Source organism: Mytilus trossulus, unplaced genomic scaffold (assembly GCF_036588685.1).
Source record: "Mytilus trossulus isolate FHL-02 unplaced genomic scaffold, PNRI_Mtr1.1.1.hap1 h1tg000675l__unscaffolded, whole genome shotgun sequence".
Classification (NCBI taxonomy): domain Eukaryota; kingdom Metazoa; phylum Mollusca; class Bivalvia; order Mytilida; family Mytilidae; genus Mytilus; species Mytilus trossulus.
In genome coordinates this window covers 1-56464 of record NW_026963443.1, presented here as the reverse complement: position 1 = coordinate 56464, position 56464 = coordinate 1, and the positions used below count along the sequence as shown (strand labels likewise).

General features: G+C 32.1%; 1 protein-coding gene across 1 annotated transcript; it reads left to right on the top strand.

Moving 5' to 3' along the window:
* The first annotated feature begins 16556 nt into the window (after window positions 1–16556).
* Window positions 16557–39715, top strand: LOC134702747 (uncharacterized). The gene is made up of 5 exons (XM_063563414.1): window positions 16557–17281; window positions 23104–23241; window positions 25249–25384; window positions 31778–31972; window positions 33186–39715. Exons 1-5 carry the CDS (start codon window positions 16599–16601, stop codon window positions 33369–33371), a joined length of 1338 nt encoding a protein of 445 aa, XP_063419484.1. The 5' UTR covers window positions 16557–16598; the 3' UTR covers window positions 33372–39715.
* Window positions 39716–56464: the final 16749 nt, after the last annotated feature.

Sequence of the window (56464 nt, the reverse complement as noted above, 5' to 3'; positions counted from 1 at the left end):
CAAGTAAGGCTGTGCTTTGTATAATGTTTTGAATATTTGTATTGTAGATCTACAAGTTTGACTATACAATTTAGATCTTCGACTAGCAATTTCACAAATCAGTTTACAATTTGTAAGCACATTCATTTCTAGTGTGAAAAAACGGAGAAATACAAGACAAGCAAAGAGACCTCAATATCCCACACAATTTTAATAATAATGATAAACAAAAAATCATACACATACATTTACATTTACATAATCTAATAAAGTGATTGAATAGTCAATAACAAATGATTAAAATAGAATAGAAATATTGTTAGGTGATGAGATGTACATACATGTAAATAAATAAACATTAAAAGAAGTAACCTTTGAAAATTCATAATTTATAATTAATATAAAAAATTGAATAAAATTTAAATATAAATTCATTAAGATTCATTAGTAAAATGAGGAAGTATAAACATGTATAAATGTAACAACAGTCAACAAACTATAATGTCTGCATTACTGGTCAAATGATCCACCTCCCTAATCGTTTAGAAATTTGAGAGAGATCCATACACTTGCACACAAGTTAATGTCTGGAAACTACAAAAATGCTTTTTTTGGCCCCCAATTAATAAACTGTTGGTACCATAGCCCCCAAATTCAATCCCAACCTTCCCTATATGGTATTTAACCTTCTTTTAAAATTTTATAAAGACTCATTCACTTTAACTTAAGTTGTTGTCTGGAAACCAAATGTGTCTTCGGACGCTGACGAAAACATCATAGCATTATACAAAATCCTAAAAAATTCTGTGCGGTCTTATAAAAATTTGGAAGTACCTTTTGGGGTAAACATGTTTAATTTTGTTAGTTTGTAGATCATATAGATGTTATGAATCAATTATATCAAAGAACTCAGGCTTCAATCACAGTAAAGTATACATTTCAAAGAATCTTATTTTCAATTTCATATATATATATTCAAAGTGAAGCAAGCTTAAAATAGAACTTAGGATGGTACTGTTCTCAACCAATATCAGGTTTCTATCCTTGTTTCCCTATGCATTGTAAATAAGTACATGAATTAAACAACAACAACAAATAAATGTACAAATTGTTAAATAAGAAAAATTATAAAAAAATAATTAAATTATATGTATATAAATAATGGTAGTCATATATAGTGCCCTAAATGTTTGATTCAAGATTAAGTAAATAGTAATGATAACATTTAAAAAGTGGCTTCTACAGGTTCTAAGGAGCCTATATAGTTCACCTGGTATTTTTGTTTTTCAATATGTATTAATCAGTGCTTTGCTTTTGCGTCAATTGGCATTTCATTTGCGCCAAAAAAATCTTTCATTTGCGCCACAAACCATATTTCATTTGCGCCATTTTACTGGTAAACACAGGTATATAGTTAATTAATGTTGTTTTCTTCCATTCGCCCCAAAAAATGTGATTACAGGGTATTTACAAAGAGGATAAATGAAGAATTGTACCTGTTTGCTCTAAAAAAAAAAAAAAAACTAAATTTATTAAAAATGATTTAAAAATATGTAATATGATTGCCAAAAAAAATGAAACAACTCTCTACAAGAAACAAAATGACATAGAAATTAACAACTATAGATCATCGTATGGCCTTTGACAATGAAAGCCCTTACCGTATAGTCGATATTAAAGGCCCCAAACTGACAAATGTAAAACAATAAGAATGAGAAAACTAACATACTATGGTAATATAAATATTTAAAGTCATAAGAAACCTCAAAATTAAAAAAAATATGCATATGTCTTTTATGACTATATGGAAAGTTTCATTATCACATATTTGTTATGAATACCTTAGGTTTTGCATATGCAATAACCTCAAAATTGCCCGGGCAAAAAAGAGATATTGATATTGTGCCCTGTTCCTAATGACGTGACGTCATTGCATACTTAACGACACGTTTGTGGTAAATTGCTCAAGATTTTACCTTTTATGTATCATTAAATTGTTATAATTGACCTTTTTTTCTCTTTTCTGCAGCGTTTAAACATGTGATAAAAAGATTATAACATGACTTTTCCATATTGGCCTGGGTATCATCCCTCGACCCATATCGGCCCTCTGCTAAAGCCTTGAGGCCGATATGGGAGTCTCGGGATGATACCAGGGCCAATATGGAAAAGGGCATGTTATAATCTATACTTATACAACTTATGTACATATACTTTTTTCTGAGGAAAATTCTTTAATTTGTCCACATTTAGAAGAAGTTTACTTATTTTTAATTGCTTGCTTCCAGGAAGCAATTCGCCAACATATTTTCCGTATGCATAGTGACCTGAGCGTAACCCTCCTCGTAAAAATTCGGTGATCACAGGAATACGTATGGATCTGTCATTAAAATAAACAATTATCTGTTTGTACATGTTAAACACATGTTCAATATCCATACTTTTTGTTATTTGTTTACTTTATGATGACATTCGGTAAACTTCTGCTTCAAAACATGGCATTTAATGAGAAGCCATATTTGTTAAATCATAACAGGCAGAGAAAAAAAATTGACGATTATACAATATATTTGCATAAAAAATGATAAAATCGTGCACAAAGGACTAAGTTTATGATATATACATACATTGGAGCAAGAATAGGATAAACATTATTTTTCACCACTCACTCATTTCATATGACTAATTTATTCTCTGTTTGATTTGAAAATAATATTTCGACAAGCATGTTCATTCTAAGTTTTAATAATTGGTTTTTTTTTTGTCTTCTGGCTTTCCAAATTTTTCAGAACATATGATAACATATATGTGTGTCCATCCTAAAATACAGACTATTTTGTTTGTTTGTCTCTAAATTGACAATATTAATGTCCATCTTGACACCTCAAACTATATAATTCCAAACCTTAGTGACTCTCAGTTTTGTATTAGAAATGTGTATGAACTCCTTCAGTTCTCCAGGGGGAATATTGTAAACACAAATGTTATTCACGGATATTGAACTTTTCCTCTATACAATACATGTAAAATGGCGTAAATGAAGTTTTTATTTTTGGCGCAAATGAAATATAACATTGTGGCGCAAATGAAAGATTGGATTTTTGAAAAAAATTGGTGCAAATGCAATGCGCCCATATTAATGAGTGGCTTAAAAATGCCATTTAAATGTTCATTGTATCGGTCATATTTTCTTCAAAAGCATATAAATGCATTTTACCCATATGTTCCATTTTAGCCAGTGTCTATGTTTCTTGACATACAACATGTACAAAAAAATAAAATACAAAATTTATACTAGATTCATTTGAGAAGATTTTAAAAGTTAGAAACTTAAAAATTGTCCTTAAAGGCCATTAACTCCTTAAGGGGTCAATTGATAGTTTTGGTCGTTAAAACTTTTAGTAGATCTAACTTTGCTGAACATTTTTGCTGTTTACAGTTAATATCTATCTATAATAATATTCAAGATAATAACCAAAAAACTGCAAAATTTCCTTAAAATATCCAAGAAGATTTTTAAATATTATCAAACTTGATGAACAAATTGTGTAAAATTGTTTTAAAGGGTAATAACTCCTTAAGGGGTCAATTGACAATTTTGGTCATTTAACTTTTTTGTAGATCTTACTTTGCTGAACATTATTGCTATTTACAGTTTATATCTATCTATCTATAATAATATTCAAGATAATAACCAAAAAACTTCAAAATTTCCTTAAAACTTATCAATTTAGTGGCAGCAACCCAACAATGGTTGTTCGATTTGTCTGAAAATTTCAGGGCTGATAGATCTTGGCCAATTGAACAATTTAATGCCACGTCAGATTTGCTCAAAAAGCTTTGGTTTTTGAGATATAATCCAAAAACTGCATTTGACCCCCTATGTTCTATTTTTAGCCATGGTGGCCATGTTTGTCGATACAAATTATAAACTAGATACCCTAAGGAACATTCAGTTAAAGTTTGAAGGTATTTGGCCAGTAGTTCCAGAGAAGAAGATTTTTGAAATAGATTACGACAACAACAGAAGACAAGTGATGGCATAAGCTCACATGGCGGTGAGCAAAACACTAAATATTGTTTATTGAACCATGAAAATGAGGTCATGGTCAGATGAAACCTGTCAGTCCAACATCTTCAACCTTACAATCATCCCATACACCAAATATATTTGACTAACTCCGTATAGAAAATATAGTATCTGAGATACTGACGACCATAAAATGTTACCCTTAATCCATGAAATGAGGACGTGGTCAGGTGAACCCTACCTGACGGACAGTAGACATGAGGAGAGACAAAAAAAATATACTCTGTATGGTTTTTCAATTATGAATTTACGATAAAAGTGTAATTGTATATACACTCTTATATTCGCCTAGTACATCATGTACATATTTATATACATTTTTTTACATGATTTACATTTGTACAATTACCATATTACTGATTCTCAGATTCCGACTATATATTTATACCTAAGATTTTTTCATGGATTCAAATGAACTATTCCATGGTATTCAAATATCATCATGATGATCAAGTAAAATTTATCTATTTATACAATATGAAAACAATCGATGTCTACATTAACATTAGTGTATTTCTCAATTTATTATAATCTAAATTATACTATGTTAATAAAATACATGCATAAAGTTGAGACAAGTTACACAAAAAATATTCATTCTCATTTTTAAAGAAATCAATCACTTTCTCAAAAATTTATCTGTCAATTTGAGGAACATTTTATGTCTTGAAATAATGGACATGATATTGGCCGAATTCGGCATGTACAACACCTACCCTATCCTGACAAAGACCTGTTTAAAAAACTGACTAACGATGCTAACTGAGTCTCATCTTTGTCATTTTTGTATGTTATTAACATGTATGCTTGAAGCAGCTTTTGTTATTTAACCAAAAAAAACCATAAGCATTGGAGACTAAAAACCAAATCTGGCCACACAATTAGGGCATGTGGGAGGTATCAAATTTTGCAATTCATACACTGTAATATGAATCTATTCTATAATCTTTTCATTTTGATTCCCAAGTCTTCATTATCTGCATTAACAGCAATTTTATCTTCAACTGCTCCATTTTTAGTCCAACCAGTATCCTCTTCTGATCTTTTATGTTTTTTACACAAGGTTCTAGTAACATCGTTTCTGTAATTTTCTAGGAAACTGCCAACTCTGTTGAAAAATTCTGCTTTATAATTTTTCATTGACTCTGTGATTCCTGTACCAAAAATTTTATAGTTCAATGCTAGCCAAAGTACTACTATAGTATTATAACATATTGATTTATATCCAAATATATCCATTTGTGTTGATCCAAGAAGCACATCTTCATCACAATCGTAAGAATAGATGACTGCCTTCTTCTTTGAGATTCCAATACCCGGAACCAAACAATGTTTCAAGTTACCTTTTAGTTTATTTTCCTTTCGCTGGAGAAATGAAAAAACTATGGTTTGAGCTATAACCTGTTGCTGATCTTTTTCATTGAAATTAGAGGATGCCTTAACCTCTGTGGAAGAAACTGATGAAGAAACTGACGAACAAACCTCTAAATCATCATCTGCTGGCATGTCTGGATAAGCCAAATCAACTGCAACACTGTTAACCAATATATCAGATCTGCCATGCCAACCATCAATCCAACCTTTTAAATTAAAAAAAAAACTGAAGAGAAAACTCAACTTTTTTTTTTATCAACTCTAGTAATATAATTTTAACAAATCTTAAAATATTGTCTTTATAAGATATATACACATTGTTTCAAGTGATGTCTATTCAATTTTTTTAAAACGTAATTTCAGAATGTGAGGAAAATTTTCAACTTGGATGTCACGTGTAGAATGATGTAAGGCCATGTTCACATTGACTAAACTCAGTGTTGTGTTAGTGTAATTCACATGTAAACTAAACACAATTACGTGCCCATTGATAAAACTCAATATTTACATGTAGGTGAAATCATGTTTTGGCTACATGCAGTCGATAGTCAATGTAGGCCTTGTGTGGGTTAAGTGTATACACAAAACTAGTTATTTAGAACACAAATTTTACCATGTATATCTAAAGAAGTTTTTTGAAAAAAATTGATATCCATGACCATTATTATAAATGTTCATTAACAAAATTATTTGTCTAAACTTGATATATTGCTGTTATAAAAAGAAAACACTTTAGGTAGCTTTATAGGCCCTTTATTAAGACACAAAGCATCATCATTGCCAAACAAATAATTCATTTGAAAATATCTTCCGGGATCGACTGGAGGAACACAGAAATATTTGCCACTGGTCTTTTCTCATATAGTGGGGTCGAAATATTATACTGATATTTTGTATTAAGTAATATTCTAAGGTCTTGTACCCGGCATGATGAGAAATATAAGGATAAAATAAAATACATGTGCCACTTTTATACGGATGAATATGAACCACTTTTAATTTCTTTCATACTGACGATAGGTTATAATACTAACAATGTCGTAGTCACTTATAATAAGTATCTCATAATACTGATCCATCACAATAATTAATGATGGGTTGCACTGACTCTTTTATTATTTTCATGCTATAAAACATACACACAGTAGCTATAAGCATACCATAAAGGAAGGAAATTGTACCCCAAATATAGAAACAAAATAACTTTAATCGTATCATGTGTGCACCTGAATGAATTCAGTGAAGGCATGTTGTTGTAATGAATTGAAATGTTACATCAGCGAAGATTATTTCTTTTGCATGTCTGGAACTAAATAATAAATTAATACTTGTGAGAAATCTCATAGTTTATAAGGAACAATTCTCGTTTGAATTGTTTTACATTGTCAGTTCGGGGCCTTTTATAGCTGACTATGCGGTATGGGCTTTGCTCATTATTGAAAGCCGTACGGTGACCTATAGTCAGAGATGGGTCTGATTACTTTCAATGTAATTGATTAAATTACAATTACTTTGTCATTTGTACGATTAAATTAAATTAATGATTACAATTGGCAAAGTAATCATGATTACAATGAATTTAATAAAGAAAACATTTTGAATAATGTGAATGAATATTTTTTTAATATATCTAGAGCATTTTTAGAAAGGATTTTGTTTGATATATTATAAAATGATAACTTCAAACTTCATCTACTTAATAAACCACAAAAGGTTACTACATAAATATACATGAACATTGTTTCACTGGTTATGACCCATTACACTTAATCATCATTGATCTCTGAATTATTTTGACTTTAATTGAATATATAGCTTTAAAAATTATGTAAAATTTTAATGGAATTGTGTAATCAAATTGTAAACATAAACAAGTACTAAAATCATTGCATTTTACATGTCCAGTCTAAATACATACACAAATTTGCTTATTTTAAACATGAAATTTGTCCAACTTACATGACTTTTAATTTAGTTCATTTGTGTAGTTGGGTCGATGCCACTGCTGGTGGACGTTTCGTCCCCGAGGGTATCACCAGCCCAGTAGTCAACACTTCGGTGTTGACATGAATATCAATAATGTGGTCATTTTTATAAATTTCCTGTTTACAAAAGTTTGAATTTTTGGAAAAACTAAGGATTTTCTTATCCCAGGCATAGATTACCTTAGATGTATTTTGCACAACTTTTTGGAATTTTGGATCCTCAATGCTCTTCAACTTTGTACTTGTTTGGCTTTATAAATATTTTGATATGAGCGTCACTGATGAGTCTTATGTAGACGAAACGCGCGTCTGGCGTACTATAAATTATAATCCTGGTACCTTTGATAACTATTGTGCTAATTAGATAAATTTCCACATGTCTGATTAATCTCTTATCATATATACTCAATTGGTAATTGCAATGAAAACAAACCTTAAGTGGTTTTCTACCTGTCAATTCAAAGTTGACAAAAATTACAATATTAACAAAAGATTATAATCAAGGGTTAAAGAAAAGTGTTTCTTGAATACAACAATTATTATTAAATATATGCACACATATAAAAATTGCGGTTTTTATCCAACGCAATCATAGGTTTGAACGTAGTTTTCAATTTTGACTCGTTTATATTTTTTATACGACCGCAAAAATTGAAAATTTTTTGGTCGTATATTGGTATGATGTTGGCGGCGTCGTCGTCCGAATACTTTTAGTTTTCGCACTCTAACTTTAGTAAAAGTGAATAGAAATCTATGAAATTTTAACACAAGGTTAATGACCACAAAAGGAAGGTTTGGATTGATTTTGGGAGTTTTGGTCCCAACATTTTAGGAATTAGGGGCCAAAAAGGGCCCAAATAAGCATTTTCTTGGTTTTCGCACTATAACTTTAGTTTAAGTAAATAGAAATCTATGAAATTTTGACACAAGGTTTATGACCACAAAAGGAAGGTTGGGATTGATTTTGGGAGTTTTAGTTCAAACAATTTAGGAATTAGGGGACAAAAAAGGGCCCAAATAAGCATTATTCTTGGTTTTCGCACCATAACTGTAGTATAAGTAAATAAAAATCAATGAAATTTTGACACAAGGTGTATGACCACAAAAGGAAGGTTGGGATTGATTTTGGGAGTTGAGGTCTGAAAAGTTTAGGAATTAGGGGCCAAAAAGGGGCCCAAGTAAGCATTTTTCTTGGTTTTCGCACCATAACTTTAGTATAAGTAAATAGAAATCTATGAAATTTAAACACAAGGTTCATGACCACTGAAGGAAGGTTGGGTTTGATATTGGGAGTTTTGCTCCCAACAGTTTAGGAATAAGGGGCCCAAAGGGTCCAAAATTGAACTTTTGTTTGATGTCATCAAAAATTGAATAATTGGGGTTCTTTGATATGCCGAATCTAACTGTGTATGTAGATTCTTAATTTTTGGTCCCGTTTTTAAATTGGTCTACATTAAGGTCCAAAGGGTCCAAAATTAAACTTAGTTTGATTTTAACAAAAATTGAATCCTTGGGGTTCTTTGACATGCTGAATCTAAAAATGTACTTAGATTTTTGATTTTTGGCCCAGTTTTCAAGTTGGTCCAAATCGGGGTCCAAAATTAATAATTATTAATGGGAAATAAAGTAATAAATAATGGTTTGTTATAATTAAAAGTTTTAAAATTTTAAAACTGTTTCAAGCCAATTCCTGATAAAAAAAGTCAACTAATCTAAATTGTTGATTAATTATACAGATGATTATTGGAAATTTATCAAGTAAATTATCATATGATTATAGGCCTTACAAATACCTTTTATATATTCGTATTTATATTCACATTTCATTTCTTTTAAGATCTTGTTAATCCATACTTTTCAGATATAGTTTACAGAATCACTTTATGTAATGTAGATCAAAAGTAATTAGCAATAAATAAATCTATCATCCTTATAAATATCAATCATCTAATACACACATTTGTGTATTCCATTATGAGGTCAAATACTTGTGTATTAAGAATTAGATGCATATTGAGTGGTCTGTATAAATATGTAAGACTGAGGTTGATAGGTAATGTGGTCAATTTGATTGGCAGTTAAGGAGGTGGGGCCTTGTAATTAAAGGTTCACCTTGTCTCTGATTGTTTAGTGATAATGACAGTTGTCAATCATACTAGTATTGAATCAATACCAAAGTATCTAATCAAAATGTTTTTTTTTTAAAAAGCCTGCACATCAACACATCTTAATGACATACATTCTAGAATGAACTGCTCCAATAATATACCCATTTTTTCATAGTTTATTTGTGTATTATGTGCACATACATGATAACCATAGGGAACTATATTTCAGTGTGAATACATTTAGTACTTTTTTTTAAACTTTTTTATTTTTTTTTAACAGTAGCTAACCTGTCCTGTTGTTAAGGAGGCCAGTGCCTAAGTAAAGATTTAGAACAAGTTCTAATCTTTCCAAAAATTATGAGCTTATCTGAGACCAGATGCACTATGCTGTGGAATATCAATTGCCTTAAAACAAATATTTGAAGAAAAATTCTTTTTAATTTCTGAAATCTGAAATGAGAAAAATTTTACCTGCTCCCAATTTTTTTTCACCTCCCCCATTTTCTTATTCCAAAAAATTTCTGAATTCAAATTTCTAATTGAGTTGGCAACAACAACTTCTCATTTAAATACATCATAAAATAAGAAAATATAAAATGACATACAGTCATGGTTAAAATTAATATTAATTAACAGTAACTTTTAATAATAAATTTACTACTTCACATCAGAAGATAACCTTTTCTTAATACATAATTTTCAAGCAGTGTAAGGGAGGTAATCAAGTAATCAAACATATATAACAGTGTTCTTTAAATTTTAATTGGTTTACCTCCCCTTCACTGCTTTTAAATTGTCAAAATTGTCCTTCAACCAGAAAAAAACTTTTTTGCCCCTAATTGCTAAATGATTTGAGCCATAACCCCCCTAACCATCCCTTTGTAGTATGGAAACGTGTAGTATAGTTTCAGAGAGATCCATACACTAAAACACAAGTTATTGTCTGTAAACTAGAAAAATGCTTCTTTTTGGCCCTTTTTTGGTCCCTTATTTCTTAATGTTCAGAGACAGTGGTCTCATTAGCCTAAAATAGAAGGGTGCTCAGTGTTCTCCCCAGAAATTTTGGATAGCATCACATTTGGCGTAAAAAAATTAATTGTATTTTTTTTCAATGTAATTTATCGTGTCGTGGCAACGCTTTATTTCCCTTATGTTATGTATTATATTGTTTGTATGCTATAGGCCCTTATTTGGTAAATAAATTATTCTATTCCACCCTATTCTTTGTTTTTATATTGTTGAATTCATAACTGAGAATACAGTTAAACTATAACCATGATAACAGTATTTTCAGTTTATGTTTTCTATATTCATTTATAGTTCCAGAATTATTTTTTTCCTCTTAGTCTAAATAAAAATATATGGTTCCAGTTACCCTACCTATACCCAGCTAAATGAATGAATGGTTTATTATAGTGCAACCTGTATAGATACAATTACACTAAATATGTAGGAAAAAACATGGGTTCTTAATAAAAAATTTGAATAGAAAAAATTCTTTATCATGTCTTTGAAACATATTGGTTCATGGTCCCAGTTGTTTCTTTTTACAAAATGATATATTTTTAACAAAGTTATCTACAAGTAGTCTGTTAATGCTTAGTTTTCTCTTTATGTATCATTGTTTTCTGTCTACTGTGCCATTTGTGCATATGTAGTTATTATTGTAAAATGCGGATTTTTGTCATATCTGGTCCGGTTCCGATCAGTAGTTTACACTAAAATATTAAATTATGCGTATGTGGCTGTAGATGCAAATGTATGGACAACTGCTTCAAAGTAGAGTATATAAATAGAAAACTGTGCTATGCTTTACATACCAAAAGAAATGAACTTTTGAAAGCTCTACCGTCAAACAAACGAAAGGGCCATTGAATGTAGCCAACATTCACCCCACGGGCGTAGATTTTTGCTTTTTTTGTTTCTTTGATACTATAAGTAAAAGGTGAACTATAATTGGCGTATGGAATGATTGTAAGGTGAACTTGTATGTCTGCCTGGGATTATCTGACCTTGACCTTATTGTCGTCAGTCATTGATAATGTTTATGTGATACTTGCAGTAAAACCTTTATTTTGAAGACTTTCAACATTAAATCAATGATGGTTAGGAAAGCAGGCAAGACATTTCAGTGTGTGCACTTTTGTTGTAATCAGGAGGTACCAAATTTAAGTAACCCATGTTCGGGGCAATTAAAAACATGATGATTTTGATCTGTGTTCAGCAATACTAAATACATGTAATGATTCATGCATTCAAACAACCTTTTGATTACCTTCATTGCAAATATTTAAATAATTCATTTTCACACATGTGCATATGCACACACATGTTTTAATATGTTAACATTAACAACATGGTTATCAGTCTTCTCATTAATTAAATTTGAGATTACAATTTTATATTTATTCTTACAGACACTATGTCATATATACATGTATTGATAAAAATAAATAAGTTGCAAATCCTTTTTATTTGCTACAAAAAATATGTATGAATTTTCTGAAACATCTGATCAACATTTGCCTGATTTACAGGTACAAAATGCATTTTCAAGTTAACTGTCAAGGGAATCTGGTTTGATTTTTGTGTTTCGCCTGCGATGAAAGTCCCAGAATGCAAGACATAGGGATTACAATTGGTGAAGCAAAGGCGTAAATTATTTGTATAAAGGTTTATATTTCAGGGGTTGGAATACCTGGATGTTTCATACATTGTAAACAAATGTGTTCTGTTACAATGTTTAGGTCTGTGATCGTCTGTCAGTTATACTGAACTGTTTTATTATAATAATCTAGTGTCTGATTTATATTAACTTTTTTACTAAAGTATTTTTTTCTTCTTTTAGTTGTACATGTAACACCTCATGAATGTCATTCAATCCATTTCAACTATTTTCATAATAAACTATAGTATAGTATAATGCTGTTTTCCCTTTTTGTATAATGTTTTGTGCCCAGGATTTGAAGAGAAAATAACTGAAACCAATAGCAAAGTATGAGACCAGATTTGTCTGCAAACATCATACGTTTCTGAGCCAGCTGTTTTGATCATAGCCAAATAAACATAAAAACTTGTTAATTGCTCAAACTATTGAAACATCCTTGATATAATTAGTTTTTATGGTGTTAGATGGTCTATATATTGAATTATATTTGGTATAATTGGTTTTTATGGTGTAGTAATATAGTACCATGATGTAAATTGGTTTATCTATTTAAACATCCTTGGTATAATTGGTTTTTCTGGTGTAGTAAGATAGTACTATGATGTTAGATGGTTTATCTATTGAAACATGCTTGGTATAATTGGTTTTTATGGTGTAGTAAGATAGTACTATGATGTTAGATGGTCTATCTATTGAAACATGCTTGGTATAATTGGTTTTTATGGTGTAGTAAGATAGTACTATGATGTTAGAGGGTCTATCTATTGAAACATCCTTGGTATAATTGACTTTTATGGTGTAGTAAGATAGTACTATGATGTTAATTTCTCTATTGATTAAAACATGCTTGGTGTAATTGGTTATTAGTCCCCTAAAGACAAAATCGAAGGGGACTATAGGTTTGCTGTCTGTCTGTCTGTCTGTCTGTCTGTCTTACTGTCTGTCTGTCTGTCTGTCAGTTCGGCAAATCAGTTTTCCACACTTTTTTGTTTTTGTTTGAAGATATTGATTTGATATTTGGTATATAGTTTGATCATGACCTGTTACAGGTCAAAGTTGAATTTTGTTCCGGTCTGATGATTTTGTGCAGAGTTATGGTCCTTGGAATTCGAAAATTCACACACATAATCAGTTTTCCACACGTTTTTTCGTTAGCTTAAAGATATTGATTTGATTTTTGGTATATAGTTTGACCATGACAAGTTGCACATCAAGTTTGAATTTTGTTCCGGTCTGTTGATTTTGTGCAATTTTGTTAGATTCCGATGATTATTTTGCAGAATTACGTGTTTTCTGCTTAATGAAGCACCTATTTAGGTTGGAAAACACATCTTAAAGTTAGCCAAGGCCTTTACGATGAAAATGATACCTTGTATAGACCAATATTATGCTCAGTTTGGTCCCTAAGGTGAAAAGATCCGGGGTTTGTATGGTCAATATTAGCGTCTGGCTATCCAAATTGGGGTAAGGTCGATTAAATACTTTTGGCTTACATTCACATATTTTAGTATAAATAAACCTTCAAGCATGTAGAAGACACCCTAAGCATTAGTTTGGGCTATAATATTCCCTAATGGCATGCCTGATCGGAGCTGGGGGAAGATTTTCACTCTTATGGGTAGTTGCCTTTATGTTGGGTTTCTAGGCTTTCATGATGGTTTATCGTGTTTTCTGCTAAATGAAGCCCTTATTTATGTTGGAAAACACATCTTAAAGTTAGCCAAGGCCTTTACGATGAAAATGACACTTTGAATAGACCATTAATATGCTCAGTTTGGTGTCTAGGGTGAAAAAAATCCGTGGATGGTATGGTCAATATTGGCGTCCGGCTATCCAAATTGGTGGTAGGGATCGATTAAATATTGTTTTGGCCTTTTCACATTTTTTAGTACAAATAAAAATACGTGCAGACATGTAGTAGACACCTTAAGCATAAGTTTGAGCTATAATATACTCTAATGGCATGCTTGGGCGGTGCTCTGGGAAGATATTCACTCTTATCGGTAGTTGCCTTTATGTTGGTTTTCTAGGCTTTTATGATGGTTTATCGTGTTTTCTGCTTAATGAAGCACCTATTTAATCTATCATAATCATTTGGCAATTAATGCAATTAGTGTCTCTTTCATGTCGGTTTTGAACATAAAAAACTAAATATTAAATAAACAACTCTCCCAATGCTCAGGTTGGTTGTCATATTGTGCAACACAGTTAACAATATGGAAAAAACATACAACTTCTTTTGTCATACAAAACACTGTCAAACATCCAAACATACTATCCACACTGATCTGTGTCCACACTTGTTTTTATGATAAAAATTATAGTAAATCAGATATTTACCAATTTTTTTTATATGAAATGCTTCGTGACTTAAAAAATCCGGCTATCACGGAGGTTTTAGGTTTTACGAGTTTAATTCACAGGCGCTTGCAGAAAACTAATGAAAATGGAGGGTCATAGTTTATAAACTGATAAACTGTGGTTCCTTTATTGTAAATATCGTATGAAAAAGTGCAGACACACATCAAACAAGAACGTGTCCATAGTACACGGATGCCACACTCGCACTATCATTTTACATGTTCACTGGACCGTGAAATTGGGGTCAATACTTTAATTTGGCATTAAAATTAGAAAGATCATATCATAGTTAACATGTGTAATAAGTTTCAAGTTGATTGGACTTCAACTTCATCAAAAACTACCTTGACCAAAAACTTTAACCTGAGCTTCACACTATCTTCTTCTTTGTTCAGTGGACCATGAAATTGGGTTCAATACTTTAATTTGACATTAAAATTAGAAAGATCATGCATATCATAGGGAACATGTGTACTAAGTTTCAAATTGATTGAACTTCAACTTCATCAAAAACTACCTCGACCAAAAACTTTAACCGGCTGAAGCGGGACGAACGAACGGACGAACGGAGGCACAGACCAGAAAACATAATGCCCCTCTACTATCGTAGGTGGGGTATAATAAGTGAAAATATTAAAGAAAATATGCTATAGCTAATAAATTTTAAAAAAAACATTAACAAAACAAAAACAAAAACAAAAACACCATTACCATGCAACCGCCTGTGTTTTAATAAGGCCAACTGGTTTTTTTTACGATACAGCTTAAACATTATGATAAAGTTCATAAACATTTATGAATTACAATATATATCTTCCTTTTTATTCCATATACATATATTTGTCTATTGGGGCCTGACTTCTTCTTCTTCTTCTTCTTCTTCTTCTTCTTCTTCTTCTTCTTCTTCTTCTTCTTCTTCTTCTTCTTCTTCTTCTTCTTCTTCTTCTTCTTCTTCTTCTTCTTCTTCTTCTTCTTCTTCTTCTTCTTCTTCTTCTTCTTCTTCTTCTTCTTCTTCTTCTTCTTCTTCTTCTTCTTCTTCTTCTTCTTCTTCTTCTTCTTCTTCTATTGACTTGATTTAAATCAGTTTGCAGAGAACACCTTGGTGTAAGGTCTGAAACTGAGATCTGAGATCTGAAACTGTCGGAAATATTTTTTTAATTTCTTTTGATCTAAAATTGTTCTACATAGATAATTATGATCTTAGAAGGATCTGAATATACCATATAATGTTATTGAACAATTTCCAGCCAGTACCTTAATTAATGATCCCTTAAAAAAAGATATAAAAAGAAGTCAGTGTGGTATGACAACAGTGGTTGACTGTACTGTGGCTTGGGTAGCATGTTCCATTGTATGATGGTGTGTGGGAAAAATGACCACTTATATGTTTCCTTTGTGATTCGTATATGTCTATAAGTATTTGGATGATTTTGTCTTGTTCTACTGTCTGTTGGTATCAAAATTTCAGATGGTATGGCAATGAGACAGTGAATTACTTTGTAAAATATAATTAGACGTGTTTTAAGGCGGCGTTGAGCTAATGTTGGCTGGGAATGTTGGTAGTTTTAAATTATTCATCATATTTGAGACGCTACTGCATGGTGTTATATGCATGTTATGGTAGTTGTTAGAAATGTACCTAGTTGCTCTTCTTCAGTGAACCATTTCTATTTTTTGGGTAGCATCTTTGGTGTGAGGGTCCCATAAACTGCAGCTGTATTTTAATTTAGGTCTGACTATTAATTGTAATTCTTGTCTTGTTGAAATATTATTCAGTACTACAAAACATAATTAAGTCGAAGTAATAATAATTGAATCTAATAGTCTTTATATATATATTAAATATTTTGGAGAAAAGCTTTCCCTTCCAAATAAAAGTGTTCACCAATTAAAACTACCTATATCATGTTATCATGGTATAATAGAGAACTCTGTTAGTAATTTGATCTTTCATGTCTGTGTTACTTCTTACGTTGTCTTATGGTATTTAGTGTAACCTCTTGAATTCCGTCCCTTTGTCAAACACAACCAAAATGGCAGACACCATTCCGCAATCTCGTACAAGAGATGCCGACAGTCCTAGCTCAACAAAAATAAACCCCAAAAAAAGACGGCATTCTGACACTGAAGATACACTAACAGGAGAATCGGATACTGCTTCCCCTCCTCATAATTTTGGTGGTTTTAGGTCTTCAAGCGAAAGGGAGTCAGAGCCTCAATCTGATAGTCCATCCAGTGGCAATCGAACCAGCAGTGAAAGTCCTTTTGATCTGCGTCAATGTACAAGTTCCTGGACAGATGATAAGGAGTTAAATCGACTTAATGTTGAGTCTGTTTTGGAAAGTACAGCAGATGACGTGTTTGAAATAGGGTTCAGAGATTTTCTGAAAGGGGATAAACAAAACGTTAACAACTTAATGAAGAAACACTTTCCTCCTGGTGAAAGTGACGATTTGCTTTTGAAAGCCGAAAAAGAATGCTTTGAATTTGCACTTAAAAACATAATTACCGTTAATTGTGAATATATTGAAGATGTTGATGCTGCAGAGCTATTTAGATTTAACAGAGAATTTGGAAAAAAATCCTTTGCAGAATTCACAACAGAACCAAAATACAGTGGCTGGTTTCATTCTCATTGTGACCATTCTGAAGAGTTGGGCAAGAATTTAGAAAGTGAGGATGATATCTATAAAACAAAGCAATCTACATGTCAGAAGTAAGTATAACAATGTCACAAATCCAAAAAAAAAATGCAGTCAGTACTATCATATTCCTGATTATGCTGATATAACATTGTACTAGCCTCACTGGACACAATTACGAACGATTTTTGAACTGTAATTAATATTTTTTTTATTTAGACTACTTTTCTTGAATTGTTTATACCATAGAACATGTAGAATTTAAGATGTATGAAGGCTTTCAATTTTGCATCATATCCCACATACATTTTTATTCACGATAGGATACTTTAGTAAGATTTGCGTGACTTCGTTTTACAGGTCAAGAGAGCCACATATGGACGCAATTCCGAACAGCACTATATTGATATATTTTGCAGAAGAAATCAATGACAACAGTCTAGATTGATAAAGCATACATTAATCTTTATCCCTAACACATTTTCATAGGAAAATAAGATGCACAAGTTTGTTTTTTACTTCAATTACTTCAGCCATGGTTGCAGACGAAATGTCGGTCATGTGTAAAGGAAAGATTTCTGATTTTTTTTATTTTTGTGTAAGTTCCTCCTTTAAAGGAGCACTAAATTCAAGTTTATCCATTTCAGTGGTGTACTTATCAATCATCTATGAATTTTTTTATACATGTATATAGGTCAACATTTCTTTCGGAGTTCTCTGGACTTTTCGAGAAAAATTTACATATTTTCTGTCAGTTTTGGAGTCTGTGTTACATCATTCAAGGAAATGATAAAATACCACTAATATCATGTTTCATGAACAAGTTATCTTTTCGCATACAGAAATGGAAAGGCCTTGATCCCTAGGTTTAATTTTCAGTAGCCTTTTTATTTTCTGAGCAGTTTTATATTTTCTGAAAAGTCAGTTTTGGATGTAACAAAAAATTCATGACAGTAAATTCTGACCCATATTCCAACATCAATCCCAATTCTGATAGCAAAAAATCTTATTCGGAAGACTCCATATATCATGTGTATATACATTTTACATACTATTAGAACATTCCAGCAGCACCTGCATACGGGGTATATATCTCCCAATTGATACGATATTCCCGTGCTTGCATTTCCTATCATGATTTTCTTGATAGAGGGTTACTGCTCACAAGGAAGCTATTAAACCAAGAGTTCCAAATGGTGAAGTTGAAATCATCCCTTCGTAAATTTTACGGACGCCATCACGAGTTGGTTGACTGTTATGGAATAACCGTTTCACAAATGATATCGGATATGTTCCTTACGTCGTAACTACAACCCCCTTCCCTTTCATGAATGTGACCTACCGAATTAGACTATTTACCAGATTTGTAATCACATAAGCAACACGATGGGTGTCACATGTGGAGCAGGATCTGCTTACCCTTCCGGAGCACCTGAGATCACCCCTAGTTTTTTGTGGGGTTCGTGTTGTTTATTCTTTAGTTTTCTATGTTGTGTCATGTGTACTATTGTTTTTCTGTTTGTCTTTTTCATTTTAAGCCATGGCGTTGTCAGTTTGTTTTAGATTTATGAGTTTGACTGTCCCTTTGGTTTTGTCCCTCTTTTATTGTAATTATATTACAAAATATTGATCACATGATGCTAGTATTACCAGACTTTCAATTGCTTTACTTCAATCCTACACTAATTTAGTGTTTCAGGTTTTTTTTATCATGATTATATTTATATCAAAGTTTAGGAAATGTGTCATTATACTTGAAAAATGAAGATTTATTTAATTTTAATGAGGCAAAGGATATATTTCTTGGCACCATGAAGCTACATGTATTGGTAAACCAAAAGTAATATTTGAACTATTTGAACAATGCTTTTAGATATGTGTATTTGAAATTTGCCAATAACAGACTATTATTCGAACTTGGAATTATTTTTAATTATGGAAAAGAAATTATGCAAAGTCCATAATTAAAAATAATTCCAAGTTCAAATAATAGACTGTTCAATATATATAACTTCAGTATTAATAAACTTCATTGGAAATTTGCCGATAACTTAAGTTAAAATTATTGGCAAATTTCCAATTATACTTAAGTTATTGACAAATTTCCAATGAAGTCTTGTATAATTGGAAATTTGACAATAATTTTAGCATAATTGGAAATTTGCCAATAACTTAAGTATAAGAAAATATAAATCTTTGAAATTTAAACACAAAGTTTGAAACCACAAAAAGGAAGGTTTGGATTGATTTTGGGGGTTATAGTCCCTTTGGTTTTTGGAATAAGGGGTATAATGTATAAAAGGGGCAAAAATAAACATTTTAATAGTATCCATACAATAACATGAATAACTTGTGGAACAGTTTATAGCATTGCCTGAAATTGAATCACAAGTTTCCACACCACAAAAGGATACATTACTTTTCAGATGTTTTTTTTAAATTAAATTCTTCAAAATTTGAGATTGCAATTGCTAATTCTTTGTACATTGTCTGAAAACAGATTTACTAAGTAAATGTGCAACAGGACAGTGCACAGTGTATTGCACAAAAGCAAGAAATCTTCAGTTGAATACAAATTCAAACCATATCACAAATTTTAAGTTCTTTGACTACACTTATTCTGTGTAAGAACCTCTAATCATGATAATGTGTCAAATATTTAATAACAATTCAAATACAGAACTGTATCAAATTGAATATTGTGTTCATTTTTGCCCCAACTGTTCAGCGTTGGACCTCTGGCATCATATCCAACAGCGCACAGCAAAGCAGTTTATTTTTTTTATGGCACTTGTTTTTTTAATACAACCACAAAAATTGAAAATTTTTTGGTTGTATATTGGTATGATGTTGGCCTTGTCGTCGTCGTTGTCATCATCCGAATACTTTTAGTTTTCCCACTCTAACTTTAGTAAAAGCGAATAAAAATCTATGAAATTTTAACACAAGGTTTATGACCACAAAAGGAAGGTTGGGATTGATTTTGGGAGTTTTGGTCCCAACATTTTAGGAATTTGGGGCCAAAAAGGACCCAAATAAGCATTTTTGTCAAGCTTGCAACTTTTGTTGCAGAAAGAAAGCTCGACATAGGGATAGTCATCTACGGTGGCGGCGGTGTGTTAGCTAACTTCTTAAAAGCTTTATATTTTAGAAGGTGGAAGACCTGGATGCTTCATACTTTGTATATAGATGCCTCATGTTACGAAGTTTCCGTCAGTCGCATGTCCAATGTCCTTGACCTCATTTTCATGGTTCAGTGACCACTTGAAAAAAAGTTCAAATTTTTTGTAATGTTGAATTCTCTCTTATTATTAGTAATAGGATAACTATATTTCATATGTGCGTACCTTGAAAGGTCCTAATGTCTGTCAGACAGTTTTCACTTGACCTCGACCTCATTTCATGGATCAGTGAACAAGGTTAAGTTTTGGTTGTCAAGTCCATATCTCAGATACTATAAGCAATAGGGCTAGTATATTCGGTGTATGGATGGACTGTAAGGTGTACATGTCCAACTGGCAGGTGTCATCTGACCTTGACCTGATTTTCATGGTTCAGTGGTTATAGTTAAATTTTTGTGTTTTGGTCTGTTTTTCTCATATTATATGCAATAAGTCTACTATATTTGTTGTATGGAATGATTGTAAGGTGTACATGTCTAGCGGGCAGATGTCATGTGACCTTGACCTCATTTTCATGGTTCAGTGGTCAATGTTAAGTTTTTGAGTTTTGGTCTTTTTATCTAATACTATATTTGGTGTATGGAAATATTTTATGATCTTGATGTCAGTCGAGCAGGTTTTATTTGACCGTGACCTCATTTTCACGGTTCATTGCACTTTGTTAAGTTTTTGTGTTTTGGTATATTTTTCTTAAACTATAAGTAATAGGTCAACTATATATGTTGTTTAGAAGCATTGTTAGCTGTACATGTCTGCCTGGCATGGTTCATCTGACCTTGACCTCATTTTCAAGGTTCATTGGTCTTTGTTTAGTTATCTTGGTTAATGTTAAGTTTATGTGACAGTTGTTATAAAGCTTAACTTTATACTTAGGACTATCAACATAATATCAATGATTAGTATAAAAGGCGAGACATTTCAGCGTGTGCACTCTTGTCTTGGTTTTGTACTATAACTTTAGTTTAAGAGAATAGAAATGTATGAAATTTTGACACAAGGTTTATTACCACAAAAGGAAGGTTGGTATTCATTTTGGGAGTTTTGGTTCAAACAGTTTAGGAATTAGGGGCCAAAAAAAGGCCCAAATAAGCATTATTCTTGGTTTTCACACAATAACTTAAGTATAAGTAGAAAGAAATCAATGAAATTTAAACACAAGGTTTATGACCACAAAAGGAAGGTTGGGATTGATTTTGGGATTTGAGGTCCCAAAAGTTTAGGAAATAGGAGCCAAAAAGGGGCCCAAATAAGCATTATTCTTGGTTTTCGCACCATAACTTTAGTATAAGTAAATAGAAATCTATGAAATTTAATCACAAGGCTTATGACCATATAAAGAAGGTTGGGTTTGATTTTTGGAGTTTTGGTCCCAACAGTTTAGGAATAAGGGGCCCAAAGGGTCCAAAATTTAACTTTGTTTGATTTCATCAATAATTGAATAATTGGGGTTCTTTGATATGCCGAATCTAACTGTGTAGGTAGATTCTTAATTTTTGGTTCCGTTTTCAAATTGGTCTACATTAAGGTCCAAAGGGTCCAAAATTAAACTTTAGTTTGATTTTTAACAAAAATTGAATCCTTAGGGTTCTTTGATATGCTGAATCTAAAAAATATACTTAGATTTTTGATTATTAGCCCAGTTTTCATGTTGGTCAAAATCAGGGTCCAAATTAAACTGTTTGATTTCATCAAAAATTGAATAATTAGGGTTCTTTGATATGTGCCAAATCTAACTGTGTATGTAGATTCTTAATTTTTGGTCCTGTTTTTCAAATTGGTCTACATAGTTCAAAGGGTCCAAAATTAAACTAAATTTGATTTTAACGAAAATTGAATTTTTGGGCTTTTTTTATATGCTGAATCTAAACATGTACTTAGATTTTAGATTATGGGCCCAGTTTTCAAGTTAAGAAATTTTCAATTGCACAGTATTGCGCAATAGCAAGAAATCTTCAATTGCACAGTATTGTGTAATAGCAAATATTTTATAGCACAGTATTGTGCAATAGCAAGAAATTTTTGAACAATCTTAACCATACAGTGATAACAAGCACTTTATTTTACATTTTAATATTTTATGATGTATTTAAATGAGTAGTTATTGTTGCAAAGTCCATTAGAAATTTGAATTGAGATCAGTTTTGGAAAAATGGAAAGGGGGATGTGAAAAAAAATTTGGGGGGGGGGGGGGAGGTAAACTTGTCTCATTTCAGATTTCATAAAAAAAAAAAAAATTCTTCAAACATTTTTTTGAGAGGATTCATATTCAACTGAATAGTGAATTGCTCAAAGGCAAAAAAAATATTTTAAGTTCATTAGACCACATTCATTCTGTGTCAGAAACCTATGCTGTGTCAACTATTAAATCACAATCCAAATTTAGAGCTGAATCCAGCTTGAATGTTGTGTCCATACTTGCCCCAACCGTTCAGGGTTCAACCTCTGCGGTCGTATAAAGCTGCGCCCTGCAGAGCATCTGGTTTGCTTTGTATCTCTATTTTTGTATTATAATTATTAGATGACAGATTTTAAACATATAATTTTTTCTTTATTTCTAGACAATGCTAGAAGGTTGTTTTAGTTGGGTGAACCCCTGATTTATATATTGCCATCATACATTCAGGGTCTTGGGGAAACTGGTTTTAGAAAATCATTCTTTCTTGATGAGATTTGTATTATACTTTTATATTGTGACATTTTATTGTATTTTACAGAATATTTGTCCGACTGAAGATGTTTTCTGATCAGCTTCTGATTATGATGAACAACAAAAGAAAAAAAATGAATTTAACAGAGCTTATGTTCCAGGAGCTATTCTTATCATTTGTAAGAATTTTTGAATTAATAATAATGTAAGTGGATTTTTAGCCTTGAAAAGATAGATGTCTGTTTCCTTCCTCCTTAACCTTAAAAAGTTTTATTGCCTTTCCAAAATAATATTCAAGAAGAGTTCTGTGTCATTTGAGGAGGCTACCAGGCATGCCTGCTGAATCATTCAGTCAAGTTTTTACTTGACCAAAATCAAATGAAATGCTTGTCAGAGCATCAGAAATTATGATTGTTATATCATGCATGCATACATTTCTCAGATTTTTTTGCCGCCGCCATAGAAGAGGGGGCATTAAGTTTTACCCTTGTCTGTCTCTAGCTATGTTCTTCGATCTGTCTGTAAGTCCAAAATTTGGTTTCCATTCTCATAACACGGGTTATGTTCTTCTCATATATGTTATGATGGTATGATACTAAACCCCTCACGGGGAAGATTGTGCCTGATATTCATATGATGAAGACATAATTTTTCAATCAGTTTAATTGAAGTCTGGAGCTGGCATGTCAGTTAAGTGCTAGTAGTCTGATGTTGTTTATGTATTGTTGTCATTTTGTTTATTTTCTTTGGTTACATCTTCTGATATCAGACTAGGACTTCTCTTTAACTGAATTTTAATGTGCATATTGTTATGCGTTTACTTTTCTGCATTGGCTAGAGGTATAGGGGGAGGGTTGAGATCTCACAAACATGTTTACCCCGCCGCAAATTTGCGCCTGTCCCAAGCCAGGAGCCTCTGGCCTTTGTTAGTCTTGTATTATTTTAACTTTTAGATTCTTGTGTACAATTTGGAGTTTAGTATGGTGTTCATTATCACTGAACCAGTATATATTTGTTTAGGGGCCAGCTGAAGGACGCCTCCGGGTGTGAGAATTTCTTGTTGCATTGAAGACCTTTTGGTGACCTTCTGCTGTTGTCTGCTCTATGGTTGCGTTGTTGTCTCTTTGGCACATTCCCCATTTCCATTCTCAATTTTATCTAACTTAAGTTTGCCTCAACCAAATGTTATTTTTTGCATAAGTTGAGGTCAGACAGCACTTGTAGAAAACATTTAAATTTTGAGTGTCCCCTGCTATCATGACTAATATGAAAGTTGTAAAATGTAAGACAAACATGCCATAGGGATTACAATCCTGTGACTGAGTAAAATATTTGTATAAATCTTAATATTTCAGGGGTAAAAGAATTGATAGCTTAATACATTGTACTTTGTATACAGATGTGTTATGTTAACATGGTTAATAGATATAAGAAGATGTGGTATGAGTGCCAACTCTCCATCCAAGTCACAACTGGAAGAAAAAACATTAAAGGTCATCAAAGTATGGCCTTCAACAAAGAGCCTTCGCTCACAATCATCATTGGGGTATCTAGTTTAAAAAAATGTGTCTGGTGACCCGGCCAACCAAACAAGATGGCGGCCATGGCTAAAAATAGAACATTTATTGGGACTCCAGGAAGTTGGAAAATAGGGGTAAAATTATTAAACATTAAAATTTTAGCTTTGGAAAGGCCAAATTTAAGTCTGGGTTTTCAATATTGCACCATTTAAATGACTATGGGGCATCAAGATTTGATCTGTGAGTCTGTCCTTTCGTCACTCTTTCTTTTTATGGTTAAAGGTATTGGTCAAGGTAGTTTTGATGTAGTTAAAAGTCCAATCAACTTGAAACTTAGTACACATGCATGTTCCCAATGATATAATCTTTCTAATTTTAATGCCAAATTGAGAGTTTTGAGTCCAATTTGACAGTCCATGCAACATAGAAAGTGATAGTGTGAGTGACGCATTCCTGTACGCTGTACTACGGACGCATTCTTGTTATGATTTTGTTTGAAAAAAATATGAATATGATAGAGGTTGACTGGGAAAAAAATGTATTCACCTGAATGCATGCTGTTCATAGTAGGTAGTTGTGAATGAAGTAAATAAGTGAATTTTATACAAAGAATTATACATTTATGTACATATGTACACTTTGTGGTCACACATATTGCATAATCCATTAATCATGTTAATTTATATTTATAGTGATAACAGAAATCTCCAATCCTATGAAATGACTGTTGGAAAAGAAACTGTGATATCAGCTCCTGATGCAGTAATTTGCCAATTTTTCCCAGCTGATGTCCTTGCCTTCACAGACAAAGTAATAGCAGTTGTTGAGGTAATTTTATTTTTCATCATTTTTATTTTACTTTTGAAAACAATGTTTTTTTACCACAAAAGGAAGGTTGGGATTGATTTTGGGGATTATGGTTCCAAAGGTGTATGAATTAGGTAACCAAAGGGGCCCAAAACAAGTATTTATCTAGTTTCAGGACTATAAGTTGTGTACAAGTATTTCAATTGCTCTGAAATTGTACCACAATGTTTAATACCATAATTAGAAGGTTTGGGTTTATTTTAAGGGTTGTAGAGCAAATATGGCAAGAAACAATCATTTTTCTAGTTTCTGGATAATAACCAGGGATCTCCATGGCCTGTTTAACGATAGCGCCCTGCCATCATTCAAATGTCTTGTGCCATCGTCAAATGACTCGCACCATCGTTCAATTGTCTTCTGCCATCGTTCAAAACTGTGATTGTTTTTATAGCCCGACGCCATTTTTTTAGCAATTATAATCAAATGCATGTAATTGCATAACCCTCAGGCTTTTTTATAGTATAATCCAATACAGTTCTAACGCCTGAGGGATATCTGGATTAAGATCGCTAATCACTTGTACCTGAGCTTGTACAGGTAGATCAACAAAGCAGACAGGAGAAATATTATCTGAAGATAGACGATTTATTTGTGGTATTATTTAACTAAGTTTCCACAAATGCTTATGCTAATTCATTCATGTCCAGTGAAGAATGTTTATTCAATATTGTCAACATCGCAATATCTACAATGTTAACACGTTATAGTGTCAACATTGTTTACATTGTTTGAACCCTTATATAATGTATACATCGTTGACATCGCGATGTATACAATGTTAAAACGATGTTGTGTCAACATCGTACACATTGTTTGAACCCTTATATATTGTTTACATCGTTGACATCGTTAACATTGCGATGTATACAATGTAAACACGATGTCGTGTCAACATCGTTGACATTGTTTGAACTCTTATATATTGTTTACATCGTTGACATCGTTAACATCGTGATGTTTACAAAGTTAACACGATGTCGTGTGAACATCGTTGACATTGTTTGAACTCTTATATATTGTTTACATCGTTGACATCGGTAACGTCGTGTGAACATCGTTGACATTGTTTGAACTCTTATATATTGTTTACATCGTTGACATCGTTAACATCGCGATGTACACAATATTAAACCGATATCTAGTCAACTTCGTTAACATTGTTTGAACTCTTATATATTGTTTACATCGTTGACATCGTTAACATCGCGATGTACACAATATTAAACCGATATCTAGTCAACTTCGTTAACATTGTTTGAACTCTTATATATTGTTTACATCGTTGACATCGTTAACATAGCGATGTATACATATAAGAAGATGCGGTATAAGTTCAAATGAGACAACTTTTTATTTAAGTTACATCTTTTATAAGTAAACCCCAATAGGTTTGTCATTAATACGGAGTTTTGGTTTTTATTGAGTAGCAAGCTATGATAGGCACAAAAAAACACTAGTGTATAACTATTTGAACAGGAAAAATTAAGGTCTAATGTAAAAAACATGAAACCAGAAACACGTATAAACAATTCAACAAACGACAACTACTGAACGACAGATTCCTGACTAAGGACAGGTGCAAACAAATGCAGTTAGTTTAACGTTTATATACGTACCATAGACTCAATATACAATATAAACACGATTTTGACACAATATTGTTAGCATTGTTATGTGAACAATTTAAACAGAAAGGTATATATAAAAAAAGAAGTGATATGATTGCAAATAAGTAAAATTTCCAGTACATACATACTAACTGGCACATCTATACTAACCGTATGGCCTTTAACATTGAGCAAAGTTTATATGGCATAGTTAAAAATAAAAGACGCCGACATGAAAAATGGATTTTTTTAAACTATATAACTAACTGCTTAACCATTTTAACTTATTTAAAAAAAAAGAACGAAAAAAATGTATATACAACAACAACAAGATGTTGACACTATATTGTTAACATTACGATGTATACGATGTGAATGATGTAAACAGAAAGGTGTAGACACTATATATACAATATAAACACGATGTTGACACAATATTGTCAACATCACGATGTATACGATGTGAACGATGTAAACAGAAAGGTATAGACTTTATATATATAAATATAATATAAACACGATGTTGACTCGATATTGTCAACATCGCGATGTATACGATGCGAACGATGTAAACAGAAAGGTATAGACTTTATATATATATAAATACAATATAAACACGATGTTGACACGATATTGTCAACATCGCAATGTTTACGATGTGAACGATGTAAACAGAAAGGTATAAACTCTATATATATATACAATATAAACACGATGTTGACACAGTGTCAACATCGCGATGTTCGCGATGTATACGATGTAAACAAAAAGGTATAGACTTTACATATATATATATACAATATATACACGATGTTGACACAATATTGTCAATATCGCGATGTATACGATGTGAACAATGTAAACAGAAAGGTATAGACTTTATATATATATGTATATATACAATTTAAACACGATGTTGACACGATATTGTCAACATCGCGATGTATACGATGTGAACAATGTAAACAGAAAGGTATAGACTCATTTTCGGCCTTTGACAATGCTAACCCCAGAAATAATTTACCATTCCGTTGTAGTACTATTCAATAGCTATTCATTCAAGCAAAGTATATATATATATAACCCCTTGCCATATAGAATTACTGAGACAATGGGTTGGAAAGCTCTATATATACACAATGTTGATACAATATTGTAAACATCACGATGTGAACGATGTAAACAGAAAGGTATAGACTCTATATATACAATATAAATACGATGTTGACACAATATTGTCAACATCGCGATGTATACGATGTGAACGATGTAAACAGAAAAGTATAGACTTTATCTCTATATATACAATATAAACACGATGTTGACACGTTATTGTCAACATCGCGATGCATACGATGTGAACGATGTAAACTGAAAGCTATAGACTCTATATATATACAATATAAACACGATGTCGACACGATATTGTCAACATCCCAATGTATACGATGTTAACGATGTAAACAGAAAGGTATAGAACATATTGATAGGATACAATGTAAACACAATAACGACACTATAAAGTTGACATTGCGATGTTGACAATATCGACAAAATATCGTGCACTGGACATAGTTCTGATAATTCAGATTAAATACAATAAACATGATAAATTAGTAATCCAATAACAAAGTTTAACAAGTAGAACATGTGCTTTTATTTTGACTTAGGCAATCAGCATCCCCCCTTTTAAAAAGTACAAAATAAGACGTAAAACAGTTATTATTATTTCATCGCAAATAACTCGAGTACTGCTGTATTGTAACGATAATATAGAATGACTTTAAAAGTAAAAAGTAAAAACTTTTAATATTTCCTGTAATGGTAATTCCGAATTCATTTTGTAGTTTACAATCAAATTGATACATCTGCGTTTCCGGTTTCTATTCAGACTCGAAAGATGCATGTTGCATAGCATCGACTTGCTAGATAAAGTCATTAAAAACCTTTGCATTTGACAACGTTTGCTTTACAAATCTTTTTAATCTTTTACATAACCTGTATGACTTGTTTTGTCGTTGCTGCAAACCAGCCATACCGGTAATGGGCTCATGAATTCTGAATTTGACAGTTTCCGTGAAAAATAAGCTCCACATGATTTTTATCCCTCATAACAATTACCAAATATAGCAAGAAAACTACATGGGGACCTTTGTGATAGCTATTGGTCATTCTCGACTAAGGGAAAGGAAGGGGCATGAGGGCTTGGCCTTTGAAGGGTTACAAACATCAATTATTGAAAATATATATACTTCTATATAGTATTTATAATGAAAATTCAAATAAATATAATTTAAATAAGCAATGAATTAGCATGTTCACCTATCCTTATGTGGAGGGATGAAATACTTTCAATCACGCTACACTGTATGGCGTAGATACGGTTTATGATGGTGAAAGTTCCTCCACCGTTCAATTTTCATCCATGGAGATCCCTGAATAGCTTGTGTGTAACTGTATGATTCTCTCTGACATTGTACCACAAGGTTCCATATAACAAAGGGAAGGCTAGGATTCATTTGGGGTTAATTTTCCAGAATATGTAGGAATAGGGGCCAAAAAAAAAAGTGCCAAAAAGAAACATTTTCTAGTTTACAGACAGTAACTTTAAGTGTTGAAGTGTATGGATCTCTTTACTTATTAACTTTACTTTAATTAATCAGGCGATTGGCATTTCAACAACCAGGGGTATAGTTTCATCATACAATATAAAAAGTGTTCAGATCCCCATCCTTTTTAACACTATAATTGATTCTTTATTGCACATATTGCTGTTTAACAATTAAACTTGGTGTACAGCATTTCATCAAGTTTCCCTGTTAAATTACCACTGAATACAGAGGGATAATATTCAGTAAAATTAACTAATACATTACATTGGTTTAATTCACATATTAAACTATTATTATAGTTGTTACAAATAGTCTTTGCATCTTCACAAAAAGTATTTTTTGATATATTCATAAACAAATATCTACACAATAATATTTTTACGGAAATTGATCATTCATCTGGAATGACTTTTTGGGTTCTTTTATTAACTTATCAAAAACGAATTGCGGTCAAGTGACCTCACACGACTTTTCTGTTCCTCGTGTTGGGACAATATTTTTTGAAGTGTTTCGAGAATTTGGATTATTAATTTCTATGTGGTTTTAAAAGCTTTGAATAATATTGCGAAAAGGTAAGTTGGAGTGTAAATATATTTTTCATAGTTGCACTTTCACTTTCAGTCTTTATTAAATTTGTTATTGATTCTATTGACTAGATAAATACCGTGTCGTGACCTTTTACCTGACAAATTTTGTAAACAATGCACACAGATGTAGCGTACAAGTGTCGAAGTACCTATATATTGACAAAGACACACACACACACACCTACATATTCATTTATATCTGAATTAACCACATTAACATTCATATATTGTAGTAATAATTACTGAACAAACAAACTTCTGCACATACAGTCATACTTGTTCAGTGTCACATGATACATTTTACAAACAAATTTCTTTCAATAACTTTCATACATACTCATAGAGTCTCATACCTTAGGCATAGCAATTACAGATAATTACTTGCATAGTACATTTATAATAAAGGGAAAAAAAAATCACATACAATCACACATAATCTAGATCTATAGCATCTGTTTTTTTTTTTTATACATGTAGCTTAAGTTAACTATAAAATGACTTCATTATTATTCTTCAAAATATTCAACACCTTTGTTAATAAACTGCTGATCTCTATATTGGTCATACTATATAGTTCTACAGTATTTTCTACCTCATATTCAAAATTTTTTAATGTGTCTACTGCTTTGGTTTTTTTATTGGAAACATAATGTGTTTTATAGATTGAAAAGAACATTAAGCTAAGCAAATGATTTAGCAAATGATTTAGCGCATAGTATGCATCGTCATGAATTTCCCCATCCTTAACTATAATCCATATATACATATATTCTAAACAGCCATGACATAGAGCAGTGGCGGATCCAGGGGGGGGGGGGGGGGGGGGGTTCCGGGGGTGCGCACCCCCCCTTTATTTTTGCCGATCAATGCATTTGTATCGGGACATATGTTTTGCACCCCTTTGCACCCCCCCTTTGCCCTGGGTTAGCACCCCCCCTTTCGAAAATTCCTGCATCCGCCCCTGTAGAGGTTCATTATCAGATTTACTTCCTTAGAGCAAGAAAAGACATGTACATGTGTATTAAACTGGTCCGCCGTTCTATCTATAGCTTCGCACCGAAGGAACGGGTTGGAGCTATTGTCACATTGGCATTAATTGGACGAGTCTTACAAATTCAACGATTCGCTAATAAAATTGGCCAATTAAAGTGATAGGAAATTGACCTCAAATGTTAATACTGCGATGCCGCAAAATAAACAAGTATCTGTTAACTAACCCCATGGTAGTTGCGCAGATAAATGACCAATGAGCGTGTTAACATGCTCTTGACAAACTGAGCCGGTATCTTTTGTTTCCTTAAAAACTCAGTAGGGTAATAAATGTGCTAATTTTTCTTTGATTTGATATCAGTATAATAAATAATTAAACATAGTCCATGATGTACTAGTCTCGTCGAATTGTTAAATCCCGTGGTCAGAATTCTGACCACGGGATTTAGGCCATACCTGTTGTCAGTGTAGCGATAAGTGAACACAACAGGGGTCCAGTTTACATGTGTATTAGTCCAATAAAACAAAACAGTTCTAATGAGTTTTATTTTATTTCAGGTAAAAAAAGAATACAGCAGAGGTATAAGTGAAACAGCAGAAAGGAGGACACGAAGTGGAGACAAAACATCTAGCATGATTGGTCATATAGATTCTAGTCTCAAAGGGCAACATACAGGTGAAATGATAGCTGCCCTTCCCTCATCCGTTTTTGGTTTAAATGGTGTATATGGACTAATTGTACAAGGCACAAAGGTAAAAATGTGAATGTAGATTTGCGAAATTTTTTATGATTTTCTGATTGCATTTTCTTCAAGTCAAAATTTGCAATTGGACCACGTGGTATTAGTCATGTCACAAGTGTCAGCTTGGGGTTTTCTTATCAAAACAGTTATAAACCAAAGAGCAATTAACACCTATTTTAAATCACTAAATTGCATTTCTTCATGCTTGAAGATATTGATTTGATATTTGGTATTTTGATGTACCACGACAAGTTAAATATCAAGTACATATAGTTTTGTTCTGGTCTGATAATTTTGTGTAGGGTAATGGTCCTTGAACGTAGAAAATTACTCCAACATTCAGTTTTCAACACTTTTTATTTTGTCATGGTTGAAGATATTGATTTAATAATTGGTACATTGTTTTATCATGACAACGTTACAGATCAAGCTACAATTTTGTTCCTGTCTGATGATTTTGTGCAGAGCTATGGTCCTTCGACTTGGGAAATTCATTCAAATAATCAGTTTTCAACACTTTTTTTTGGTCAAGGTTGAACATATTGATTTAATTATTGGTACATTGTTTTATCATGACGAGTTACAAATCAAATTATAATTTTGTTCCAGTCTGATGACTTTGTGCAAAGTTATGATCCTTATTTATAATTGGAATTAGAAAATTCACTCAAATAATCAGTTTTCCACACTTTAAAATGTATATATATATATATAAAAAAGATGTGTTATGATTTGCCAATATGACAAAGTGACAGAAATTTACAACTATAGGTCACTGTATGACCTTAATCAATGATCAAAGCCCATTCCACATAGTCAGCTATAAAAGGCCCCAAAATGACAATGTTAAACAATTCATATGTGATAACTAATGGCATAATTTATCTACAAAAAATGCCCCATTAATGGTAAAAATCATCAATGCCACCACATTGAAAGCTTATTTAAAAAAAATTGATTTTTCATGGTAAACTTTCATAGCTTAGTATAGTTACTGGTTAGTTCAGTGAATCCCAATGTTCAGCAACCTCCATCAAACTGCATTTAAAAGTTTCCTTTCTGTCATGGAAGTAAAAAAAATGGACCAAAATTAAGTTGAAATTTTGTTTTCGTCATTAGAAAAATGCCAAATGGAAGTTATTGGCATAATTCCTGTCTTTTTTTCTGCTCTCAATGCATGCAATGCAGTAAATGAAAGATTTAAAAATTACCTTTTTTTTCAGGTTACTGTTGTATCTTTACGTGCAAGTGGACAATTCTGGGAGCAACTTCAAAATGGAAATGTAAAGAATGCTCATGCAATTGTACGCTATAGTCCAGAATATAATATTTTAACAAAACAGGGAAGAATTCAACTTATGAATATATTTTTAGGAATGAAAATGTTACTTCAGAATCTGGAAATGTAAAAGAAAGTTCTAGGTATTTAAAGCTGTGTAAAGAGTTAAAAAGACGTCAATGCTTTTTTTCTATTGAAAGATATGGTTACAAAAGCTACATTGGTTAAAGTTATAATTGTCTTTTCTTTTTTGGTTTGGTTTTTATGGCCTTCTTTACAACTTGCACTGATAAACCCATTTCCTAACAAATTAACATATTAAAAATTACGAACTGAAATCCCTCTTCCCCTATTTTATAGTTCCAATACATTAAAGTCATGTATGATCCTTAAAATTTGTCAAAAGATAAACATGTTTTATATGTCATTTGGTCTCCGGTGGAAATTTGTCTCATTGGTAATTATACCACATCTTCTTATTTTTATATTATAGAGCTGAATGGCTATATATCATGTATATATAACTATTATTTGTATTGCACATAATACCAAACACTTGAAATTTCTAGCATGGAATGAAATTATAAAGATGGAAGATTTGTTGTCGATAATGCCAAAGGTCAGCATTTCTAGAATGATTTCTCTTATTTCTGCATTATTTTCACATTTCAAAACAGATTGTGAAAAAAGTTATTGTCCCCACTAGTTAGTGTCAGAATAATTTTCATTACTATTCTGTGTAAATATTTGGATTAAACTTGGAAATGACCTCAAAATTTCTCGATTTCATCTAAATTTCCAATTGTGACATAATGAAAAATGGCAATCATGTCTGACGACGTTGCATATAAAGAACACAACTTTTTTCAAATTTTTAAAGAAAAGATTAACTTACATTCACTCTGTGGTAACACTTTTAATTTTTATGCCCCACCTACGATAGTAGAGGGGCATTATGTTTTCTGGTCTGTGCCTCCGTTCGTCCGTCCGGTTAAAGTTTTTGGTCGAGGTAGTTTTTGATGAAGCTGAAGTCCAATCAACTTGAAACTTAATACACATGTTCCCCATGATATGATCTTTCTAATTTTAATGCCAAATTATAGTTTTGACCCCAATTTCATGGTCCACTGAACATAGAAAATGATAGTGCAAAGTTCAGGTTAAAGTTTTTGGTCAAGGTAGTTTTTGATGAAGTTAAAGTTACATCAACTTGAAACTTAGCACACATGTTCCCTATGATATGATCTTTCTAATTTTAATTCCAAATTAAAGTTTTGACCCCAATTTCACGGTCCACTGAACATAGAAAATGATAGTGGGAGTGGGGCATCCGTGTACTATGGACACATTCTTGTTTTTAATAATATTCTTAAACCATCCTGGATTTGTACCAAATTTGGAAAGAAGGTTGTTAATTATTGAAAAATTCATATCTAGATTGTTTCTGTATATTACTATAAATGGACTTAGTTTTTCTTTTAGTTAACATTGCATACAGTCTGCAATTAAACATTTATTAGATTCATAAACCATTCTTACCAAATGTGGAAGGAAGCTTCTTACAATCAAAAGATAGGATCTAGAGGAAAATGTACTAATTGTCTTCTTTATCATTTGTTCTTTCAATAAATTTATGTTTCAACTCTTTTATAAATCTATAGATTTGATTGCATTCTGTAAGCATAACTTTTTTAATACATTATAAACGTTTTATTTCTTTAACTGTAAATCTGTTATGTGCATTCCCCTATTACACTATAAACATAGACAGCAGCAAAAGAAGGATCTGCAGAACCCTCACAAATTTTTATTAACATTTCAATGAATCTACAGCTTTAGTGAACAGCAGTTTGCTGGTAGAAGTGACAAATCCTCCCTGAGTATTAGTATGAAATAAAACCTATCCTCCTTTTGTACTTGTAGTATCATGCAGCAAAGAGCACAGCATTTTATATTAATTATTTGAATATTAAGCTTTAGCTCTCAAGTCATAATGTTTTTTTTCAATATTTTGAGATTTTTAGCACAATTACATTTTAGTAACATACATCATGTACATTACAAGTAATAATTCTTATGTGACATCTGTATATTATGATAATTAAATGGCATGCTATAGGTATTTCAAGATTGTGATAGAGTTTATTAGATAGATTTTGATTAAAACTGCAAAATGAGTATATATTGTAAATACATGCAATATGTTTATATTGTTATTTTGTACCAGTTTTTATATGACCACAAAAAAATTTTGGGATCATATAATGGTATGATGTCGTTGTCTGAGTCATTGTGGTATCCTTCGTCCTAAGACACATTTGGTGTCTGGACAATAACTTTAGTTTAAGTCAATGGATTTCTATGAAATAATAAGAAGGTTCAATATCAGTAAAAGAAGGTTGGGATCAATTTTTATACGACCGCAAAATTTTTTCGTATATTGGTATCATGTTGGCGTCGTCGTTTGCGTCGTCGTTGTCATCATCGTCTTCGTCATCGTCCGAATACTTTTAGTTTTCGCATTCTAACTTTAGTAAAAGTGAATAGAAATCTATGAAATTTTAACACAAGGTTTATGACCACAAAAGGAAGGTTGGGATTGATTTTGGGAGTTTTGGTCCCAATATTTTAGGAATTAGTGGCCAAAAAGGGCCAAAATAAGCATTTTCTTGGTTTTTATACGACCGCAAAAATTTTAATTTTTCGTCGTATATTGCTATCACGTTGGCGTATTCGTCGTAGTCGGTGTTGTCCGAATATTGTTAGTTTTCGCACTCTAACTTTAGTAAAAGTGAATAGAAATCTATGAAATTTTAACACAAGGTTTATGACTACAAAAGGAAGGTTGGGATTGATTTTGGGAGTTTTTATCCCACATTTTAGGAATTAGGGGCCAAAAAGGGCCCAAATAAGCATTTTCTTGGTTTTCGCACAATAACTTAAGTTTAAGTAAATAGAAATCTATGAAATTTCGACACAAGGTTTATGACCACAAAAGGAAGGTTGGGATTGATTTTGGGAGTTTTGGTTCTAACAGTTGAGGAATTAGGGGCCAAAAAAGGGCCCAAATAAGCATTATTCTTGGTTTTTCGCACAATAACTTTAGTTTAAGTAAATAGAAATCAATGAAATTTAAACACAAGGTTTATGACCACAAAAGGAAGGTTGGTATTGATTTTGGGAGTTTAGGTCTGAACAGTTTAGGAATTAGGGGCCAAAAAGGTGCCCAAATAAGCATTATTCTTGGTTTTTCGCACAATAACTTTAGTTTAAGTAAATAGAAATCAATGAAATTTAAACACAAGGTTTATGACCACAAAAGGAAGGTTGGTATTGATTTTGGGAGTTTAGGTTTGAACAGTTTAGGAATTAGGGGCCAAAAAGGGGCCAAGTAAGCCTTATTCTTGGTTTTCGCACCATAACTTTAGTTTAAGTAAATAGAAATCTATAAAATTTAAACACAAGGTTTATGACCACTAAAGGAAGGTTGGTTTGATTTTGGGAGTTTTGGTCCCAACAGTTTAGGAATAAGGGGCCAAAAGGGTCCAAAATTGAACTTTGTTTGATTTCATCAAAAATTGAATAATTGGGGTTCTTTGATATGCCGAATCTAACTGTGTATGTAGATTCTTAAGTTTTGCTCCCGTTTTCAAATTGGTCTACATTAAGGTCCAAACGGTCGAAAATTAAACTAAGTTTGATTTTTAACAATAATTGAATCCTTGGGGTTCTTTGATATGCTGAAAATAAAAATGTACTTAGATTTTTGATTATTGGTCCAGTTTTCAAGTTGGTCCAAATCGGGGTCCAATTAAACTTTGTTTGATTTCATCAAAAATTGAATAATTAGGGTTCTTTGATATGCCAAATCTAACTCTGTATGTAGATTCTTAATTTTTGGTCCCGTTTTCAAATTGGTCTACATTAAAGTCCAAAGGGTCCAAAATTAAACTAAGTTTGATTTTAACAAAAAATGAATTCTTGGGCTTTTTTGATATTCTGAATCTAGACATGTACTTAGATTTTTGATTATGGACCCAGTTTTCAAGTTGGTTCAAATCAGGATTCAAAATTATTAAATTAAGTATTGTGCAATAGCAGGAAATTTTCACAGTATTCAGCAATAGCAAGAAATCTTCAATTGCACAGTATTGCGCAATAGCAAGAAATCTTCAATTGCACAGTATTGTGCAATAGCAAATATTTTCAATTGCACAGTATTACGCAATAGCAAGAAATATCTAATTGCACAATATTGTGCAATAGCAAGAAATTTTCAATTGGAGTTATCTTTCTTTGTTCAGAATAGTAGTTGAATCAACTTAAATCATTGTTTTATACAATATACAATGTATATTCACTTTTACTACCAACCAATCTTTACCATTCAGTGATAACAAGCACTTTATTTTACATTTTATTATTTTATGATGTATTTAAGAGTAGTTATTGTTGCAAACTCCATTAGAAATTTGAATTGATATCAGTTTTGGAAAAAGGGAAAGGGGGATGTGAAAAAAAAATGAGGGGGGGGGGGGTTAAATTTTTCTCAGATTTCATAAATAAAAAGAAAATTTATTCAAACATTTTTATACGACCGCAAAATTTGAAAAAATTTTCGTCGTATATTGCTATCACGTTGGCGTCGTCGTCGTCGTTGTCCGAATACTTTTAGTTTTCGCACTCTAACTTTAGTAAAAGTGAATAGAAATCTATGAAATTTTAACATAAGGTTTATGACCACAAAAGGAAGGTTTGGATTGATTTTGGGAGTTTTGGTCCCAACATTTTAGGAATAAGGGGCCAAAAAGGGCCCAAATAAGCATTTTCTTGGTTTTCGCACTATAACTTTAGTTTAAGTTAATAGAAATCTATGAAATTTTGACACAAGGTTTATGACCACAAAAGAAAGGTTGGGATTGATTTTGGGAGTTTTGGTTCCAACAGTTTAGGAATTAGGGGCAAAAAAAGGGCCCAAATAAGCATTATTCTTGGTTTTCGCACAATAACTTTAGTTTAAGTAAATAGAAATCTATGAAATTTAAACACAAGGTTTATGACCATAAAAGGAAGGTTGGTATTGATTTTGGGAGTTTTGGTCCCAACAGTTTAGGAATAAAGGGCCCAAAGGGTCCAAATTAAACTTTGTTTGATTTCATCAAAAATTGAATAATTGGGGTTCTTTGGTATGCCGAATCTAACTGTGTATGCAGATTCTTAATTTTTGGTCCCGTTTTCAAATTGGTCTACATTAAGGTCCAAAGGGTCCAAAATTAAACTTAGTTTGATTTTAACAAAAATTGAATCCTGGGGGTTGTTTGTTATGCTGAATTTAGAAATGTACTTAGATTTTTAATTATTGGCCTAGTTTTCAAGTTGGTCCAAATGGGGGTCCAAAATTAAACTTTGTTCATCAAAAATTGAATAAATGGGTTCTTTGATATGCCAAATCTAACTGTGTATGTAGATTCTTAATTTTTGGTCCAGTTTTCAAATGGTCTACATTAAGGTCCAAAGGGTCCAAAATTAAACTAAGTTTGATTTTAACAAAAATTAAATTCTTGGGCTTATTTGATATGCTTTATCTAAATATGTACTTTGATTTTTGATTATGGGCCCAGTTTTCAAGTTGGTCCAAATCAGGATTCCATATCAAGTATTGTGCAATAGCAAGAAATTTGCAATTGCACAGTATTGCACAATAGCAAGAAATATCTAATTGCACAATATTGTGCAACAGCAATTAATTTTCAATTGGAGTTATCTTTCTTTGTATAGAATAGAAGTTGATAATATATGTTGGAAATTTGCCAGACATGACTATGATGTCATTTTCTATTTTTATTTGCCAATAACTTTATGTAAATAACTTCATTGGAAATTTGCCAATATAAAATGTTGCTGATGAAGCTTTTTTTCCTTATCTTATCTAAAATGTTTTTAGATAATGTATGTTGGACATTTGCCAGACATGACTATGATGTCATTTTCTATTTTTATTTGCCAATAACTTTATGTAAATAACTTCATTGGAAATTTGCCAATATAAAATGTTGCTGATGAAGCTTTTTTTCCTTATCTTATCTAAAATGTTTTTAGATAATGTATGTTGGACATTTGCCAGACATGACTATGATGTCATTTTCTATTTTTATTTGCCAATAACTTTATGTAAATAACTTCATTGGAAATTTGCCAATATAAAATGTTGCTGATGAAGTTTTTTTTTATTGTTTTATACAATAAACAATGTATATATTCACTTTTACTACCAACCAATCTACCATTCAGTGATAACAAGCACTTTATTTTACATTTTAATATTTTATGATGTATTTAAAAGAGTAGTTATTGTTGCAAACTCCATTAGAAATTTGAATTGATATCAGTTTTGGAAAAAGGGAAACGGGGATGTGAAAAAAAAGGGGGGGGTTTAAATTTTTCTCATTTCAGATTTCATAAATAAAAAGAAAATTTCTTCAAACATTTTTTTGAGAGGATTAATATTCAACAGCATAGTGAATTGCTCAAAGGCAAAAAAAATATTTTAAGTTCATTAGACCACATTCATTCTGTGTCAGAAACCTATGCTGTGTCAACTATTTAATTTTAGATTTAAAAAGTTTGAAGAAGAAATCTTTAATTGATTTGTAAAATCTTGACATTTGTTTTGTGTAAAAAAAAACATGTAATGTCAAAAATTTGGTCACAATCCAAATTCAGAGCTGTATCACGCTTGAATGTTTTGTCCATACTTGCCCCAACTGTTCAGGGTTTCGACCTCTGCGGTCGTATAAAGCTGCGCCCTGCGGAGCACCTGGTTTTAGAGAGGATTAATATTCAACAGCATACTGAATTGCTCAAAGGCAAAAAAAAATATTTTAAGTTCATTAGACCACATTCATTCTGTGTCAGAAACCTATGCTGTGTCAACTATTTGATTTTAGATTTAAATAAGTTTGAAGAAAAAATATTTAATTGATTTGTAAAATCTTGACATTTGTTTTGTGTAAAAAAAAACATATAATGTCAAAAATTTGATCACAATCCAAATTCAGAGCTGTATCACGCTTGAATGTTTTGTCCATACTTGCCCCACTTGTTCAGGGTTCGACTTTTGCGTTCGTATAAAGCTGCTCCCTGCGGAGCACCTGGTTGGGATAATGGTCCCAACCCTTTTGGAATTAAGGGCCCAAAACAAGTATTTTTTCAATTTTTAAGGATATGAACTTGTTTATAAGTATTTCAATTTCTCTGAAATTGTAACATAATGTTTAATACCACAAGTAGAAGGTTTTGATTCATTTTGGGGGTTATGGTGCTAACAGTTTAGGTATTAAGGGCCACAAGGGGACCAAAAACTAGCATTTTTGTAGTTTCTTGACAATAACTTGTGTGTAAGCCTATGGATCTCTCTTATATTGTGCCACAAGGTTCCATATCACAAAATTTGGGGGTAATTGCCCAATTCATGTGGGAATTGAGGGGCCAAAAACAAGCATTTTTCTAGTTTTCAGACAAAAACTCGTGTTTAAGAATAAAGATCTCTCTAAAATCATATTACAAGGTTCCATAATACAAAGGAAAGGCTGGGTTTGAGTGTGGGGGTAATTTCTCCAAGGAGGGATTTAAAAAGTATGGGGGTTCCATTTTTTAAGGGGTTCACATTTTTTTTTTCAATATGTTTCAAATTTTAATTTTTTTGAAATTTTCAAGAATATTTAATTGCACAGTATTGTGCAATAGATATGTATGATCTTGACATTTATTTTTTGTCCAAAACCTATACTGTATTAAAAATTTGATCACAATCCAAATTCAGACAGAATCAAAATTGAATATTGTGTCCAAATTTGCCACAACTGTTCAAGGTTCATATCAGGCTGTGCTCAGCGAAGCATTTTATTATACTTTACTAACATAATTTATTACACTTCTTCTACTGTTAGAGTACACTATTTATTTTATTTTTTTAACCAGATGTTATATAAATTGTAAGTCTATTCTGATGAGGATTACATAACAGTTTTATATAGAGTTTGAATTAATACTTATATTTACTTGGTGAAAAATACCATTAATTTATTTATTTAATACATGTTTTCAAATCCTGATGAATGTATATAGATGATACATGATTGATACATTTATATATTTTTTTTTATAGTTTTGTTATTACTATTGCTTTTCTGTGTGTGTGATGGCCAGTATCATGTAGATATAATTAATCGGTTATTTGGAAAGGGGCATTTCATCTAACAAAAATGAATTGATATATATTTGTCATTTATTTATTTTTAGGCCCCCACCATAGTGGAAGGGTCATTAAGTTTTATCCTTGTCTGTCTATGTACATCTGTATGTCCCAAAGTTGGTTTCCACTCTCTAACCGTAGAGAATTATACAAAATGATCATTACCACATAACACAGATCAAGTTTTAATTTTGGTGGCATTACTCTAACAATTAGTAAAGCTCCTTTTCAAATGAAAAAAATGCTGAATTTTTTGTTTTCCATTCTCTAACTTTTAGTTTGCCTCAACCAAATGTTATAAAACTTACAGTTTTTATACACAATGCTTTTTACCACAGAATATAGATCAGGTTTAAATTTTAGGGTTGTCTCTTTTATTCCTCTAGAACATGTTGTTACATGGTAAATAATGAATAATACTTGCTTATTTTTATTGATTATTTATGAAATTTCCAATAATTTGTTTTTGATTAGATTCATTTATGTGAAACAGTTCTTGATTTTTAAAGGACTAGAAAAGTTTTAAATACAATTTCCTGTCTGTGCATAGTATGTATTTTTGCATCTGTAGTCCATTGCTCATCTGTCCACTATTACTAAAACACATCTTCTCTGATGAAACTACTCAGCCAATTATAACCAAATATATCACAATCATTTCAGGATGCCTAGTTTCCAATTTATATTCAAAATGCCTGCCAAGGTTACCGTAGGGCCTTCAACAATAAGCAAAGCCCATACCGCATAGTCAGCTAATATTAGTATTTTATAGACAAAATTCCTGTTCAGGCAAAGACTCCACCCATTGACTAAGGTGGCCACCATATCTAAAAATAGAACATGGGGGTAAAAAGCAGTTTTTGGCTTATGGATCTCTCTTATATTGTACCACAAGGTTCCATATCACAAAATTTGGGGTAAATGCCCAATTCATGTGGGAATTGAGGGGCCAAAAAAGGGCCAAAAACAAGCATTTTTCTAGTTTCAGACAAAAACTCGTGTTTAGGAATATGGATCTCTCTGAAACATGCATTAAACAACTCATTGTTGTTTTACTGTTTCTAAATAGGTAATTATAAGGAAATTTTGCAGTTTTGGTTATCTTGAATATTATAATAGATAGAGTTAAACTAAACAGCAGAATTGTTCAGCAAAGTAAGCTCTACAAAAAAGTCAACATGACCAAAATGGTCAATTGAACCCATGAAGAGTTATTGCTCTTTAAAGTCAACTTAAAATGACTTTTGTAAATTTTTGTACCGTAAGTTTTTACAAAAATCTTCTCTGAAACTACTGTGTCAAATTTAACCAAATTTATCCACAATCATTATTAGGTTATCTAGTTTAAGAAATGTGTGCGATGACCAAGCCAACCAATGAAGATGGCCACCATGACTAAAAATAGAACATAGGGGTAAAATGTGGATTTTGGGTTATAACTCTGAAACCAAAGCATTTAGAGCAAATCTGAAACAGAGTTATGTTATTTATCAAGTCCATATCTATCTACCCTGAAATCTTTAGATGAATTTGACAACTGGTTGTTTGCTGGCTGCCCCCCAATTGGTAACTTTTAAAGAAATTTTGGTGTTTGGTTATTATCTTGAATACTATTATAGATAAAGACAAACTGTAAACAGCAATAATGTTCAGCAAAGTAAGATCTAATAATAAGTAACATGACCACAATGGTCAATTGACAGCTTAAGGAGTTATTGCCCTTTATATTAAATTTTTAACAATTTTCAATAATTTGGTAAATTTTTGTAAATTTTTACAAAATATTTTTCTTTATCTAAAGGGCCAAGTCTATATAGATAGAGAAAATTGTAAGTAGCAAGAATGTTCAGTTAAAGTAAAATCTACAAACACATCACCATCACTAAAACACAATTTTGTCATGAATCCATCTGTGTCCTTTGTTTAACATGCACATAGACCAAGGTGAGCGACACAGGCTCTTTAGAGCCTCTAGTTTAATTAACTTAAAACTTGGAATATTCATTTGGAACAACTTTTTTTTAAAAGAGGGGTCCACTTACTTTAAAATATAAAGAAGATATAAGTCAAGGAATATAGCAAAAGTCTTGAACATGTTTTGACAATATAATACCAGAAAGATGTATAATTCTTTTGGAAAAGATTCTCCAAATAATGTAAAGGACAAGAGTATTTTTCTTGACCATTGTAAATGAAAAAGTTGAGACGTAAAACTATGCTTGAAACATGTGTCTTGTTTGATCAGGTAAAGTCCGAGAAACCAGCAAAAGAAATAAAAAACAAGATGGCTGAAATTATATTTCTTTTGCCAAAAAAATTAAAAAAAATTTACAAAATTTGTAAGTGGTGATTGCAATCAGAAAGCCTGGTTGTCATATTTTGTTGCACTTGGCATAGCTTTTTATTGTAATAAATGTAATTGATGTAAGAATTAAGCAATTAATGGAGGAGAAATTTAAATTGTCTGCATTCTTGTCTTATTGATATTGTACATGTTGAAAAATACTAAATGTAAATATGCATATTTATCAATTTTAGAATCATAATTACTTCTTCATTTATGATGAAAATATAGATATGTATTTTGGGGTCTTTACCTCTTTATCATTATTACACATCTTTAAAATTTATTTAATTTCATTGTAAATATTAAATTTTACCTTTCATACATTCAATCAACTTAATTTATTCTAAACATTGACTGATGTATGTTCAATGCATGCATTTCTATTTTTCAATGTCATTAAAATAATATTTGTCATTTATATATAAACTTAACTATATATTTATTTGAGTTTCTACATCTTTGATAGACCCTGTTGAATGGCCAGTCATCCTTCAGTAATAAGTCTGTCCATCTGCTGATCTGTTTGTCCGTCTGTCCGTCCTGAAAAAATGTCTCTGCTTTATATCAAGAGAATTATTTGGATTTCATACTTTATACTTGACATGTATATTAACCAGCATCAGAGGATCAGATGTGTCATAATGTTTATACAACTTCGTAGGTCAATAAAAGAGATGCGAAAGATACTCAAAGGACAGTCAAACTCATAAATCATAAACCAAAAATAAACTGGAAACACCATGGTTAAAAAATAGAAAAATACAAACAGACAAATTATAGTACACAAGACATAATATAGAAAACTAATGACTCAGTTACACAAACACCACCAAACACTGGGCCGATCTTATTTGGTATGGAATGGTATGCAGATCCTGCTTTACATGTGGCACCCTTCCTGTTGCTAATGTTACCACAAATCCGGTAAATTGACTTATTAGGTAGGTCAAATTCGTGAAAAGGGAAGGGATTGTATTGACATAAGCACAGGGTTCTCGTTTTCAATAATAAAAAGATGAAATGGGAAATTCATAAAGGTTTCGGAAAATATATAACTGTAGAAATATTATAACCTTCTTAAACTGAAAATTCGTTACAGCAGTTATATCTAGACGACCTTCAGATGCTTCTTTCTTTGTGTATAGATGCCTCATAATACGAAATTTCTGTCAGTCACATGTCCAATGTCCAACTGGCAGGTGTCATCTGACCTTGACCTTGTTTTCATAGTTCAGTGGTTAAAGTTAAGGTTTTATAGGACCACAAAAATTAAAACTTTTTTGTCGTATAATTGTATCACATCGTCCGAAGACAGGTGATTTCCGGATAATATCTTTAGTGTAAGTAAATAGAAATCAATAGCATTTAACACAAGGTTTTTAACCACTAAAGGAAGGTTGGGATTGATTTCGAGGGATTTAGTCCCAACAGTTTAGGAATTAAGGTCCAAAAAGGGGCACAAATAAGCATTTTTCTTGGTTTTCGCACAATAACTTTAGTATAAGTATATAGAAATCTATGAAATTTAAACACAAGGTACCATACCACCAAAGGAAGGTTGGGATTGATTTTTGGAGTTTTGGTCCGAACAGTTTAGGAATTAGGGGCCAAAAGGGGCCAAAATTAAACCTTGTTTGATTTCATCAAAAATTGAGTAATTGGGGTTCTTGATATGCCGAATCTGACAATGCCTGCGTAGTGCATCTGTTAACTCTTCTGGTTGTTTTAACGCATTCTTCAGCTGTATCATCATAATGAAATGTATGTTTCAGAAATTTAGACAAGTTTGATTTAGGCTTTGACTCCCGGGGACACTGTCGTTTACAATAAAAGACGTAAATCTACACATGTATACGTTCTTATCAACAATAACTTGAGTTGTGGTATGATTGCCAATATTAATAATTATGTCATACTTATTATACTCCCCCTAATAATGAATCTATAATATGTACAGGGGCGTAGCTAGAATGAAACGATGTGAGAAATCTTGCACAAACCGGGCTCATTTTGTCCGAATTGCACTAAGACGAATGAATGACCAATCAAACACGACATGTACATCAAATACAGTTTTTCAAATTGGGTTGTCGGCCTTGAAATTCTTTTACACAAACAGCGTATTTTTAAATCAGAAGTTAATTGTCATATTTTATTGATAAAAAAAAAAAAATCACCCTTAAGGCCTCAATGCAATACAGATACACTATAACTATTTCATAGACTTAAGTTAAGATTTTGAAGTTTAAATAATGCCTATCTATAGCATTTTTAAAACCCTTTGACGTTATATTCATTGAAAAATCAAGTCGGATATGCTAGTAATTATTCTGCAAAGATTAGGTGACCTTACTTGATCTTAGCGATGTCAGGAGTTCCGGTTACCCAGTCACTGTACATACAATTTTATGGCCCGTATAGCTTGTTGTTCTGTGTGAGCCAAGGCTCCGTGTTGAAGGCCGTACATTGACCTATAATGGTTTACTTTTATAAATTGTTATTTGGATGGAAAGTTGTCTCATTGGCACTCACACCACATCTTCCTATATCTATAAATTTCGTATGGTGTACCGTATAAAATCGGATCACAAAAACAATAACCCAAAGGGTAATGGAGACTAGTTTAACAAATGTGCAGAGGAGGGATTAGTTCAAACTTGTTGGACAAAGTAAAAGAAAAGCAAAAAAAAAAGTAAAAAGGCAACTACCCATAAGAATGAAAATCTTCCCCCAGCACCGCCCAGGCATGTCATTGGGGAATATTATAGCTCAAACTAATGCTAAGGGTGTCTACTACATGCCTGAATCTTTATTTATACTAAAAAATGTGATCGTAGGCCAAAAAGAATATTTAATCGACCCCTACCCCCCAATTTCGATGGTCAGAGAGACGCCAATATTGACCACACCAACCCCGGATCTTTTCACCCTAGGGACCAAACTGAGCATATTATTGGTCTTTACAAGGTGTCATTTTCATCTTAAAGGCCTTGACCAACTTTAAGAAGAAAAAAAACACCCTAAAGATATGTTCGAACTTTCATCTGCAGGAACCTAGCGAAATGTTGACTCAATTCATCAAGATATTTCAAAACTTTTTTCACTGGATGGCGTGATCGGACGGACGGTACGACAGACAGAGATAAAATAGTCCCCCCCCCCCCTTTCGAAGCGGAGGTAAAATGATTGTGTCAACATTAAGACATTACAATACTATTAATATGCTATTGTATCTTTATTTCACCATAAACCTCAGTCACAATCGGATCCAAAACAAAATAGGAAAAAAAAAAAAAAACTGACACATTGATATCAAACATTAGTCAGTATCAAGACCTGTACTACATAATTCAAAATTGAACTAACAATAACATCATCACTTTCCCCCTTAAAAGTAAAGTTTTTTGTGTTGACATCGAAGAATAATCATGTTTATTTAACTTTTTAAAGTTCTGACAAGTGCTAGAAATATGCTGAAAGAGTTCATCCCTCAAATTATAGTTTTATGACGTGAGCATTCGACTGAAAAATGACGCTAATCCATAACTTTATCAGCTGTACAATACGATTTTTTGAGTATCTGGCATTTTCAATTCCTAATCTAATGGGTGAGCACCGATTCTTAATTAACATATGAACTACCTTTCTTAAAATCAATGATATCTATATATTTTTCTTCTTGAAACAATCTTTGAATGAAAAATAAGTATAAAGTTTGCCACAAAACACATAATGTAAAGTTTTTACAATTAGATATTGACAAAGACACAAGTGGGACAAGAATGTCACACATTGTCTTAGATTTTTTACTAGTTATTGGCTTTTATACTGCGCTCGTTCTATTTAAGCAGGCAACATGCGTTGACTGTATATTTCTATGTCATATACAGTCAATGACACGATATCACTTTTCCTTATGAATACTATAAACAGTTGCCGAAATGTTCATATTTGTTTTTCATAACAAGTTTTGTTGTAAATCACCAGTCATGCAACCCCCCCTTAATTCATAATTGGAATTGCTCATCTTTTCTGGGCACATATTTCGTCCTATTTGTCATCTTATTTTTTAGGATCTGAGTATGTATTTGTCTCTGTTTTTCTCATTTTGACTGACGCCACATAAGTCCCTTATTTCTGCGACAAAATCAATTTAAATAAAACTCAGATGAGTGACACAAGGGGTAGAAAGTGTTGCGACCAAAGAGGGCGGTTAGTGAAATTCACACTCTGATATATATTAATTTATGTACTAGTTAATTGTGGTGAAACCTCACTCCCCTGATACGCGATTTTCACTTTCACCATTCATCAGTAATAGTTCTTGTGATATTGCCAGGACACAAATAAATATTAATAAATCCGGTTTGCTGTCGTTGTGACAGCCTCTTGTTGTTTGTTTTAAACAATTTGACAGATTTTAATAAAAAAAAGTCAACGAAATCAGTGTTATACGTTGACCAACGATAAGGTACATGACAGATAGAAGTAAGACATCTGTTAGTTTTGCAATAATCATGATTGATTGTTACATTTATATACAAAAACGAAATAGCCGTAAGTATATTGTCTTATATAAATAAAATTAATTTATAAATGAAATCGAAAGCACAAACACATTTCAGTAAACTATGGCGAGTTCCTGTGATCATGGTGATGGGACTGTGATGTGCCCAACATATCCTTTAAATTTTTTTCACTATGTCTTACGGTATTTTGTACAGACGGTTCTCCAATTAGACAATACTATATAAAACATAATTAAGAATTTTAAGATACTTATGTAAATCACAATGACGTTGGTAAGGGACTTATCATTTTTTATCTGGGAGGGGGGGGGGGGCGGGGCTGGTAAAAAAGGGGGGTCAAGTTTTTTTCTGTATGTGGAAAAGGGGGTTCAAAATTTTATATAAATTCAAAGTGGGGGGATCAAATTTTTATACATATGAAAATAAGTATTTTACATACTTCAGTGTAGAACATTTCAACAGTCAAATCAAAATATATCTTAAACACCATTTATATATTTTAAATTGAGACATCACAAGACTTTGGTGATGTCAATAATTCAGTTGTTATATATGTGTTTCACTCACTTTGATCACTAAATTAAAAAGCCTTACAACCAAACTTTATTTTAATTAGCTTATTAGTTTGAGAGAAATTAAGTATAATTCAAAACGAAACCAAAAAGGGGGGGGGGGGGGCACCTAAAGCCGTCTCTGACAAGATCCCTTTGGGTCCATTTATACCTTTAACTCCCTCAAAGTTTGTACTTTTTAGGCTAATAGATAAAAAAAATTAAAGGTAACTATCACATATTTGTGAATGAAATGTGACAATAAATGAAAGTTTAGCGACTCAAATGATGTTTCAATAAGGCCTTATGTAAAGCTTAAATTTAAGCAGCGTTCATATAATAGATTCATCTTAATAAATAATGTGTTGTTCATGTTGTTACTGTTTCAAAAAGTTATTTTTTGAGTTACTTTAATAGGATAAAGTTTTCTTTTATAGTACAATATAGGAAATTAGAAAAAAAAGTCAGAAAAAAATACTAAAAGCACTGGCTTGCTCTACCTACTTATATTCATGGAAAGGGCCTTATGGAACATTTCAAAACAATTTTCCCTCAAATATGTTTTAATTTTCAATTTTCGTGAAATTACATGTGTTTTTGTTGTTAAAATTTTCGTATGTAAATAGAGGGGGGAATTAAATTTTTTATATGCTTTTTCCTGGGGGATCAAATAAAAATAGTGAAATATTATGGGGGGGATCAAGAAATTTTATATGTTTGATTTCAAAATGACCAGCCCCTCTCCCAGGTAAATAATGATAAGTTCCTTACCAGTATAGTATATTCTTCAGGATGACAGTGTTTAATGTTTTTATTGTGTGTATCTTTTTGTTGACGGTTTACCATACGTTTCCGTTGTTCATGTGCAAGAATAATAGTTCATCTAGATTAGTTGCCCTTGGAAAAACGCGTACACAACATTTTTCCAAATGGTAAAAAGCAAACTGATGTCAAACTAGATTACCCTACAGATGTACATGTACAGGTATATTAGATGTGAACCTCAAGAAAACAAAGACTGTCGAAAGTTTTAATGGTAATTAAAATTCATTACATTTGGGTGTTTGAGATACCCGTATATTGGAGATAGAGGACCAGCCAATTGCATTTACTGCATGGTTTCGAATTTTATATATCATGTCGTATTATATTATTTCTCACTGAACCTACATCTACTATAAGTATTTTAAAATTATACACGAATTAAAACTGAAAAAATACCGTATTCTGTCAAAATAAATAAATTGAAGTGCAATCGGCAAATGGTTCTATTTGCAACACATTTGTCTCGTTTATGTTACATAATTTATCAAATAGCACTAACGATATTTTTTTTCAATAAATAGTTGATGTTTCATATAGGTTTGAAGGTTGAACAGATATAATATATATACAAGTCTAAACAACGTTCAAACCTATGATTGCTTTGGATTTTTTTTTACACATGTGCATGCAAAACAAATTTCTTGGTAGAGGGGTCTAAATACAGCACAAACAACATTTTTAAAAAGACCGAACAGTGAACAAGTATATTTTGACAAAACGCATTTGACTGACAGGTCAACAAAGGATGCTAATCCTATGTTCAGTATTTTAGTACTTGATTTAATATAGTAACAATCTTTCATATTTTGTTATTGTAAAACTAGACCTTTATTATATCAAGAGTTGTTTGTTTTTGTTTTTGGGCGTGAAAACAAAGTAAACTTGAAGTAGTTGAAAACCATACATACATACACATGTCCGACTTTTTAATATATTGAAATTATATGCCATAATACAGAAAGCAAACAATAACAAATTAATCAACTGCCATGGACATAATATTGTTTTGTAATTCCAAAATGTTTTTAATCAAAATATAAATAAAATAGATAATTTGTTTCGGTTAAAAACCTTTAACAGCTGACTATGCGGTATGTGCTTTGTTCATTGTTGAAGGCCGTACGGTGACCTATAGTTGTTAATTTCTGTGTAATTTTGGTCTCTTGTGGACAGTTGTCTCATTGGCAATCATACCACATCGTCTTTTTTATATGTGTCTGTGTGTAGAACAAAAATACAGGAACAAAAACAATTTCGAAAGGGAAACTTCTAATTAATTAGCTGATCATCAAACGTCTTTAAATTTTGCTCATAGGAATCTTTACTCTAAAATGATTTAGCTACCAACGAAACAAACACAGAAATAGGATAAGTAACTCCTTATATCATATCATTTCCCTTGCGTAACTATGTTTTATTTTAATAATTTTTACAGATTTCTCATGCCTCATGCGTATGCCTCAAAATATATTTGTATGATACATTATCAGTGGCGGATCCAGAACTTTTTGTAAGGGGTGCTGACTGACCTAATGGGGGCCCGCTCCAGTCACACTTCAGTGATTCCCTATATAATTAACCATTTTTTTCCCACGAAAGGGATGCCCCCCCCCCCCCTGGATCCGCCTTTGATTAACCACTGTTATACTAGTTCCAATCTATACATAAATCTTATAAATAGCAAACGGCGAAATATATATGAATATGAAATGGAGTTAGGTGATACATAATCGCCATCGTGGCGGGATGAGCATGCGTTTCCGAATTTTATTTACATAGACATATAGGTTGAAAATTCACAAACTTTTAGGGAAAATTGTAACCAATCATCTTATTGCCTTTTTGGTTATTTTTGTCGAGCCTGCAACTTTTGTTGCAGAAAGCTCGACATAGGGATAGTGATCCGGCGGCGGCGGCGGCGGTGTTAGCTAACTTCTTAAAAGCTTTATATTTTAGAAGGTGGAAGACCTGGATGCTTCATACTTTGTATATAGATGCCTCATGTTACGAAGTTTCCGTCAGTCACATGTCCAATGTCCTTAACCTCATTTTCATGGTTCAGTGACCACTTGAAAAAAAAGTTCAAATTTTTTGTAATGTTGAATTCTCTCTTATTATAAGTAATAGGATAACTATATTTCATATGTGCGTACCTTGCAAGGTCCTCATGTCTTTCAGACAGTTTTCACTTGACCTCGACCTCATTTCATGGATCAGTGAACAAGGTTAAGTTTTGGTGGTCAAGTCCATATCTCAGATACTATAAGCAACAGGGCTAGTATATTCGGTGTATGGAAGGACTGTAAGGTGTACATGTCCAACTGGCAGGTGTCATCTGACCTTGACCTCATTTTCATGGTTCAGTGGTTATAGTTAAATTTTTGTGTTTTGGTCTGTTTTTCTCAAACTATATGCAATAGGTCTACTATATTTGTTGTATGGAATGATTGTAAGGTGTACATGTCTAGCGGGCAGCTGTCATGTGACCTTGACCTCATTTTCATGGTTCAGTGGTCAATGTTAAGTTTTTGAGTTTTGGTCTTTTTATCTAATACTATATGCTATAGGTCAACTATATTTGGTGTATGGAAATATTTTATGATCTTTATGTCAGTCGCCCAGGTTTGATTTGACCGTGACCTCATTTTCACGGTTCATTGCACAGTGTTAAGTTTTTGTGTTTTGGTCTATTTTTCTTAAACTATAAGTAATAGGTCAACTATATATGTTGTATAGAAGCATTGTTAGCTGTACATGTCTGCCTGGCATGGTTTATCTGACCTTGACCTCATTTTCAAGGTTCATTGGTCTTTGTTTAGTTATCTTGGTTAATGTTAAGTTTATGTGACAGTTGTTATAAAGCTTAACTTTATACTTAGGACTATCAATATAATATCTATGGTTAGTATAGAAGGCGAGACATTTCAGCGTGTGCACTCTTGTGTTACATTTCCACGTCTTTATATGAATTTGTAAAACATATTACCGTAAGTAAGTAAATTTTATTATAGTGACATGTGTAATATATCAGTTCACTAAAGTTCAAAATATATATAACATACACAACAAGTGTGGACACAGATGAGTGTGGATAGTATGTTTGGATGTTTGACAGTGTTTTATTTGACAAAAGGGGTTCTGTGTTTTTCCTATATGGTGTTATTAACTGTGTTAACTGATACACTAATTGCATTAATTACCAAATGATTACGATAGAATATATTCCACATCTTTGATTTTGGATACATTTTGTAGCTAGGAGAGTAACACATATAAGGTAAATTTGTTCATGTATTTTTTACTTAAATGGGAGATGATATCTGAGAACATGATATAAGGAGTCTGTAATTCAGTGGTTGTCGTTTGTTTATGTGTTACATATTTTTTGTTGTTGTTTTTTGTTTGTATACAAATAAGGCCGTTTTCTCGTTTGAATTTTTTTACATTGTCATTTCGGGGCCTTTCATAGCTGACAACGCGATATGAGCTTGATCATTTTTGAAGGCCATACGGTGACCTGAAGTAATTTTTGTGTCATTTTGGTCTTGTGGAGAATTGTCTCATTGGCAATCATACCGCGTCCTTTTTTATGTACATGTATTTGCTTACTACATTTACATGTATTTGTATAGTTCTATTATATAACTTTGTGGTGGATCATCAGTATCAATTATAAACATTTTGCTAAAATGTCGAATTGTTTCTCAGATCAGAAGAAATTTATTGTTTTTTTTTAGGTAACGACAATGCCTGGCATGATGATTGGGGCTAGATGAATAGTGTTCTCTTTACCTGTATAGTAATTCTACTAGTATGAGTGCTCTGAATAATGTTCTCTTTACCGGTATAGTGTATTTTACTAGTATGAGTGCTCTGAATAATGTTCTCTTATCCATTGTTTACCTATATAGTGCATCAACTAGTAGGAATGCTCTAATTAATGTTCTCTTTAACGGTAGAGTACACCTACTAGTATTAGTGCTCTGAATAATTTTCACTTTACCATTGTTTACCGGTAGTGAATCTACTAGTATGAGTGCTCTGAATAATATTCTTGTATCCATTGTTTACCGGTGAAGTGCATCTAGTAGTATGCATGCTTTGAATATTGTTCTCTTTACCTGTATATTTATTCTACTAGTATGAGTGCTCTGAATATTGTTCTCTTTACCATTGTTTACCAATATAGTGGATATACTAGTACGTGTGCTCTGAATAATGTTCTCTTTACCGGTATACTGTATTTTACTAGTATTGGTGCTCTGAATATTGTTCACTTTACCATTGTTTACCAATATAGTGGATATACTAGTACGTGTGCTCTGAATAATGTTCTCTTTACCGTTATAGTGTATTTTACTAGTATGAGTGCTCTGAATAATGTTCTCTTTACCGGTATAGTGTATTTTACTAGTACGTGTGCTCTGAATATTGTTCACTTAACCATTGTTTACCAATATAGTGGATATACTAGTATGAGTGCTCTGAATAATATTTTCGTATCCATTGTTTACCGGTGAAGTGCATCTAGTAGTATGAGTGCTCTGAATATTGTTTTCTTTGTTATTATAGTACACCTACTAGTATGAGTGTTCTGAATGATGTTCTCTTTACCGGTATAGTACATCTGCTAGTATGAGTTCTCTGAAAAATGATTTCTTTGCAGGTTAAGTACACATACTAGTATGAGAGCTCTGATAAATGTACTCTGCAGATATAGTACATCTACTAATATGAATGCTCCGAATAACGTTCCCTTTACCGGTATAGTGTATCTTCTAGTATGAGTGCTCTGAATAATATTCTCTTTACCGGTATAGTACATCTACAAGTATGAGTGAAATTATGCTCTCTTTACTGGTATTGTACGTCTACTAGTATGAGTGCTCTGAATAATGTTCTGTTTACCTGTATAGAATATCTACTAGTAAGAGTAAGATTGATTTTGTTTTGGTTTTTTTTCCCAGAATGAAACTTGTATGGAAAGAGATCTAGAGACAAATATGACAAATATTGAAATATGCTTCTAAAGGGGTGCAATGTAGATATATTTCGAACTATTGTGAGGTAAAATGAGCGAGAAATTAAAGTTTCAAGCAGAAACCGCATAAATCCACCCTGACAACAATCTACAATATCAGGTAATAAATATCTCAACCAATCCTTGCAAGACATGGTGCTGGTAGTTGTGACAAAAATACAGAAACATCACAAAAATATATAACCCTTGTTTGCAGATATTCAATGTGTCTAAGCCAGTTGTACATGGTTTCGATAATGTGAAATGAAACCGGTTCACTTAAGAATTACTTTAACACTCCATAACACCAGCCCCGACAAACTTGGTTAAGACGATGGAAAAGTGAAGAGTTGACAGATAGACTGGCGGACCGATGGAAGCAAAGTGAGACGAGACAGATCACAACAGCTCACCTGACCAATACTAGTATTAGATTTTGCAAACGAAAATTTCTACTTTTCACCGTGATTTTTAATTTTTCTTTCATAATATCTGTTTTTACTGGTCGTGCCAGACTTTATATATACTGTGTTCGCCACAAACCACCAAAATTAGAATGAGATGCATTTACGAAGTTGTGTTTGTTTTCTGGGGATCCCATGTATGTAATGTGGTACATAATTCTGCAAAATTTTCAGGTTGCAAGTAAGAAATATATAAAGACACAGAGATACGAATTATAAACTAACCTTTCGCTTGAAACAGTATTTCTATCTTTCATTAAGGACATTAAGAAAATATCAGTCACCTGGTCTGAGCCTGGACTGTTTTTTTGGCCGTGCCATGATGAAATTGTGAAAGTGAGTAAGGGTTAGTGATGTATTGGAACTTCGATTATCAAAGAAATTGATTATAAAAACCGCAAATACAATGCAACAATTGTTTGTACTTTAACTGCTTAAAACCTTTTTTATTTTTCACCAAACGCAGCTCCGCGTTTGACACCTTCCTTTGAAGTATATAATATATATAGAATTAAATAAATCTTAGCCGGTCAGTTGATTAGTAATCATAATGATTCTGTTGAACTGACTGTTTTATATACTTTGAATGTTAAAAAAGATGGAATGGTCTCTTCTAATACTAAAATTAGTTAAGACAACCCATGCTTTGCAAATTTTAGGGGGGCGCACGCCCGCCACTCCCCCGCCTAAATCCGCCCCTGAGTCAAGTGCCCTGCATAATGTTCTGATTGTTGGTAAAGTACATCTATGGGAATGACAAGTGCCCTGTATTATGTTGTGACGGCTGGTAAAAGTACATATATGAGTATGACAGTGTGCTGTATAATGTCGTGTTTAACTGTTTTAGTGTTTTCCCTGGGGCCTTAAAAGCACTGTGGTACCCTATTACTATATTTGATACCATGGTGCTATCTTGGCTGATTTTATGATGAAATGTACAGAGGCCATGGTGCTATAATTTTTGGCAGACCAGTGCTATGTTAATTTCCATTGTGCTATTTGAAATTCTAGGAAAAACTCTGGGTAATATACATCTATAAGAATGACAGTGCTATGTATAATATTCTGATTACCCGTATAGTACATGTACAAGTAAGGCTGTGCTTTGTATAATGTTTTGAATATTTGTATTGTAGATCTACAAGTTTGACTATACAATTTAGATCTTCGACTAGCAATTTCACAAATCAGTTTACAATTTGTAAGCACATTCATTTCTAGTGTGAAAAAACG

What these genes read in the sequence shown, in the direction of transcription:
- LOC134702747 (XM_063563414.1), top strand. Translation starts at nt 16,599, where the DNA reads ATGGCAGACACCATTCCGCAATCTCGTACAAGAGATGCCGACAGTCCT. An exon ending in ATTTTTGAATTAATAATAAT is followed by an intron (nt 23,242 to 25,248) that starts GTAAGTGGATTT and finishes TTATATTTATAG; the next exon opens with TGATAACAGAAATCTCCAAT. An exon ending in AAGTAATAGCAGTTGTTGAG is followed by an intron (nt 25,385 to 31,777) that starts GTAATTTTATTT and finishes ATTTTATTTCAG; the next exon opens with GTAAAAAAAGAATACAGCAG.